At 40.1% G+C, this 60,332-nt stretch overlaps 3 protein-coding genes across 7 annotated transcripts; 2 read left to right on the top strand and 1 right to left on the bottom strand.

Moving 5' to 3' along the window:
- Window positions 1-13,636: 13,636 nt before the first annotated feature.
- Window positions 13,637-17,610, bottom strand: agr1 (anterior gradient 1). 3 transcript variants are annotated; one of them, XM_078263259.1, is made up of 8 exons: window positions 17,530-17,610; window positions 16,820-16,938; window positions 16,550-16,613; window positions 16,007-16,059; window positions 15,389-15,465; window positions 15,016-15,079; window positions 14,255-14,338; window positions 13,637-13,799 (listed from the first exon to the last, which is right to left on the bottom strand). In XM_078263259.1, exons 1-8 carry the CDS (start codon window positions 17,538-17,540, stop codon window positions 13,750-13,752), a joined length of 522 nt encoding a protein of 173 aa, XP_078119385.1. In that variant the 5' UTR covers window positions 17,541-17,610; the 3' UTR covers window positions 13,637-13,749. The 3 variants fall into 3 exon arrangements, with proteins under 3 accessions (XP_078119385.1, XP_078119386.1, XP_078119387.1); XM_078263260.1 differs by having other exon boundaries at window positions 17,572-17,594; XM_078263261.1 differs by lacking the exon at window positions 17,530-17,610 and adding an exon at window positions 17,089-17,179.
- A 442-nt stretch (window positions 17,611-18,052) lies between these two features.
- On the top strand, window positions 18,053-38,087 carry traf3ip1 (TNF receptor-associated factor 3 interacting protein 1). Of its 3 annotated transcripts, none has more exons than XM_078263254.1 (16): window positions 18,053-18,306; window positions 20,284-20,352; window positions 22,954-23,115; window positions 23,871-23,999; window positions 24,389-24,823; window positions 24,905-24,976; window positions 25,821-25,844; window positions 26,219-26,294; window positions 26,726-26,746; window positions 27,770-27,857; window positions 28,609-28,701; window positions 28,993-29,122; window positions 29,200-29,236; window positions 29,372-29,448; window positions 34,883-35,100; window positions 35,568-38,087. In XM_078263254.1, exons 1-16 carry the CDS (start codon window positions 18,184-18,186, stop codon window positions 35,731-35,733), a joined length of 1,920 nt encoding a protein of 639 aa, XP_078119380.1. In that variant the 5' UTR covers window positions 18,053-18,183; the 3' UTR covers window positions 35,734-38,087. The 3 variants fall into 3 exon arrangements, with proteins under 3 accessions (XP_078119380.1, XP_078119381.1, XP_078119382.1); XM_078263256.1 differs by lacking the exon at window positions 18,053-18,306 and adding an exon at window positions 18,582-18,603; XM_078263255.1 differs by lacking the exon at window positions 25,821-25,844.
- A 2,040-nt stretch (window positions 38,088-40,127) lies between these two features.
- Window positions 40,128-48,781, top strand: asb1 (ankyrin repeat and SOCS box containing 1). Its single transcript, XM_078263258.1, has 5 exons — window positions 40,128-40,556; window positions 41,372-41,510; window positions 42,999-43,301; window positions 45,264-45,646; window positions 47,053-48,781. The coding sequence occupies exons 1-5, from the start codon at window positions 40,460-40,462 to the stop codon at window positions 47,181-47,183; spliced, it is 1,053 nt and encodes a 350-aa protein (XP_078119384.1). The 5' UTR covers window positions 40,128-40,459; the 3' UTR covers window positions 47,184-48,781.
- The last annotated feature ends 11,551 nt before the right edge of the window (window positions 48,782-60,332 follow it).

Genomic DNA, 60,332 nt, shown 5'->3' with positions numbered 1-60,332 from the left:
TGCGTGTGTGCATGCGTGCGTGTGTGGGAGTGTGTGTGTGTGTGTGTTCAAAACTCCATTGACATGATGAAAGCTCATGAAAGTGCAGACTCAAACAGTCATAACATAACAGCCTGGACCAAAACATGTTAGACACTCTCGTCTTCAATAATTCAGCACCCATCTGCTGAGTCTTAACAGCCACTTACATAACATTAATCGCATCGATCAGGAAACATGTTCTACATTTAACACCATATATTGTTTACAATAGCTGGCAGCCATGTATGCCTTGTGTAAACTATTTGTGTCAGACATTTTATTGGCTTGTGTTAAATATCAGCTTTGTGGAGTTTAAAAGCGCCATTTAACATGTAAAAAACCATAGGCAAATATCATTTTCATATATAAACATGTGACACGCACACCTTATTTGATCAAAATTATTCTGATGATGCACTAAAGCAAGCATAGTAAAAGGTGACTTTTCTGAAGTTATTACTGGACGACTGTGCCATTTTGTGGATTATCTATCATGCTGTGAACTCTGAAACCTATTAAAATGAGTATATTCCTATAAATATTTAAAGTATTCATACATTTTCCTAGAAGCCTCCTCTAGACAACAAAATCGCCATGCTAGAATTTGAGTTTAACAGAAACCATATACAGCACACATATGCAATTGAATATGCAAATACATACATATCCAGTAGAGAGGATGGTGAGGCTGGCCAGCCCTGTGGTGCAGCATGAGTGTGAGAGCGAGGACAGCAGCTTGTGCCCCTGAGAGAAATGACTAATCATTAGCTCTGGTCCAGGGGTAAATGGGAGCCACACTCTTTCAAGGCCCACATTTCCATTTCAATTTTCTGCTCAACAGAGTTGATGTATGTGGCGAATCACATGGCAAGACCACTCTCCACCACCACCTTGGCCGGCTCAAGCCTCCTGTTATTCACCGGCTCCAGTTTCTCTGTGACCTTGTGTCTCTGAGAGTTCTATACACTGATAGCATCCAGCCCATTGTCACCAAGTCCAAGGCAAAGAGACAAGTAAAGAGAGTCTCTGGGCAGAAGTGGGTTTATAAACGGGAAAATAATATCCATGTTTCATAATATAAGCGGGCAATCAAGTAGTCTACTAGAAGATGAAACTTGCCAAACTAGAAGTAAATACATCTGTAAAAAGATGGCAAACACAACACAATGAAACACTGATCCCAGGGGTGTTGGACTATAGGGGGAGGGGAAATGGACTGAGTATACAGGGCCCTCATGTGAAGAGGGGGCCCACAAAGATGCTAGAATGACTAGCCGTGGATGCGGGGAGGGGCATAGAGGATGCTTGTGTACAGGGTCCAGAATTTTGTGCTACGCCCCTGGCTGATCCCCATGGACTACACTGGCAGACCTGCTTACAGAAATGCCGTATAGGTACAGTAAACAACTAGCCTGGCCTGGTTTCACTGCTGTAGCTTTGCAAGTCTGAACTTTGGTAATGACAAAAAAATGAAAATGAATGCCAAATAATGTAGTTTGATAACAGATGGATGCTGACTGGTGTGAAACAGAGAGAGGCACATAATGAGCTGCAGTGGGACAGACTGCAGCAGATTCAGGCCTGAGGTCCCTGCAATCAGATCAACTTAAAACAGCATTTGGTGACTTTAGTTCATGATCACAAGCAAAAGAAAAGTGTGAAGGAGTGAAGGGAAACTAGCAATTACAGTCCCATTGGCTTTAATGCTTCATGCAGTCTGTTCATACACAGTTCAGTTGCAAAAGGATTTAATTAAAGGTTGCAGTGCTTTCTGTTCTTTTTTTCTTTAAGGTTTATTGAGCAGAGACAATGCACACTAATAAAACATTAAAAAACACAATATGATACAAAGTACAATAGAATTAGCCATCTGCTGTCCCTGGACTGGTGGTTCGAGGCAGAGATGGGAATCAAGTCTGAGATTTGAGTCGCACTTAAGTTTCACAAACAGCTGACTTTAGACTTGACTTGCGACTCGACCCAAAAGACTTCAGACTTAACTCAGACTCGAGCTTCGAGACTCGTCAACAACATGTTTTCATGCAATTATTGCTTTTAAAATCTAAATTCATTCATGTATTTCTATTTCTATTTTCTTTTATTGGCGCATATACGTTGGGGAAACGTATGACGAGCTGCATGTCCCCTGCCCTTTGCCATAATGAGCAACGTAAAGCATGTGCTATTCCTATGTGTTCGCACTCACATAAATGCATTGACGATGGCGACACCAAGTCCTCCTGGAGTTGTGCCTTTTGTCATTAGTTTTGCTTTCAATAACTTTGTAAACAGTGGCAGTAAGCGAACAGCTAAATGCAAGGTGTGTGGCACCAAGATAAATGATGCCGGATCAACAACGTCGAACTTCATCAGGCATCTCAAAACATACCCAAATAGGTCAGTCACACACGCTAAGAAAGTGAAACGTTACATTTAGCATATATCGTAACAAGCTAACCATCGCAAAGTGTTGTGCTAATTGAAACAGAGTTCTTAATTTGTGTTTCTTCAGATTGCATTGCAGTAGACCCCATCAAGTTATCCCACAACTGATTTTAATACTCTACTGTATGGATGGTAGCTACAGGACATGCTTTCAATTCATAAGATTTAACAATACAGTGTTAGGGACAGATCAGATGGCCAGAGACTTGAGACTTGACTTGGACTTGCCCCTCAAAGACTTGAGACTTGACTTGGACTCAAGCTCAAAGACTTGAGACTTGACTTGGACTTCCAAAAACCAATACATACAGATTTAGCCCAATACAATAAATGTTGATTAGACATGGTAGACATGCACAAAAACAGCATTGCTGGGACAGTAACAAGCGACAGAAGATTAGCCTAACTAAACAATAACGAAAGAGACAATCTCACAGGCAGAACAGAAGAGACGAGAGTGTCTTAGTGTCTAAATTGAATGTTAACAGAGCTGACTACTTGTTTAGCCACTTCTTTAATATAAGTTTTAAAAGAGCATATGTTTTAGCAGCAGGGTTGGCTCAGTGGGTAGAGCAGGCACACATATACATGGAGGTTTATTCCTTGATGCAGAGGTCCAGGGTTCAAGTCTGACCTCTGACAACTTCCTGCATGTCTTTCTCACCTAACTGTCCTGTACATTAAAGGTGGAAAAGCCCAAAAAATAATCTTAAAAGAGCATACATTTTAAAATTGAGTTCCACTTGAATGCACTTTTCCCTAACGGGACAAAGAAGTCACCTCTTGCTGCACTGGTGCTGTGTTAACCGTTCAATACGGGAGGAGCCAGTCTATGTAAGATTTTGTACATAACACAGAGATCTGTATATGTAATCATGTTTTTCCAACTTGAAAGGTTATACTTTAATATGGCAATGATGATAGTACAGTATAAGGATTTCTTTTGGAAAGAGATGCTCACGTACGTAAATGTTGACATTTTAGACAATTAGTTCAAAAGAAAATGGGAAAAATAACTAACCCAGTCTGGCCGTGCTGTGGCCTTCATCTGGGAGCATCAAATTAAAGTGTGCCACAAAAGGTCTGTCTTGTAGTTAATTTTCACAGGCCGGTGTCTTTGTTTGTAGAAGAGCACAGAGGATCCTTCCTTTTGTGCAGAACAATAGAGAGCAGATCTATAAATTGGAACTGGCTCTATTCTATATGATCTGAACCCCACAATAATTAATTGACTCAACATCCACAGTCAGCTGGTAATTGCTAAAGCATCTCTTTGGCACCGTGTTCACACTGATACATTGTAATTTACTTTGAGGTAATGCTAAGTGCCGCTGTGTGTGAGAGAGGAGAGTAGATAGGCTAAGTATAGAGAAGAAAGTGTCAAGAGGAGACGCAGATTCAGCTTATCTGCAAGCTCAGGCCTTCCTTTGTCAGAACAGCTCCTTTCTGATGAAGACTCTTTGAACCTGACAGAATAATTAAAAAAAAAAGGAAAGGAGGAGGAAAAGCTGACATTTGCATTTTGACCTTTTTGAGTTACGTGGCGAAAATTGCTCCCAGTTTCCTCCAGAACACATTATAATATCAATCTGCCCTTGTATGTGTGTGGGAGGAGTGTGTGTTTGTGTGTAAAACTATGCATTTGAGTTTGTGTTTAAGAGTGATACGCGTAGGTGGTTCCATACGCGTACAGGCAGTGTGTTTTTATGTGTGTGGGAAAGAATAAAAGAATAGATTCATGGCATATTACCCAGCCCATCTCTTCATTAAGGAGCTGTTTTCCAGTAAGCGGGCTCTATTTGAATAGCTAAATTGCCCAAGCAGTGTGCAAACGAGGACTAACAGCCCAGTGCCTTTGCCCCACCGCCAAAGTCAAACTGATGAACCTTGTAACTCAGTGTGTGTGTGTGTGTGTGTGTGTGTGTGTGTGTGTGTGTGTGTGTGTGTGTGTGTGTGTGTGTGTGTGTGTTTAACAGCATGCTCAGTAACAGTTTTTTTGTAAATTCAAGCTTCAATTCTGCTTTGTTTTTATAATGTCCACTTTGGTACGACTTCTTTTAGTAAAGTAGTCAAAGGACAACTTTTGCAAGTTAGAGCTATCCTCGCTAATCCTGGCCCCATGATGCCTTGTGTGAATCCCTGGCATCTGCAAGAGTTAGGAGCGCTAGGCGTCTTCCCTTTTCTTTGAGCTTTTTGAGAAATCCTAAATGATGTGGGAACCCAACCTGTCATACATATCAACAGGATAATATCATACCTCTTCCCTCGTGGCTGACCTACTGCAACCCTATTTATCAGCACGCCCCCTATAAGGTCCAATCTCCTGACTGTTCCTCGCACCAGGCTTAGGACCCGTGAGGACCGCTCTTTTTAGTTCGTAGCACCGAGACTCTGGAACAATCTGCCTCCTCCGACACGGTCTGCTGTCTCTGTGGACTGAAAAATCAGTTGAACACCTACTTTTTTAAACAGGCCTTTGGACGACCTCGCCACTCTTTATTTGTATGTGGTACCTTGGGATTTTAATTGTACTTTGTATCACTAAGCACTTTGTGATTTTTTTATCTGTGAAAAGAAACTATATAATACATTTTACTTACTTACAACTCCAAGAAATAGTCTGACACGCAAAGCCCAGTAAAACTACAATAGGTCATTTTTACACTTACCAGTTTGTAGGATTAAACAAAAAAAGATAAAATGTGTGTGTTTTTTTTTTTTAAACAAACAGAAGATGCTGGACAGAGCCTTTCCAGTACCTCATGTGGACTGGTGACAGAGACTGGGATTAGGACTGACAGCCCTGTGGGCTGCAGGATTGTTAAACTGTAAAACCTTTGCCCATGGCAGGGCTGATAAAGCCCATGAAACGAGGTGAGAGAAAAGGTAAGTATAAGCATCTCACTCGATGAGAAAGTACCTACTAAAGGCAATCATTAAATACATAAAAACTATGTAAACCAGGGTTAGGGTTAGGGTTAGTTTTTTTTTTAGGGTTAGTTAGGTGCAGGTGGCTGTAACGATACACAAGAAGCACCGACGCAGAAGACTGAGACTCAACATCCAAGATTTCCATGACGACAGAGATGTGTTTACTCCCCCCCCCACGTTTGCAACCGATGAGAAGGTGAAGCTATGTCAAGCCAGGTGTAGATAGCTGGGATAAGTGCACGTCCACGACTTTCTTAAATAGACCACGGTATCAATCACAGATTTACTGATGCAGAAATGGAGAAGACGCGTGCGGCATATGTTTAACCCGCTGAGCAGCAGTTGTTAATGGAAAATTACGAGGAGGTGAAACATATAATATGCAAAAAGGGAAATACGGCTGTTGTTATCAGACAAAGAAAAAAAGTCCAACAGACAAAACAATGCGTAAGGATTTAAAAAGATCTACTTAGGGCCTACTAGTCACTCCACATTTTTACAAAGTTTTAATTGCTTTTAATATGCTTGTTTTGTGTTGGTTTTATTGCTGTATCTGTTTTTATGTGCTAAATGTGCTGGTTGTACTGTAAAGTGTCTTTGAGTAGCCTGTAAAGCACTATATAAATAAAATGTTTTATTATTTAGCCTACTTTGCCTTAAAAGTGAGTAGAGGGAATTTATGTTCCTCAGGCAATTTACCCTAAGGACTAGGCTTAATGTCAAACCCTTATTCATAATGAGAGAATATGTTTTACAACCATATACACAAATCTCTATAAGCTATAATTGTAAATATCTTTCTACAATTAATGTTCATACAGAACAAACATGACTGGACAAAAACTAGAAAAAGAAGTAAGTGACTTCAATACACACTGTAAGCATATCTGTAAAACAATATAGCCTGTTATTCAGGTTTTTTTCTCACTCCCAAGCTCCAAGATGCGTGACGGCACCAAAATAAAAAGATTAAGAAGCTTTGTGGCATTCCAACACATTCTCACTCCCATCTCGAAAAATACGGACGTTTGGTCAGGTGCCATTGTCGTTGTTATTGACGCTAAAAGTCTCCTTTAGAGTCCGCTGCACGGTGTGGGAGGATCCCCCTGCCTACCCCCGCCTCTCCATGTTGCACGGGCTTATTCACGGGGAGAGCATTGTCCCACTTTATCTCCGGTGCATGTGCAACAATTTCTTACCATCCAAACAACTGCAATAGTAGGATTTAAATCAAACTTGTGACCGCAATAGTGACAAGTAATGCATGTTAATAAAAATAAAGCAGAACACATTAAGAAGACAACGGAATAACTGTTAAACACGTTTATTTCGGATCAGAGCAGCAGCTGATTTGACACATCAGACTCCAGGATTAATCTTAGCCTGGCTGTCAGCCCGGCGCTGTCAGCCCGGCGCTGTCAGCCCGGCGCTGTCAGCCCGGCGCTGTTAGCCCGGCGCTGTTAGCCCGGCGCTGTTAGCCCGCTGTCAGCCCGGCGCTGTCAGCCCGGCGCTGTCAGCCCGGCGCTGTTAGCCCTGCTGTGGAGCAGGCTAGCTGCAAAGAATAAATCTCCATGGTTACTTGGCTGGGTTTAATTCAACCTGCTTTTGTGCAACCAAGTCAAAGCTAAATTCATCCAGGATAACTTGAATATCCCGGATTAATCTCTTATCCTGGTTTTGTGCAACAGACCCAAGGTGTGGTTTCTTTCTGTTTGTTTGTTTGTTTGTTTTGTTTTTCTCGAGACCGCAGAGGGTGGGGGGTGGGAGAGGGTTTTTGTTCTTGTTCAATTTGTGTTTATCTGTTCTGTGCTATTACGTGTCACACGTTGTGGAATTTGTTGTGTATGTCTGAAGGTGCCAATAAAAAAAACGAGATCACAAAAAAAAGAAATGTGTTTACTGCGGGCCAGATGAGAAGAATGGATGACTACAGGATCAGAGGGCGTTGGTTGGCTTTATTTCAGGCCGTTTAGTAAGTAATCCCCTAACCAAGGCTACAAAAAGTAGAAATAGTAACATGGAGTGATGATAAGATAAAGCTAACTTTATTCATATTTTTGATATTTATTACAGGAACTTTTTTCAATATGAATCCATTTCTTTTATAAAAGCGTTCCATTATTGAAAGCCAAATTCAACAATATTGCAAAAATGCAAAGGTTGTATATTAGTGTTCAAAATGATTCATTAGTTGTTTTTCTGTTGCATAGGGCAGGACTTCTCCGTGTTTTGGCACTCCTGGGGTAGCTGAGACCCCCGATAACACTTAAGATGACGGCCCACAACATGCAGTGTAATTGTTCCCAATTACAGCCTACAAGATGTAAGGTTGGAATATCAGGGGTTAACAATGTGGGAACTTAAAATTAATTAATTCTGCAGGTATATGGATACCTATTCTGTTATTACAGGGTGGAGTATGACCATTACTGGGCAACAAAGCTGGAGGTTTGGGTTAAGAGACAGATAACAGATGATAACAAAATAAGGACAGGCAAACTACATAATTCATAAATAACTATGAGGTGCATTTCTGTTTTTACTCTGGAACAAACAGAGGTCCAGATGCCAAAGCCACAGGCAATAGTTATACAGAACATCTACAAAACATCTCTATAGCGTCCAAGGATGCTCATGCTCATATTAGAATGGATACCTGGTACCAGTAGCCTGGTTCACACCAGATCCTTCTCAGTTGTAACTGAGAGTGGGTCTGGGCAAGGTTCAGTCACAGCTCATTTCCAAAGGGGCGTCACCAACGGACGCCGCTCAAATGCCTCTGGGCGCATTGGATAGTCCCTCAACCAATCAGACCAACGATCTGGGTGACGTAGCAGCAACAGCGGCATCAACAGGTTGCTGCGCTTCGGTAGTGTTCTCTTAATACGTCAATGTTCGGTAGCCGTCAAGTTGAATGTAAACAAAAAGCTGCTCGCCGTCGCTGCGCTATCGTCATCGTATAAAACCCGCCTCAACGGTTGTGATTGGTGCCTTGATTTGGAAAAATTGGAAATGGGCTTGAATGGGCTCTTGGCCAGACTGACTTGCAGAGCAAATCTCAAATTTGCCGGAAGTTCGTCAGGGTTTTCCAAGGGGGTAAGCGAGCGTCTGGCAAGCGTAGCTCCTATGGCGCCATTTTGATGCTACCAAGCCATCACCTCCCGTTAGCATTCCATTGATTGCCATTCATTTTGGCGTCACTTTGACAGTGAATAACTTTACATCTGAAGCGTTTAAATACTTTATTTGTCCATTATTTATTTCTAAAGAAACACGACAATGCATAAAAGGCTCCATTACCTTGTATCTAACATTATGGCTCCATATCAGACGTTTTTGTAAAAATAGCCTAACGATTGTGTCATAACCACGCGACTTACTGTTGCACAGTAGAGGAATTTCCGTATAGTACAGGAGAAGCTCACAGGCAGTTTTGACTTACATTAGCTGTTTAAGTTTAATTACTAATGTTAACTAGCATTTTAGTTAGCAATAATTAGCCTGTGCCTATGTTATCTTCTAACATATACCTACGCTCTCCGTCTCTGCAAGATTGGGAATGATTGAGATTTCTCTTGGCACAGCTACTAGAAGACTTACAACTTTCAGACAGGTTGCTCACGTCACATTTACGTCGTCTCTCTCAGAGCAGTAATGCTCAGCGCTCACCGGAAAAGTGCTTCTAATATCCTTCACTGGTCTCCGTCCAGAGCAACGGGATCTGTTGGTCATTTCTTTAACTGTCTATGGGGTTTTCCCAGGCTATGGTACCAGGCCTATAATACTTAGGCCTACAGTGTACGTTCTCTTTAGATTCCTCCCAAACGGCAGATTGTTGCACAGAACGTCATACTGTATCCCGTCATAACAGGACAGGAACCTGTTAAAAAATACTAGAAATAAAGTTCCAACACTCATCTCCATATTCCCTTGTACCTACCGGTACGCAGGCCTACTGTACTGGTAATAGAGCAAAATATGACACTGTAAATTAGTAAGAATTACACTGTACATTGTGGGCTGTAGTCTAAAGCGTTACCAAGTACTTCATAGAAAAATATAAAACCTTCAGGCTTGCAGTAGGTGTTGAACAGGGATGTTTGAGAGGGAACCTAGAGAGAATTTAGGCATGGTAAAAAATGTTGTTTTTTTTAATCTTTATTAAATACACACATGTGGTTCCACACATGCATTGGTTGTGTGTGCATGTGTGCTATATTGTAAAACATATAGCCTGCCAAGCTTTTCTTATTTAGAAACGTTGTCTTGGTAATTAACTGTAAATACATTTTTTTAATTATATTTCCACTAACAGACAATGATTTGTAGTTTTTTTTTTGTCAAGTAATGTTAGACATACTTCATATTCCTTAAGCAATATGACAATTGTTTGGAGGCTGGAAAAGGATTTTGGAAGCAGAATTTCTTTCACAGAGCACTGAAACAGCCAGACAGGGAATTGTCAGGCCCAGGATAAGTCTGAGTAGAAAACACATTTGTTATGAACCCAAGAGTGTACACCTATGAAACCTATTTCTAGAGAAAAGTAGTGGGGGGGGGGGAATAGTTGGAAAATCTCAGGAGTTTCTGACGAATCATCTTGGGTCCAACTGAAGTCTGAAAAACATGAGCGATGAGCAGGCACGGAAAAAGGAAAATGTGAATAATTTAATCATTCCTCAGTGATCAGTTCCTTCAGTAGATGTTAAAGAAAATAATATTGAGGAATGAAACTTGCTGACCTACTTAAAATATTGCTGTTTTCGGCTTTTCTCCGAATTCAACGAAATGCTAAATAAATAGGTTTTCAGGATGCATCTTATTAGTAATAATAAGGTTTGGAGTCTGCAGAACAGTCACTTCTGCTGATATGTGTCTGACATTGACTATTAATCCTACATCGTGGACTATATCCCTCTGAGGTCTAAGCCCTTTTTCCAGTCTTTGGTTCACCTGGTCTCCTTGTGTAATAATGCTTGTATTACCTCAACCCTGTGATGCACAATCAAGTTATAGACATCATTTCTTTCAGGAGAACATGGGCTATTAGGATATGTATGCTGCAGGGATGCCACATGAATGTATACATTGTTATATGACTATAAAGAAAAAAGAAAAGACTAAATGGAAATGAAACATCACGGAAATGTATTGAAATTACACAGAGAAGAATAATGACTTCCTTTTGGCTTTTGAAAAGCGTTCTTCTAGGTGTTGGCAATCAGGGGGAAACAAAAATAAACTCTGTAACTAACAAAAATATAAAACTATTTAGGTTTTTCCCAGAAAAGCCCATACGCTTTTATTCAAAAATGTTAGTTAGTTGTTAGTTGTTTCACTCAAAATGATATGTTGTATGCTTATGAGTCACGTCGTAGCTGGTTAGCCTAAGGTATGGTCTAAAACTCTTTATGTACGGATTTTTCCAGACGTCAATGTGAGAAATGAATGGGAAATTTACTTCCGGAACCCAAGGTCTCTCAGAGGAGGGGCGGGACTGTTGAGCTCTGTACAAGTCCCTCCTGCTAGGGGATTCTATTGGCTGACTAAACACCACATTTATCTGAAAACCTGCATGTGATTGGTCCATAGACCCATCAGTCGATGACTAAATAGCATGCTAAATAGCCATTCAGATGGATCTATCGCTTTGAAATTACTCGTCAGAGTCTCCGAAAAGTCTCCGCGGTCTTCTCGGTTGGATAGCTAAGCTTCTGGGAGAGCTACAAAGACACCAAACACATTGCTGGAAAGCTGGAGCTAACCGCTAAAACACAAAACAAGCCGTGACGCTGGGTTGAAAGGTCACGGAGCAAAACAGAGATTTGTGAGTTGATTTTTTGATTCATAATTATGTATTTATGTTACAAAGACCATAGATATAAAACAAGACACTGTAATTCCACGATCATTTAAAAAAGCTTCTGGATGGCCTATAACTGTTAGAGGATCTCGTTAAAACGGTGCATTTCTCTGCTTCTAAACAAAAAACAAAAGTAAGTCTCTACACTGTATTGATCTGGAGTTATTCAATATTACATTATAACACGTAGTTATAGTGTATCGTATACGACATGGCCGACTTTAGAGTGCTACCTGTCCCCTGCACAAATATCCTGAACTTTTGCACATCCTGCACTAATCCATACAGCTCCTTTTTATTCTCTATTTATTGTTTGTTTATTTCATATCGATGTTTAATGTATGCACCAACAATCCAGGAAAATTCCTTATAAGTATTACTTACCTAGCAATAAATCCTTTTCTAAATCTAATTCTGATACCAGTCAGCTTACTTTTCTTGCCCAACACAGTGCATCTATTACAATTAACCGCCCTCCTACGTACTTCCACTCAATTTTCATTTTCCTTCAGTACTCCGTCTGGGTTTGCGGTATATTCTTGGGTTTTCTCCGGCCAAATCTTTACCTGTCCAATCAGTGAACAGAGGGAGTGGCTGAGAACGTTGACGTTGAGGTTGTGCGCTAGTTTGAGTTGTAGTTCCGTAATGGCGGCGGAGAAAGAAGAGAGCGAAGCCATTTGGTCTGTTGTGGCAACGCTGCCGAATATCCAGAAGTTAAAGCTCGAGCAAGAACAATCTTTGCTGAGTTGTGTTGGTGGCCATGATGTTGTGGCCCTCCTCCCCACGGGGTTCAGGAAAAGTTTGATTTTCCAGCTCGCTCCGTTAGTGGTGAAGGAGTTGGCTAAGGCTAACGCCAGCGATGATCACCGACGTCACGACCAAACGTTAGCGATTGGTTATGGCAGATCCAGAGTGGCTCTGGGCAGATCCAATAGTTTTAAACTTCAACAGAGTACCCGCCTTCAAGGAAGTTAACACTTGTCAATGGAGAGTGGCCAGACTCTCTGTACAAATGAAATGTACCAGAGTCTGGTAGGACCAGGCTACATTAATCCAGTATGACAACGAAAAAAAAACCATCTGGGCTATTTGTGGTATTGCAGCACAGACGGTCTAATTCTGTCGAGGCCTGGGTTGTTCAGAAATATTATGTTTGCAGTTGTCAGGGTCTCAGGGAAGACCATTCAACAGGGATGCAGCCCAAATAATGTAGGCTACGTCATTGATGAATTATCTAAAAACTACAAGTGCAACAACATAATGAGTGGAAAGCTCCAAGAAGAGACACTCATCTTGTAACAGATGTTTGTCTTGACACAGTAGAATACACTTAACATACATACTGTACATAAACTGTAAGAATGCAAGCTTACAGAGTGGATTGTATGTGTGATGTGTGTAGTTACATGCAGTGCTGTGCTTATGCTCTAAATATAAATGTTATATATTTATATAATCAAACCTAAAGAATATGCTAAATAGCATTTACAACAATTAGCACAAATGTGAATTCAGTGGAAAAAAGTCAGAGGACCTTGGACTTCTATATTATACAGCCACCTAGTGGTTAAAACGTGCCGCTATCTGTGAGACATTTACTGGTTGAAATCCCCTGTGATTGTATACATCACTAACACTTTACTTCAACACAGCATTATTTTTTAAGTGAAGTCCATAGAGTTCTTCTGAAAACCTACACACAGATTATCTAACGTAACATTCACTTATACTAAATATATTTATAGTGTATCACGTTCCAATTAACAGGTTCTTGTGTTCCTTATGTTTTCAAAAGGTTATTTTATTACATTTAATTTAGCTAAATAAGCATATTTCCCAAAATGTTCAACTTTTCCTTTAAAAGATCTAAGCACAATACTACCATTTTTTATAAATTATAAAGTAGATTTAAATTAAATATATACAGTATCATTAAAATTAGGGCTGCACAATGTATTGTTTTTTTTATCGTTATCGCAATATCAACTGGCGCAATAAACACATTGCGAAAGGCTGCGACATATCGCGATAGACACTCTTTCTCTTTTTTTGTGTTAGTTGAAAGAAAATATCAGAAGAAAATTACAGTTTAAAAAGAAACTGTCATTCTTTATTCTTAGTGGAGCCTTTTATATTCAATTCAATGTTCAATTTGTTCAATAAAAGAATGTTGGAAATTATTTCCTTTCGTTAGTTTTAAATTCAACAGGCTATGTGTTGTATTTTAGCAGAATACTGAAAGCAGCAGAAATGCAGAACTGAGTACACTTTAATAGCTGTTTATTTATCGCAAGAAAAGTTAAACTTACAGCTATAACAGGCTTCAATACCCCCAGGTTTCTATCAGCACAATATGGTGTAAAGAAAATCAGACACTTTACTTTCTATTCATTTATTTTGGTTTTATTGAGCTCTGAAGAGCATGTTAACATGTCAGTGCTGACCGCCCAGCATGACTGGAGGGTGGACAGATGTCAGATTGAGCCATGTTAGAGTTCAGTGTGCATCAGGGCTTTGACTTTCTTCATGTTTTTGGCCACTGTTGGAAAAAGAGACAACAAATTAGAATAAAGACCATACATGTGTTTTCCTTGCTGACAAAAAAACAACGATTGAATGGTTTGCCATGTAATTTGGTCATTGTTAATTAATGATTGTCATTAAAGCAACCTGCCTTCTGTTTCTATAACAAAAAAAAATGTCTGCAAATTGGACACAAGGATGCGTTGACAATTACACAATATTTCTAAAAAGCAGTAAGAGCACGGCAGCTGCAATCTCCCACCTCCTCAACTGCCCGCCTGCTGAAACCTAAAACCTGCAAAAGTCCCTGTCAAAAAAGTTTCTCATCTCTGTCAAAATATTTGAGCGAGGAAGATGAGACTTAAAAGCCATTAGGGGCTCAGTCTGTCTTCATCCTGCTGACAGGTGAGGTGCCCCCAGCCTCCCCCCACCCACCCACCAGCCCATTAGAGAGAGTAGACGCTCACTCACAGAATTCCATGTCGCCAGGCTCGTAGGTGTATTTGCGGTTGCTGTACTTTCCTACAATGTCTGTGCGCGCAGTCCTAGATGGATCTGCAGAAAGACATGTTGCACACATACACAGACAGCTGAGGATCAACATTATCTGATCGTAATGACTTTTCGGCTGATGTTACTATAACTGCTTGTGTTTCTCCAACAGTCATGAAGAGCAACTAGCAGTGGAAACAATGACAAAGAGGGAGAGCAAGCAGTGAAGGTAAAAGAAAGTTGTGACATGAAAGAAAGAAAGAGAAACAAACCGATGACAGCTGTCAGTTTCAGTGAGCAGCCATGTGGTGACATCTCAGCCGAATGAGCGGTTATTTGGGATTGAGTGGGAAAAAAACAGAATCTCTGGTCCAAGTTTCCCCAACACTTTCCACACTATTATTAATAATACATAACTACTGAGTCTGTTAGCCTGTATTCCTTTCCTTATCATCAGTGCCATGCAAATGTTATGCTTAAATCATTATTATGCTAAAAATACATAAAAACTACTGTAAGATTTTGAGTGTCAAAATGATGCAAAAATCAGTCCTGAGTGTTTCAAGTGTCAAATGTACTCTTAGTTTGAGTTGTGTTGAGCTCATAAGATGGGAGAATGATGCCAGAGAGCTAAGAAAGAGAGAGGATTGTATAAGTAAGTTTTGACCAAGCCTTTAACGAATCGCAAAGCACCATAGGGGAAATTAATGTTTTCAATTGACTGTCCTATTTGTATTTACCAACAAAGAGGATTCTGGGATAATAATAGCCATCAGGGGCCATATTCTTGTCTGAAGTCTCTTCCTGTAAAAAAACAATATAATATAAACAGCAAGTTAGTCAACTACTAGTAAAACAATTGTGTTTAGCAGATGGTTACTTCTAGATGCTATTCCTCTTTGCATATCATTTTAAACCTTTAATTGCCTGATATTGTTACAGTGTACCTACAATATTTGACTAATTTACATTGCAAATCAATTGACATAGTACTGAAAAATGGTGCATACAGACTGATAAAATGCTATGCTTGAACCGAAAGAAGGGACCAAAATACTGCTTGAGAAATCAATGTCGTCGTATAACCTCTTATATATCAGTTACAGCACTTACCAACAGGTTGAGCATGATGAAATCCTCTTTGGCCATTTTCTGGATGGACTTTGCAGCAACAAATGCCTTCTTCAGGGCTGTTAAAAATAATTCAGTTTAGCTTAGATTTGAGATTAAAATAACTGGCTTTTAAGGGATCATTACTTGCTATACTCCCAAGACATTAACCATTGAAATGCAACCCACCTACAGTATAAAGATTCAAAAAGGAACACATGTGCATGCATGATTAGTAAATGTGGTCATGTTCACTTAAAAGTGATAGTTCAGATCTTTTGAAGTGGGGTTGTATGAGGTACTTCTCCATAGTCAGTGTATTAGCTACAGTAGACCATAGAAAAAAATCTCCTGCCTGCTTCTCCAAACTGGGCGTGTGCCGATCACCATGTAACGTAGGTAATACACTGAACAAGTTCTGCAGGTGGGACCTGTAGAGTATCTATGTCTAGTTTAATGAACATGATTCTGATCTATTTTCACTCCCTGCTTGGCATGAATGTACCCCTTGTGTCCCCCATGAACTCAAGCCCAAGTGTGGGTTAGAAGAACAGCGCAGGATGTGCAAGCCTTTTACAATCAATATTTTTCATTTGTGATAACCCAGAGTGACTGCTGTACCTTCACTGTGCGGGCAGTCATCTTTATGATGGATGACCATCAGCGGCTTCTGACTGTGAGAGCAAAATAACAGAGAAACAACTCAACACATTCCTTAACACAATAAGCACAATGATGGGTGTGGAACTCAGTATTACACAACATAATCCCTGAGAAGTCACAGCCCCAATGGCAGATTTTAAAAGAATAGTAATGACAAATAAAATGTAATTTTATCTTTTTATTTTGCTATATTCCACTAGTAATAAGATCAGATGTATTTCTCATTAACCTCAAGTCACCTCATAATGCTGTGCTTTTCTATTCAAACTGTTGAAAAATGGCAAAGACTCTTCAAAGGTAGAAATCAATATTTTTAGGAGCTATAGGCAATAGTAATTCATATGCATGCCATGTGTACAGCCTATACCCTTAGGATGCAGATCAAGGAAAAAAAGCACACACATTGCCATTTCGCATTTACATTCTGTTCTCACTGCCAAAATCCATATCCAAACAGATTCAACAAATATTCAAGGCTGTTATCAAGGTATAGAGTCTTACCGTTTCACCATCTGTGACAGGCCCTCTTCATAACTTTGGACCCAACTAATACTATTCCCCCATCCTGCAGGACAAAAAGCGCTGAAGTCAACAGCAACATATGTGGCACACTGCTTTATGGTTCCATTATATTGACTGAATCACTTCAATGACAAGCACAATTCAAATTCAGGACTTTATGTGTGTCTCACAGCTATACATTCAGTGAGTCAATGATTCCTAAGATGGAAACTACAGCTGTGAAGGCGTAAAAAAAAGACGATCACCCACCTCTTGAGAAGGACTGAGGCTGTGCTTTCCTTTTTTTCTGTTGTCCGGCACTGGCACAGATACCAAGGAACAAAGCAAACAAGACCCAGCGAAGCATCACTTCCTGTCCTTTGAGAGAACTGCAACGACAGTTGGCAATTAGATAAGATTTAAATTCAGATATGTTAATTTGAGAGGGCAATTTTTGACCCACTGCAATCACAGTGTTTTCTAACCGCACACTTTACAGATATCTGCAGTTCATGTTTTTCTTGGCAATACCAACTCACCAAACAAGCTAGGTTGGTTTTTCAAACGGCTGCATGTAGCCTGCTGTAATAAAGGATTCCGGAACGTTGTCTTTGTATCCACCCAATTCCTAGCTCCAGCTGCTACCATGTTGTAATTATTCTATACATATTAATCAGGTTTTTGTAATGAAAATAAAAAAGCTAACTTTTTATTGCACTGTTGATATACTGACTGACTAACTGATTATTATTATTATGATTTGAACAAAACACATCACTCTACCATTGCTATAACTTAAAAAAAAACAAACAAAAAACATCTGTATCAAAAAGTAGGATGGAAACAACACTAATTATTCACAGCATTTTCAGTAGCACACTACTACTCTATTATGAAAACACCATTTTTATAGAAAAGGTCATTCATAATTCAAGTGTTTCTGTCCTCTGAAGTCGCATATGGTAGGCTAGTTGTCTTACCTTGACAGCATGAAGCAAAAGTATGTGTAGCCTACTACTTACCCTTCCATATCGGCTACCTTTTATACCTCTTTTGTCAGATGTTTTCTTTTAACTGAACTCACCAAACAGGTATATCATAAAGAAGACAAATTACTCACTGAATCACACACATTGTTTGAATTGCTAGAACTGAGAGAGAGAGGAACAGGCTGATTGCTAACCGAGCTGTAACACAATAACGTTAACATTATAGGAATAGATAAGTTTTGGGTCATTGTTTTATTCAGGGGTCATTTCACAAACAGCTCAATTTGTCTGTCTGTCTGTTGTCTGTCTATCTGTTGTCTGTTGTCTGTCTATCTGTTGTCTGTCTGTCTGTCTGTTGTCTGTCTATCTGTCTGTTGTCTGTCTGTCTGTCTGTCTGGCTAACTACTGCCATGGATGTATAATAAGAAACTACTGCAGCTTTCAGCCTTTGTTGCAGGTTGTTAGCTGTTGCTATGGACACAAGCAGCGCTTAGCAACCGTAACACTCAGCGCAGGCGCAGTCGTAATTAATGAGGCACTGTGGGATTGTAGAACATTGACATAGCAACCAGGCGACAGAGCCAACAGAGTTTTAACTGTCTTTTACTGCGTTTAAGCTTCTTAGCTTTACTTTCGACGGCTGCCATGAATGGGACAGTGGTAAAAAAGACCCAGGACACGCTGGGCAAAGTAATAAAGAAACCACCTCTCACGGAGAAACTGCTAAGCAAGCCGCCGTTTCGATACCTTCATGACATCTTCAGTGAGGTGAGACTGATATGCTAACGTTACGATAACGTTATCAAGCTGGCAGTTGTTTAACTAGCTAGCACCATGAGACACTTTTGCCCATATAGCTATACGAGAAGGCTGACGCCCGCAGGACCAATGTCATCAGTTAGCTAGCTGGCTAATATACCAACGTTAGCATGAACTATGCTAACCAAGTAAGTTAGCTAACATTAACTTCGCAGTAACGTGACTGCCCTCCGCAGCTTTTCTCGAGCCATCAGTGTGTCTGCCGTTGTACGAATAAGGTTGACAAAGTAGTGCTAAACCATCAAGGTAGACCATCAACAAAAGAACGAGTTGCTAACATTCACTAGCAATTCAATGTTATTGTTCGGGTGCCAAGTAAGATTCTGTAACGTTACAATACTGGGTTAGCTAGTTAGCTAGCTAGACGTGTATACGGCGTTGTATAGCTAGCTAGTTGCTAGGCACGACCTGAGCACACAGTGGTCAAACCAATTGTGTCCACTTTTAACTAGAGTGACATGATTGTGAGTATTACGTTGGCTATATTTGTTTGATTGTTCGAGTCCGTCACGTTGAGATCACGGATGCTGAGCAGCTTATTGCAGCTGGGCTGTTTGATAATGCGGGTTACGTCGTACTATAATTAACTTGGCTAATCGCTGTGTAATGTGAAACATTGTTACCGTTCTTGGTCTGTGTCTGCTAAGACATGAGGGACACATATGTGAGCAGGTTACATATATACTCAAAGCCTTTCTGAGTGATTTAAGGAAGGTCTGACAGTCAAATGTCTGATCCCTTGGCAGTTGGGTTCAGTTTGGCAAGTCACAGCAGCTGTTACTGTCAGGTCAGGTACAGACCGGGGTCAGCTTCTACTGTAGCTACCTACTAATATCAAGCATTTGTTTTCATCTACTTGGTGTACAACATAGAGGTGATATACCACTTAAGGCTTGGATGAGTTATATGGTGTGAAGAAAGTTGTTATTCACAGGTAAAGAATGTAAATAAAATATATGAAAAGTACATACCCTTAGTTGAAAATATCTGATACAGATTGTATAGTCATGTGGGCATTAGGACGTTTCAGACAAGTGGTTCCCTATGAAGGTTAAAACAAAAACTTGTGTCGCGATTATATTTGATAATGCAAACACACCATGATCTGGTCATCTTTGGAAACTTTATATTGACTGCTTCTATGTTTTACCGTGTTATACTGTCATTTAATTTATATCAGACTGAACTTGAAACAATTAACAATTTATCAACACAAACACTTGTCTGTAGTAGTAGTCTAGGTAGCATTAGAACAAGATAAAAAAGATGTGGAACCAAAGTTAGAAGTGCTACATAAAATAACTCAGAACAAAATCCAATCTGTATGATTAAACAGCTTTATCTGAACTACATTTTCTTTCTTCTTCATTACTACCTTTATCCACACAATATAATCCTTTGACATGAGGTGTCAAGAAAATCTGTTTCACTTTTCTAAACAAGTAGGATCTCATTCTCACTCTCTGCCTGTTGAGTTGTCTAATATTTCACCTTAGGTTTATGCATATTTGATAAAGGGAAGAGTGTCGGCAAGTGTGACTCCTTTCCTCTGATTAGCATTGTGTTGACTGCGGGCATCGACTATCAAACAACAGAATTTTCACCATTGATATTAAATCATATACTTTTGAACTGGAATACTAAGGCCAGAACATTATTTTCAAGCATGTATGAATTAACTACATGTGGATAGGCTTTGTCTGTTGTCCCACACCTCCAGTAATTCACCTGTACAAAAAAACGTGTTATGCTTAAGTTTTAATTCATGTTTACCAAAAATGCATGCTAGCATGCATTAAAAAAGCAATAGTGCTACATACTGGAAAATCTCATAAATATGTTTTAGAATTGAGGACTGCATGATGTGTGCATCAGCCACTTTATCTGCCAACTGAGTGTGAAACCTGTATTTCTCACAACTTTCAGATCATCAGGACCACTGGTTTTATGAAAGGCCTGTATGGCGAAAATGATATGAAGTCAGATAATGTTAAGGTAAGTTCACCACATGCTGTCCACCTTGATAAACGTCTGTAACTTCTGCTCTCCTAAAAACTGATCTCACTATTCTTTGGTTAATAATGTTCCCTTTATATTCATTTCACAGTGTTTTCCCTAGGTTTGTGGAAGACTTGGGTGCACTTATTTGGCAGGGGGTTTAGGGGTTCTCTCTCAAGAAAATGTTTTTGATTTAAAAAAAAAAAAAAATTCACATCCTTTTGGACCATTATTACCATATCCATGTCTAAAAAGGCTAGTTCCCATAATACAAATTAACACTCAAAAAGCTTATAGACAAAACTTGCTAAAGAAGTCTACTGGGGACCAACTACAATCATTACATGTGAGAAAAGTATTTTGGTTACATTTATTTGGCTTAGGTGGTGCCCAAAATCGCTTGGGTGCTGCACCTAAGCCTTATAACTGTCGGGAAAACCCTGCATTTGTCTCTGTTAATTTGCTTGATTACAACGTAATATGTATTTATGTCCAAAGCAGCACCCTTATTTGTGTATAAGATTCAAGATTTTTGTTTGCCATTTGTGCATACACTAAACAGTCCAGGCACATAGGAATTCTTGTGCAGGCTCTTTGAGTCAAGTAAAAAGGGTCAAAAGAGTTTAGGGCAAAGAAAAGCACACTGACTAAAATAGAAAAATATTATACAAGTAAATACATTTAAATAAAATAAGACAAAAAAACTTAGATACTATACAAAAGTGTGCAAAAAATACAATAACTTATGAATACTGTAACTAGAGGATACAACTATGGGGGATGTTGCATTTGTAACGAGCATAAATATTGCACAGTAGTATTTCACAGTAGAGTAGTATAGGGCTGCACGATATGAGGAAAATATGCGATGTGCGGTAAGGTTGTTGAATATCGCGATAATATTTCTTGCAATAAATAAACATATTACAGTGTACTCAGTTCTGCATTTCTGCAGCTTTCAGTATTCTGCTAAAATACAACAAATAGCCTGTTGAATTTAAAACTAACGAAAGGAAATAATTTCCAACATTATTTTATTGAACAAATTAAACATTGAATTGAATATAAAAGGCTCCACTAAAAAAGAATGACAGTTTCTTTTTAAACTGTAATTTTCTACTGATATTTTCTTTCAACTAACACAAGAATCTCTGAGTGCCTATCGCGATATGTCGCAGCCTTTCGCAATGTGTAGGCTATATTGCGCCAGTTGATGTTGCGATAACGATAAAAAAAACGATATATTGTGTGGCCCTAGAGTAGTAGGAGGATTATTTAATCGCAGTGAATTGTTCAGTGTTTTATTTTGTTTCTGACTGTGGCAGGGAAGATCACCTGTGTGTTACATGGGACAGTCTGGGGCATCTGTGTGAAAGTAACTCTACACGCTGCCTGTGAGAGGATCTGGCAGGACATGACTAAGAGCGCCTGCCAAGGTGTCAGAACTCAAGTCTGCTGTTTGAGAGCTGACCCCAAATTAATAGTTGATAGAAAGATGCTACGCTGTGATAAATGTCACTGTTACTGAAACTGGATGTTTTACAACAGGCACGTGACTGTCATTAAATAATGTCAATTTGTGTTTTTTTTGCATTTAGAATTGTAATGTACTACTTCTTCGTCAAGACCTTTTCTAGAAGGTGCAACAAGGTTATTGATAAGTGTAGGTATTAAGCAGAGAGACAAACCACCCACAGATTTTTGCCCTTTTCTTCAGAACAACCAAAATGCTCGTGCCAGAGGATCTGAGGGGCCCTCTCTGTTCATACATAAAAAGTATTAAGAGAAGTACATTGGTAAAAGACCATTTATTACTTTATGAACTTGTAACTGATTTTTATAATCAGTATGAAAACCGACACTCAATTGATGATACATGACTTGACCTGAGAGGAAAAGCATGACTATTGTCATCTCAGGTCTAATCAGGATTCATTTGTACTTTAATCCCCCAATGTAGCACAAGTTGACTTTATTTTTCACAATGATTGTTTTTTCTGTCAGATTGTTTATAGATCTCGACATTTCCCACCGCACTTAAAAGCAGCTTTATTTTACGGAGAAAGAAAGAGACAGAAAAGAGACGGAGTGTCTGTGCTTTGTGCTGGAGCTTGTTGCAGGAAACAATCAGTTGTTACAGACACTCCTGCGCAGTTCAGTGCCTGTGTTATTTTTATTTTTTTTACCCTCATAGTTTTTTTAAAACTTTCTCGTGGCAGTACTAGACAGTGAGGTTTATTAGTTAGTGTACGGGACTCTCACACCGCCTTAAAACCAACAGACAATACATGATTGGCCATCGCAGGGTGATGTCGGAACTTTTATTTCCCACTCCCCCTGCGGCTCCCACAGGTGCAGCCTAAACACACTACCCCTATTCAAAATGAATGGGAAGACTTGCGTTTTTGCCTGACCGCCTGACTGTATGTGAACGCAGCTTTTTTGGTGTTGAACTCTGTAAGGATATGCACATCTCAAGGGTTCAATCATTCTAAACTGTGTTGGGGAAAAAACTCCCACTGGACCCTACCCTACACAAACACGTCTCTCTCTCCTGTGCATGCTCCTGTTCATCACAGCATCTGTTTTTCTTTCTAGGATAAAGACTCTAAAATAGCCTTCCTCCAGAAAGCGATAGATGTCGTGATGCTGGTGAGTGGCGAGCCCCTGGTGGCAAAGCCAGCACGCATTGTGGCTGGCCATGAGCCTGAGAAAACCAATGAGCTGTTGCAGGCCATAGCCAAGTGCTGCATCAATAAGGTCTGTGTTCTTGGGAGATTACACACACACACACACACACACACACACACACACACCCACACACCCACACACACACACACACACACACACACACACACACACACACACACACACACACACACACACACACACACACACACACACACACACACACCACACACACACACACACACACAGAAAAGATGAATGAGAAATTGAAAACGCTCACTCTCCAATTCTCCAATGTTTCCAGTCTCCATTCTGGAAAAACAATATAGTTGTGGCACTACATAAAAAGAACATTCACTGTGTGTTATGTTTCACATCAAAATATTATACTCTTGTGAAAATTGTCTAGCTACCTCTCAGGGAGAAAGATTTTAATTGAACCCTGGAGATGGAGTGTAGTATAGTAACAGTATTTTGATTTCATGTCATGTAGAATGTATGTATTCTCAGATCTTATACATCTTTTTAGCTGTCGCTGTTTTGAAGACATCTGGTTATAATAGCGAAAATACTTTTCTTCAACTTTTCTTCAGTATGAAATAAAATAAAAAGTAATGAAAATCTCATAAAGAAACGTGAGAATATCACCAATGTTCGTTTAGCCCTGTAATGTAATGGGTAAGTCAGTCAGACAAGGCAACTGGTCAAATATGTGCTACATGCTTCATGGTAAATCCAATAAAAAAATGCAACCCTCCTTGTTAAAAATTCAACGATCAATATTGCTCATTAATAATATTGCTCATTCTCCTTAATTTGATTTACAGATGTCCAGTGACGATGCAGTGAAGCGAGTGCTTGCAGGAGAAAAGGTGGACATAAAGACCAAAGCCAGCACCTCCAGGTCCCAGGACAAGGAAAATAGGGAGGGACGTGAACGTCATCTGGATAGAGAGGTGAGAGTCCTCAGCCCACTTCAATCATGGAATTACACACTGCTCAATCCTACACTCAGGGTCCAAAATTAACTTTTTTGTCCACCAGCCAAATGATTAGTGAATGTTCAAATTTGACCTGCCACTCCATAGATAACCATTAATTTTTTTGGCCGGTGAGTGAAGCAAATCTGTCAGCCACTTGCATATTTTACCAGCATTTGGCTAGTAGATGGTGCCAAGAAGATTTCGGACCCTGCACCCTGCGAAATGAACTGTCTGTGTTAGCATTTAGCCTTGTGGGCTGCAGGCTTGGTTTACAAAATTGATGATCAAATGACGAGTTTTCCAGTATATAGCCATGGCTGGCATTAAACCCTCACCCTATGCTTTGACATGAACTTTTCCAGGAGAAGAAAAAGATTACAGAGCGCAGCGGGAGCCGGGACCAGAAGGACCCAGACCAGACCAAAGAGCAGGAGAGCCGACGCAGAGATGGGGAGAAAGAGCACCAGCGTGAAAGGGAGCGCTCTGACAAGCACCACCGCAGTGAACAGGACCACCATGCCAAAGACCGTGACAAAGACAAGAGCCGGGAGCGAGACAAGGATAAAGACAAAGGACGAGTCAAAGATAGGGACAAAGAGAAGGACAGAGAGAGGGACCAAGAAAGGGAAAAAGACAAAGAGAGAGACAAAGGCAGAGAAAAGACAAGAGATAGGGATTCTCGCAGAGACCGGGAAAGAGACAAGGAAAAACGAAGAGACAAAGAGCGGGAGAAAGAGAGAGAGCGACACAAAGAGGGCGAAGAGAGGAAAAAAAGTGGAGAGAGTGGCAATAGCAAGGTATGTGCCTTAACCCCACTCACATCTTAAATGTTAGCAAAAATGGCATTATTTACATTCTGTGTGTATGTTGTTGCTTAGGCCAGAGTATCGGAGGAACCACAGCAAAAACCCAACCCTGAGCCGAGCAAAACAGCCAAACATGTGCCAGCAGTAAGTTCTATTTTTTGGCAGAAATTTCACCCATGATATATTAAACATGTCTATTACTGGGACAGAGTTTCCTGTATGTCAAGTCAGCCAATTCGAGAAACATAGAGTTGGTAACTGATTTTACATGTTAAATTAAACTTGATGTTGTTTGCACTTAAAAAAAAAAAAAAAAGATATATATCAAATTTATTTTCAATTTTTTTTTTAAATATTGTGCCTCTTATTCTTGCAAGGAACCAAACCCAGATGACGAGGTATTCAACCCTGCAGAAACAATCAGTAGAAAATTAGAACTTTATAGTAAATCGCATTTTAGTGTTAGATCAGGGATCTTCCACGTTTTTTTAAGCTAAGGACCCCTTAACTGGAAGAGAGACGGAGCAGGGACCCCCTACTACATATATTGTATAAAATGTTGCATATTAAACTGGGCCTACAATAACATGTAGCGCGGCCTAAAGCCTTTATATACATACCGTTTTTGCATAGAATACTAAGCTATTAAAATAGTTGTTGGAATGATTTTATAAATAGGCTAGTTTGCTAATAATATGTTGGATTAATTTTTTAGGACATTTCTAATTTTTGAAAAAAAAAAACAACTTAAAAAACGTAACCATAATTTGAAGGCCCCCCTGCATTGACTCTGCGGACCCCCTGTTGAAGATCCCTGTGTTAGAATATAGTGACTATTGCAGCGGCCTTGGCGTGGCTGGCTACTTGGTTTAGCGCTAATTTCTGGGCTATAGTGTATAGCAGTCATGTGAGGTCTTGTTTCCTGTGTATAATTGATAAATGGGACAGTTTAGTGCATGGTGTAATGCTGTGTTATTTGCCTGTGCAGCCTGCAGAAGCAGTTGAGAACCAGGTAAGAACTTAACTCTACGCTTCACACTTTTCTTCATTACCAGCTTTGCTTTGTTGCTGTTTTACTTCTTGCACTTCTTCATTAAATTCCAATGTTTTTGTATATGTAAAATGTTTGTATTTTGCATGGAGAGGTCTGTCTGTATACATGGTTAAAAAGATAATTTTCCATGTTTATTGGTGCTTAATGGCAATATACCATACCTCAATGTACCTCAAGCTTACCAAAGAAAATGATGGTTAGCACAATAGATAGAGGTACATGCCAGGGGTTCTTCAAATCATCCCAACAGGTAGTAGGTAATATGTTGCTTTTTAGTGCTTATTGTCCTAAAGGTGTGTCTTTTTCCCTGCTTGTCTTTGCTACTCTCACAGTCTGATAGTCCAGCTAGAATACCTCGGCCTTCATCTGCCAAAGGGCAGAGGCGGAGACCAAAAGTTGGAGGTCAAGGTAACCCTCTCCCAACGCTTTCTCCCAATGAACACCAATGAGGCATATCTCACATAGTTAATACAGATGTCTAAAATAGCTGCACTTTAATCATTGACAGAAGGGCTCTGAAGTACATCTAAATTGATTTTACAGTTGACAGCTTTCTATTTGCACTCCACTTATCTAAAAAATAAAAAAAATAAAAAATAAATCACCGAATAGTTTCCCTTAGTAGGAGGTAGGAGTGACTCATCAGGATTACTGTTGGCAGAAGCAATACAAGCTTCGTTGAACTGACATTAAGACTTTTCCAAAAAATACATTTCCTAAAAATATTACAAAGATATTGGTTATCTGTTTTCCATACTTGCATGTCACATGTCTGTATAATGATTTTCATAGTTGTATTAGAAAGGAAACTAACAATATATGTTTCTGCTCTCCAACAGATGAGTCTGACAGCGAAGGAGGTGAGTGTGCAGTTGTATGCAAGAAAGTATGAAGGTTTTAACTTCGTATTTTCCATGTGGAAATGGTGTCATCTTGAGGAGAGAGTTGGTGCACTCTAAAATGCATTTCCAGGATTGCCGTGCTTAGTTTCAATAATGGAGAAGGAGAGAGATCACTCCCATAAATAAACCAAATAACCCATATTTGATTATGCCATTTAACTTGGCGCTCTACTACCTCAGTACTGAAAGCACAAGGCATGAGAATGATCTTCTCGTCTGACTCAGGAATGGCAAAGTGTCTTTCTCAAAATGACCGAGTGCTCCTTTGGGTTCAGGCTCCACATCGAGTCACAAAGTGAGTGCAATCACTCACTGAGTGACACTCAGTGACTCATTGATTTAGGGCAACGATATTCCTTGTTAAAGTATCTGAGCAAGTTGGTCAAGTTTATTTTTAAAGCCCAATATCAGATATAATGTCTCAAAGGCTTTACAGACTTACAATGGCAACGGTTCCTGACCCAGCCTAATTTCTACGAACAGACAAGGGAAAAACTCCTCAAAGAAACTTAGCACAGAAGGAAAAAAGGAAAAAATATCAGAGGATAGGTGTGCAATTGTGTTGGAGCAGTAGGTGGGAAAAAGGACATGGACAGGCAGAAATGAACAATTCCAGAAAAGTCCAGTCCAAAAGGATATCATTTATTTATTAAGTCTTCCGATCAATCCCAAATCTCCTGTCAGATTTAAAGTATGTGAAGGGATGTGTAGAGATTAAGAAGAAACACTAAAATCAGACTATCATGGGCTGGAAGTCAATGCAAGGAGGCTGTAGCTGAATTTACATGGCAGAGTTTCCACTTGTGCCACAGTGTTTTGAACTAGCTTTGTCAGAGTGATAGCATTTAAGCCAGAGTAAAGGACATTGGTATGCACTTGTTATAAAGGTGTGTACTTAAGTGTCAGTGTCCACCATGCTAAGGATAGGTCTAAGCCTGGCTAAATAATACTGAGCTAACTAAAACTCATTGCCTTTCACAGACGGAGATGCTCTGTTAGTCCAGAGACCTGCCCCCCTGGAAAATGGAGACATTGCAGGCTCCTCAGTGCCATCCGACATGGCCTCCAGGTCTGTACAGTCAACACTGAACCTTCACTCAGTTTGCAAACACTTTGCTGAGGTACTGGACAGGGTACTTATCAAACTTTATTCTTCACTTACAAAAAAACACAGCTCCCATTAACTGTTTGTCACATCAAAAAATATCTCCTTTTCCATTACTGGTACATATACCAGGATTGACACAATATGATCAAGCTTATGATGTTTTTTTTGTTGAGAATGTTGAGATGTTATTAAGTTATGGGATCATTTCTGAGGGTGTAGTTCTAATGTTATTGCATTGCATGGTATTGTGTTGCGTTATTTTCTTTCAGATTCAGGGTGGTTTTGCTTTTGAAACTTAGTTTTGTTCCTGGGCCTGATCCACGATCAGTTCCAGCAGATTACACAGTTGAATAATTGCCTTTAATTTTGATAATTACGAATGCTCTGTTCTTTAACTGACTAATCAGTGACATTTGATTGGCTGGACATCTGTGTTATAGTGGTTTTACTGTTATTAATATAGTCACTGTTTATTGTTACAAGCAACAATTATCATCCTGAAATCTGAATGAGTCGGTGTAGCTGTCACAAAGTAGACATTTTGGCATGTCACAGAGCTGTTAACAGAGGACTTGGCTTGTTAAAGGAGTCAAGTAAAAAATAACATACACACAAATAAAAATCACTTGTAAAAATGCTAAAATATTCCGTTCCAAAAGGGTTAGTTTAACCGCTTTTTTTCAGTAATGTGTAAAATCCTTTCAATCTACAGCAACAGGAGAATACCACGGCCCAGCAGCGCTCGGCCAGCACCTCCCCGAGTCAAGAAACAGGAAACTTACTCTGATGTGACCCCAGCTGAGAGGTGACTTCACCGCACATATTCACACAGCAAAATCCTTCTCTCCTTTGTAAATGCATACTTAGTGTGAACACAGGTCTCGTCCCTGCCAGAGGGAGAGTTGGATCACTACTTACATTATTAAACAAAAAGCAGTAAACACACTGCATGAAGATGGTGATTATAACTGTGTAATAATTGAGCAAGGAGAGCTAGTCTAACCAGTCAACAGTTATTGGATAAAGGTGTCAACAAGATGAAGAGAAGCAGGTGGCATCAGTCAGAAATGAGTCAAGCTCTTTGTCTGTCTTCCAGGCTGTCCAGTGCCAAGCCCTCAGCACCAGTCATCATGGATGGGAAGATGCTGTCTGAGGATGAGGAGGATGAAGATGAGCAATTTCTCGTAGAGGTGCCTCCACCTTCAGATTCTCCTGAGATGGATGTGGTATGTGACTTGAGCAACAAGTTGTTCAAATACCATGGGAAACATTGGATAGTGATCTACTATTTCTTCTATTACAGGGGCTTGCACAAGAACTCGACAGTGAAGACAAACATGGTACACGGTCGTATTTGTTTTATTTTTTTCTCTTTTTAGTTCCCCCTTATTTTTTTTATTTTGGAAGGAGCAATAATGCCACACTTTGAGGAAACAGACCTTTCACTATTCCTCTCATTGTTTCTCTCACTGTAGGTGGCCTTGTGAAAAAGATCCTTGAGACCAAGAAAGACTATGAATTGTCCCCATCCTCCCCCAAATCTAAAGAACAGGTATGTACAGTGATAGTAGTAGTTCTTTTGCTTCTCCTCTAGAGGGCAGTATCAGCCTAGTTCACTTTAACTCATCCTTATCACTGACTCGGAGCTCCCTTTTTTTTTTATATTGCCATTAGTTTTATCAGCCATTCTTCCTGGAAGGTTTGCTCTCCAGGGCCAAAGTTTGTGAAAGGCCCAGTGCAACACTGGTTATTCTCAAAAGAAAGATATAAACAAATGGAGTAGAGAGGTGTAATTGCACCGCCTTGTAAACCACAAGAATGTTACCCTTCAGTGAGGCTGAAGGGCTAATAACCAGACAAGCAAGTATGGCCTCCAACAGACCACACACACAATTAGACACACATCAAGATGTCTGGAGCAAAATTGGCCTTTCTTTTTCTCGGGTTGCTCAATATCTTAGGTATGCTTAATTTGTTTTGATTTCAGATTTCTCTGTTCTATGTACACTTTGAGTTTGGTATCTGTCATCTTGGCGACTAGCTTTTACAATCTTGTTGTGACTGTGAACACTCCTTCCCCTTGTCTGGACTTAGGTCATTCCAGAAAAGAGACAATGCACAACCAGTTTGAGGTTTTCAGTCCTGCCGTATTTTGTCTCTAAATGTCCTCTATTAAGACTCCAATGCACAGTTGTCAGGTTTTCTTCTAAAGTTCCTTCTTTCTTCTCATCTTGTCATTGATTTAGATTTTTTCTTCAAGGTGACACATTACTGGTGTTGCTCATCAATTCCCCTCGGTTTGCTTATTTGTCAGCCAGAGAGAGCGCGGCCTTTCATCATTATTTAGAGTGTGAATAGGTGTGAAGCTTACAGTTTGGTCTGTAGTCCATGGTGTGAGGTGGCGTACACTGTCTGCTTTGGGTGGTCTTCTTCACTGAAGCATACTCTCCTGGCATCCCTTCCTAGCTGACCACCCTGACTCTGATGGATGCACTGTTTTGGACTGTCACTCATGCAAAAAAGGCCCCTGATCCATCCCCTCCCAACTGCGGCCTCAGACATCATCCCTCATAACTCACACCTGAAGTCGTCTCAGCTTACCCTCCAGTAAACTGAAATAGCTTGACAGGAATTTGTAGGCCCAGCATTTAACCAACTGTACATGTCTGTGTTAATTGTAGTTTTTGCACACCACTTAAAAAGAATTTATTTCACAAAAATGATGCAAACCCAAACATACGTACACAGACAAGCAACACCACGAAAATAGCAGAGCTCTTTGTGTAACCTGAGCATAGGCTTGTGGACTTCAAACTAATTTTCTTAATGGAGCCTCCTCAGTTTTCAGGGGTTCCAAACCTTAATTTCAGAATATCCTGTATAGTCTGCACAGGCATCTTATAACAGGTATGCCTGCACATAGGAACTGTTCGGTCCACCTCTCCATCATTATTGGCCTTGTCTCGTCAGCTGTATAAAGAACTATAATGACTTCCTTCCTGACATGAAAGGGTGGAGAGGTCAGCTTAATGGAGTCGTTTTTTTTCTTCTTCTTGTAATCACGGTAAAACACGCAGGGTCAATAATGTAAATATTGAGCTTCCTCATTCTATGTGGTATGACAGGTTTGAAATTTCAGCTGCCGCTGTTCATTTTCTTAAATGCCGATGTTTATCAAAACACTGCGTCTGGGTGAGTCACAAACCCCCTTGATTTAAGAGCCGACATCATGTTCAGTACAAAAATGTTGGCCTTTGGACCATTTCGTATATTTTATAAAAAATCTAGTCTAAATGTTATTATCCCCATTGTAATTTATGTTCTTTGTCATTTCTGAATTCATTAAAGCTATTGTTAATGCCAGTGCCTAGCTGCCCCATTGCTGTTCTGATGTAAATAAAGGGAAATCTTAAACAGTCAAATGATTGTATTTTGCCATGTCCCACCACAGTGTGTGTGACTGAAGAATCTGCTGTATATTTATGGGGATGCCCTTCCTCATGACCCCTCGGCGGTATTGTATATTATTCCAAGATAGTTCTCCTTTTATTTAGACAGAATCTGCCCCTTGCAGCAGCTGCGTTTTCATAAGATTTTTTGTGTACTCTTTTCTTTACCCCCATCAAATTAGCCTTGATGAAGGTTTGTAATGTATAAATAAACCCTGTGGCATACAAATGGATGGCTGTTGAGTGAGAGTCACGGAGGAGAAGGGCCTGAATACTCTGCAGAATTGTCAAGAAAATAAATACTCCTTTCTGCAGACCTCTGTGTCTTTATAAACATCCAGCGTTTTTGTGTGTGGAAACATTAGGAAATGGCCTTGTGGCATTCCATTAGTCATATTACTTTTGTGGAGGTCATATTGACTTGTTAAAGGATTTTGGTCAGGTTTTTGAGGAGTACCTACCTGAAGCACCCACACTCTGTTACCAGACCAACCTTGACAACAGCAATGACCAGAAGTCATATATTCAAACCCTTCAAAATGGCTTTTTCTCTCCATGAGAATGTTTGTTTGAATTTAGAGCCACCTTTTTAAAAAAAAAAAAAAAAAATAGTTTCCATTTCTTACTGCAGTAAAGCCAGAGATCCCTTTCAAAGTTTCTTTTCAGTTCCCCCCCGTAGCCCAGGGTGGTGATCTCAGTTGTCTTCCCAAGGGACTACAGTGACCCTGCAACAACATCCTGTAACCTCAGTGGCCGTAAGCTTTTCTGCTCACCTCACTGACTCCAAGCTATTTTTATGATCCAGCTAGACTTTTGAATGGCCTTCTATGAAAAATGGCGAGGAAGACCATAAACATCGCATGGAGCCAATTCTCATTCTATGCTTTCCTCCCTGTCTTACATCTCAGATCTTCTACAGGGACACATTGTAAAAACCATTGGGATGCGCATCAGTGTCTTCAAATGGTCACCAGTAGCCAGTAGAATTGTTCGCAGAAGCTCTAAAAGTTGTTGCATGTGGTCTTCAATCATCTACATGTCCTTTGACAAATTTGTGTTTGTGATGATGAAAGAGCCGTTGACTTGAGTTCCTAAAGAGTTGCGTTTGAGCTTGCTGTGCCACAACCTACTGTTTACCACTATAACGTGAACTTAAATTGATTCAACTTGATTGTGGGCAAAGCAGCTCTAATGAGAGCTTTTTTCATTTGTCTCTCATCCTCCGGTTTTGACCAAAGTAAAGCTGATTCAAGTAATGACTGAATGAAGCTTCTCTCCTTATATGATGGAAGCTAATCTCTCGCTGTCAACTAGCGTCAAAAGGATTGTTTTCCCAGCTAATGATACCCTAGAGGTTGCTCTGCCACTGACAGCTTCCATGCATGCACGCCATTTTCTTGTCAAAGGAGACTGAAGAATGTCTTCCTCTTGACTCCGAAAAATCCTCATAAGCAGTCCATAAATCACATATTTGCACGCATTACCTAATTAAGCTGATTAGGCATGTGATGCCTGGGTTAATTTCACATTGCAGTGTTTTTGCAATATGTCCACGCTAATTTCATTCTGTTTTACCTCCTGTGAAGGAGACCCAGATTTCAGATTAGGAAGTATGTTGCCATCCAACAATATAAATGCTGATGAAAACAAGATTAAAGTATTTATTTATGTACTTTACAAAAAAGAGACCTCTCAATCTATAAGACGATACTGTATAAAACCTCCCCGTATTAGTCCAACTGCCCTTTCTAGCGCCAGCTAGAGGCTGTGTCTTCCCCATTGCCTGGGGCTTTCATCACTGTCTGAGATAATGGGAAAACCTGTCCCGTCTCCACCCCTTCCTCCTCTCTCACCTCCTACTCCTGCGGTCACCACGTCTAAATATTGTTCTGTGATCTGGGTGAGAAAAAGGAAAACTAGGAGCACACAGGTCTCGTAGACCCCGACAGAGACCTCCATAAAGCTGTGATTTATATCCACCTGGACAGAGTGCACACGAACCAGGGGTCATGTTTTCACAGCAAGTTTTTTTTATTTTCCAACAGAGAAGGAGAGGGGGGAGGTAGCAAGGGGACGGCAAGTAGAACGAAGCCATGGGTCCTGTCTGGGCCATGCAGACCAAACCGCAGCGAGGCAGGCCGAATGAGCCGTAGAGTGTTTGTCTAGCTGCAGGGTTCAGAGCGCCCAGTGGAAAGCCACCCACCATGTCAGGGGACCGCTGGGCCAAGGCGTTTCAACCCTCACACTCTTGAACAAACCACAGATAGGTAACAAAGAGTGAGGTTGTCAGAAATGTGTACTTGCTTCCTGTAAAGACACGATGGCAAACCGTGATGTTTGATGTCATTTCTGCAGTGTGGTCTTGTCTAGTCAAGCTGCCATTTTTGAATTGTAATTACTAAGCCGTTTGGTTTGTTTTAGGAGATGGCTAGATAAGGCGAATGCTAAATGTGCCAGCTGTCGCAAACATATGTGACAGATTGTGTGTTTTGAAGAGGAAGCTGTCATTTAGTTTCCACGCTGTCGCAAATATGATTCCTGCTGCCTCGTGAAGGCAGGTGATCCCATCTGTGGAGCCGAATAGAATAAATTGGGCCAAGAGTTGAACTTGAAAGGAGGCATAAGTGTAGTAGTTGTTACTCAATACTGTAGTAAAATAACCCCACTGCCACAGCCCGTTACTAAAATAAACAAGACTTAAAGACCACAGAGTGTGGAGGGGCTCTGTGTGTCCACTGTATGCTGAAACCCTGCTTGGTGTGTATGTGTGTGTGAGCGTGTGTGTGTGGCTTTAGGGTTGCAATACTGAGTGCTTTAGCATTACACACACACATACACACACACACACACACACACACACACACACACACACACACACACACACCGAGGCCTTGCGAAGCCCAGCTGAGCAAACATCCTTGGATTTGCTCCCTGCCAAGGGAGGTCCTTCCCTGATACCTTTTCGCCATCGAGGGACTGAGTGTAATTTGGATATGGTGACCCCCCCGTCCCCGTCCCCCCCAACCACACACCATACACTGGAGGCCCTCATCAACCAGTCCCCTAACTTTGGCCAGCACAATTCAGCCGCACGTTTGATCTTTATATATACAGCTAAGTTGGTAGAATTCCTACCTAACATTTTTAGCCTTGAAATCTTAAACCACTAAATGCAGCCTTGCTCTGGTTGTGGGCATGTGAGACTTTGCTGGCAAAGGTAGAATTCCTAAAGAGGGTTTATTATGTTTTGGTCTAGGGACACACAAGTGATTTTTGTGGGATGTTTGTGTATGTTCATACAGCTGTTTGATACAGCGTTTAGTTTAAATCATGCAGATGAAATGCAAACATCTTAGTTTTCTTTCTGCACCTGTTAAGACTAAAAACCTGCTTATGCAATTTAATTAATTATTCCTCAAATACCAACATGCACACTCCTCAAACTTTATTTAATTTTCATTATCTTTGCAAATTGACAGCACCAAAGATTTCATCCCCGAAACCTAACCCATTTGTATTCTACACCTCCACTTCCAGAGTGTGGTGTCTGAAGCAGCACGCAAGAAAGAGCGGGACATGGTGACCCGGGAGATAGATCGGCTTCGCTCATCCATCCAGACGGTGTGCCGCAGCACCCTGCCTTTGGGTAAGATCATGGACTACATACAGGAGGACATGGACGCCATGCAGGCTGAACTGCGCACCTGGCGGCGGGAGAACAAAGAGCACGCACAGGCCCTGCTGCAGGAGCAGAGGTGGGGTTGGCGCATAAACAACACAATTGAAATGTTATTTCCAGCACAGCTTTATGGTCTGACTATCTCGTGCAAAATGCTAACTTTCTATTTCATTTACTGATTCCAGTGTATCATATTCAATGCTGCTTCCAAAACAATGCTACTTGTGTTTGTCTTGCTATGAGGAAAGAAAGGAAGATCAATATACAGTAATATTCCTAACCGTTTCTGTTAAACAAATTTTTCTCTTTTTAAAACACAGGTCATACAGTGTATGCGGCTATAATTACAAATTGGGTGACGTGTTGTAATATCTTATCTTAAATTGAAAGTGATATGATGATTTAACAGCTCTGTGTTGCGTTACTGTATTGCTGATTACTGTGGAGTATTTCTCAACCTGTTTTTATATTATGTATAATGTAATCAAATCTGTGTGTGTGTGTGTGTGCGCGTGTGTGTGTGTGTGTGCGTGCGTGCTACAGAGCGACAGACAGGGCAGTGGAACCTCTTAAGTTAGAACTAGCTGAGCTGGAGCAGCTGATCAAGGACCAGCAGGACAAGATTTGCGCTGTAAGGTCCAACATACTGAAGAATGAAGAGAAGATCCAGAAGATGGTGACTGGAATCAACTTCTCCGCCAGAACTTGAAGTGAGAAACGAGGTCGACGAAATAAAACTTTCCTAAAAATGCACTGAAGATTTAGGGATAAACAGTGTCTCGTTCAGAATAATGGTAAGACCTTTTTTTTTTTTTTGGAGATGATGTGGGGTAGGACCAAACACTGCACTTTTAGGGTTTTTTTGTCAGAAAAGGCGATGGACCCAAACACATCAGTCGGATGTTGGTAAATAACAGCTCTATATGATGGCTTGAAGGTCTGACTTTAATCTAGCATCTGCTATGACTGACAGATAAATAAATACAAAACATCCTGCTCTGCACACTAACTTTACCCCTTTTCTGTAATGGTGCCTTTGTGGAATGAGCCAGTGCACAGTTAATGACTTGCAAGTTAGACTAAATAGTTATATTTAATGCTGGGTGAATTCATCAAAAGCCTATTTCAAAATGACCAATAATTAACATGAACGTTTGATTTGCTGTACACCCAGCAATCTTTGGTCCAAATTTTAAAACCTGTATTTTTTTTTTTTTTTTAATTAAGCTAGCAACCTGGAGCGTGGCACATTTGATCTGATTCATTCGCTGTTTTCAACTATGATTATTAAATCTACTATAGTGCTATTGGACTAGCTATACAACAGTGAATACATATTCTTCACATTCAACGTGTTGATTACAGGAAAGTTTGAATACAATTTCTTGAGTTTGCATGGAGATATCTAGGACTTATGTGGGGAGTCCTGATGGTCTCATCGATTGTAATACATGTTACATGATTGTGGTGCCCTGGTTTGAATTTGCCCTGGGACCTGTAACATGTCGTGCTGATCTTTTCTTTTTCTTCTAAACCTGTTTCTTCAAGCTTCCTCCTTCAAGCTACCCTTCCTACAAACAAAAACCTTTTCCCGTGCTTACAACAACCTTATACCATCTTGTAAAAACCGAAACTCAGTTTATCTATACGTTATTTCACTGTTCCACTTTTGAAGCACTGCTGCACTTTGATAAGAGTGATTAGTGGAGGTGTACCTTCAGTGGCAGTGTTGCAATTCTTTCTTCTATCTTGCATACCCATCTTATAAAACATATGCACACTCATGTAATTTACTTTCAGGGAAACGTAAGCGTTTATCCTTCCTCCCTGCAGTCAGTGAGCAAACAGGACAGCTGCCGTCAGGAAGGTCCCTCTACTCTATTTATACTGTAGGATTTGCCAAACGGTTTCTTTTTTGGAATGGAGACATTGTTTGGTCAGATGGCAGCTTTTTGTGAGAACCTTCCATTCTTTATACATAAAAAAAATAAATAATACAAAACTATTTTACTAGCTCCTTTTGTGACTTTAAAAAATGTGCTTTACATATGTAGCTAATAAGAAAATATGAAGCAATACTAGGCTGAGATTGGATAGAGATGTGAGACTGAAAGAAACCACTGTCCCAATTTCCCCAAAATTCCAATAATGCCATCTCACTAAAGTCCATGTGTGTATGAAATACACACATACAATGCCGTTACCATATTTAAGTAATAGTACAAAAGTTAATTTTAACTTGTGCAGTTGCTACCTCTGGTTAGTTCTACTGCAGACATACATGTAGACTGCCAGCATTTACACAGCACTGTAAAAAAACACACACACTTGGTTGGATTGATGAATGTAATCCATTCTTTAAATGCTTTTTTATAATGTCCAGTTGTATCTAAACTAGTTTTTCCAGATGTGAATGTGATGAGCGTACATACTGTAGCTAGACTTTATCTTCTCTGCACAGACCTCCAAAACATCTGCCCAAAAATGGGTTTCAACTTTGACTGCCTCGTCAGACCGGACCAGACAACATCTCAATACAGCTAGAGACTGATAATGTACAGACAGCCAGCCAGTAGTTGCCAGTGGGAAGAAATGTATAGCTTCTGACTGGCCAACTGATCTTTGTCATCAACAGCTACGGAAAGAGCAAAATTACACTGATATACCTTTTAAAAACGACATTGCTTCAGTGGGAAATATCTATATTAATGCTATTCATTTAACTGATCTTTATGAGAGGTATTCACTATGAATATTCAACAGTTAAAATGTACTCTCATTTAGTCTGATTTGCTCCATTTTCATATCAGTATTATATTTAGTCCATCAAATATACTGTAACCTATTGAAAAGTCAAATTAAAACAAATCTTAAAACAAAACTTGTGGAAAAAAAGTGAGAACCTGTGTCTTCATATGTCTTATATAAAAGGACAATGTAAACTACTTGTATAATATCCTTTGTTTCTATTTAAGCTGTACATTATGTATATGTGGAGATTGTATCATAGTTCAAATAAGTATATAATTTTGTAGTGGAGTGAAATAAATGGTTACATTGCAATAGATATTTGTGTATTCCTGTTTTCAAGAGTCAATGGAGAGTAGTGACTGTTGCTGAGAGAAAGCTACAGACTCCAAGTCAAGTTGTCCTCATAATGGAAAATTAATGAGAGGTCTGGACTGCTTGAGTTTCATTATGAGCGAAATGATAAATGACCCTGGTTTGGGATTTTGACGAGTTTATGTGAAGCCCTTGTGGCGTCTGGCACGGCCAAGTCACACTCGACGAGACTCGTATCTTTTGAAGCCCAGTCTGACATGACAGAAGTAAGACATTTAACTTTCTTTTCAAGACCCTCAAGTAACATTAGCAGCAGCTTTTCTCTGGCAAGCCAAGAAACAGCTGCAACACACACAAAGCGTATTAGAAAGCCCATTTAACAACTATTAAGCAAGATTTGGACTGAAGATGGAGCACTATGATGCAAGTCAGAGATTTATCCAAAGGCCCCTAGCAGAAGGCATGGACAAAAGACGCTGGCCCCAGTCTCAACAGGTGGATTAAGATAAGACTACAGCACAATCCAAAGAAAGCTCCATTGTCCATCTGCGTTTCCCTTTTAAATGTAGGGCTCTACAAAGAAGAAGTGACTTAAAACACGACTGCCTCTCCACTGTTTAAAAAAACGGTTGATTTTTTTTTTCTCTTTGAATTTCACAGTGGATCATGCTGCTAATGAGTGACCACGTGTTTCACTGTTGTTGTCTACAGTTACCCACTTATCATTATTCTAGTCCCAATCACTTTTCTAACTTTAACTCTGAAAATGAACTACACATAAAACACATGGCCAGGGTTTGGAGTGGTGAAATATCCTCTCCAATCTGGCATTGTTTATATTCTACGTTAATGAAAGTACTATTACATGCTTGTTGTTCCGAGTGTTGCAATCAGTGGGATGAGCTGTGTACTATGTTCCCAAGTCTTGTGATAGCATGGGTTTGAACCTGGTTGCATACTTTCAATAAGTAAGACTGTGTGTCTCAAAATTATAATTGCAAATCACTGCTTGCTAAAATGAAATCTGTTTATACACAATTGAATTTCAGAATTGCCTTTAATATTCCTCCATGAAACAAACCTGTTTTTACAAAGCTGGAAGTCTGTACGCGACCTGTCCACTTATGGGCACACGTGGCACAGTTGACCTGTCCATGTATTTTTAGAGCACCACCAGGGCCTCAGTGTCAAAGGTTCATCTATTATCAGGCAGCATAGAGCCATGGCTGCATGCCACCCTGGTGTATGTTACCCACCCAAAAATGACTTCCCCACAGTCTAAAAGACGATTGACACAACATTTTAGGCATACGTTGTGCAGTTACCCAGACTGCTTACATGCAACCAGCAGCTAAGCAGAATGCCTAACCTTTGTGTACACAGAAACATGGACACACAGTATGTAGGAGCTGTAGGAGTTAATAAGACCAAACTCCTTTCCTTGGATCCTGGATCCCTTTTGGTACTGCTCTTTGACCTTTAATATGATCCTATGGTAGGTGGGCTTTATTCATAGCAGTAAACACATCATGATGTGCCACGGAATTATAATATATATTTGTGGACAGTTTTAGGTGCAACTTGACCAAATTGTCCTTTATTCCAGTATCTATTTTCAAATAGATTTTTCACATATCACTTTTCTAAGTTATAACAGCCTATTGTATGTTATTACTACACAACTACCACACTATTAGGACTACTAATAATTGTGTTACATTCTACAATAAAAAAAAGACTTACACATCTTAGGTCATTTAAAGGCTGATTCTACAATGTTAGACTACACTAGACTATACTTGTATATTTCATAGTATTTGGACTAGTTTTAGGCCAAATAAATGGACTGAGTATTTCCACTAAATGTTGGCTTAAAAACAAAATTTAGACCTTCATGTTGGTAAATAATAATACAGTCTACAAATAATATGTACAGTCCATGTATATTTTGTTAAATTGACATCAGCATTTCTAAAACCCTGGCTGGTTTCATGCAATACAGTGTTTATCATGAAAAAAACTTATTTAAAAATATTTAATTTAATATCTGTAAACTAATTTGTCTACCTTTTATAAAGCGTTAAAAACTGTTTCCAGTGGCAGTATCCAGACCAAAAAAAAAAGTATCATGTGTCCCCTCACTGGTCGGCTCGGGCATTTAAAGCGACGTCGCCCCTTTAAACCCGTCCAGCTGAGCGCAGTCAGGAAGTTGCGCAGTGAACTCGCACAGGCGCCGTCATCAACACAGTCACGTGTGTGTGTTATGATGTCTCTTCTCTGATTCGGTCGGCTTTCCCGTCATTGTGGGAACCAGTGTCGATCCGCTGCCGAAGCACTAGCTCCAGGTTGACGGTGTGTGACATTTCAGGAGCATGGCCGAAGGTCCAGAGGCGGATGTTGACGAGCCGCCCAGTATCAATTTCCCTCCGCTCATCACTGTCTCTGATCTGCCCAGTGCCACTGCTGCAGGTAACCATGGCTCAATGATTCATCAGCATGTATCCTGCATGTGCAGGGTGTGTAAGAGGACAGGAAGACAACAATAACCAGGCCCATAGAGATAGGTGGTGGGCCAATTATTCGAATTCTCCCCCCCCCCCAACAACAATCCACGCGACTAACTTTATGCACTCATAGCAACATCTATGACACAGATGTCAACACAGATGTGGTGTTGTTGAGGGTGACTCCTGCCTGTGTAATGAAGTGTGGCTCATGGAGTCAGTAAACATCTTCAATAGGACTATGTCTGGAATATTTGTTGTCATAGCCTACACACAGTTATAATGAATGGATTTAGACAAAGGTTTGACCATTAGAGCTTGAATGCATATTTACTACAAGTGTTGGACACAAAAATAGTAACACCTGCACAATAAAATGCAAGTTAACACTACAGCTCGGCAATAACTACATTTGGAAAGTTTGTGTTAAATAGCTTGACTGTGTCAGAGGGCTCTGGATTTAGTTCTGATAGAATCACTAATTCTTGCCACATTTAGCAGGGACATTTGTACAGTTATGCAACAAAATAATGTGCAGTGCGAAAAGCCCTCTGAAATGCAGGGTTCTCAAACATGTACAGTATGCTTGGTGTATTTTCACTATACAGTCTAAAACATGAAAACATTTGGAGATATGTGCTGAAAACAAGCAATTAACTACATAGCATACATTAGCTTATTTAAAAGATATGATAGTGCTTTGTAGACTAGCAAATAGCAATGTCAGTATTTTGCATTGATTGCACAACAATCTGTGTTTCTTATGTGTGTCCTCACCAGGCCGTAACCTAAAGGAATGGCTCCAGGAGCAGTTCTGCGACAAACCTCTGGAGCAGGATGACATGCGGCTGCACAATGCGGCCTACGTCGGAGACCTGGACACCCTGAGGAACCTGCTGCAGGAAGACGGCTTCAGACGGTGGGAGGGAGGAATACTTATAATATGAATATAATAATTTGATTGCATTAGTATAGCACTTTTGTTAACAAAGTGTTTTTATTTTTATTTTGTTCTTGTGGACGTTTATAATTGTGTTTGTCCCTCAACGGTCACACTGTACTGTGTGCTCCATCTTACTGCAGAACTGGCAGCTTTTGTCCAGAGTGTTCATATGTGGCACTAAGTGGTTTGTGGTTTCTGTGCTGTGTGGGTTTATTCGGTAGGATTGCTGAGTGACAGCCTGAGAGACACACATGCTGTACAGAATATGCCCTTACACATCTCTACCACAAAGCAGTCTTGTGCTGCATAACATACGCCATATCCTGTCCTTATTGCCTTACTGTGCTATAACCAAACACATCCTTTTCTCAATGTCTGAATCGTGGTTGATAGTTTGTGGCTACAGTGAGACTCAAACACTTCACTGGCATTGGGATACCGTCCATACAGGTACTGAAACTTATCAGAACCAGGCAGGACCATTAAACAGTGGTCAGCACTCATGTAACCCCATTCCCACTGTGGTTGTATGCAGCACTCATACTCCACACCCAGCCAACCCATTATTACTGGCTTAGGGCAGTCCATCTCCATTCCACGTGGTTTACAACATGCTGTTATTTCAATAAAACACGTTTTTTACTTCATTGGGTTCTCCCTGCCCTGCCTATCCCAACATGCTGGAGGCAGTAGTGTTGAAAGCAGTACATTTTAGCAGGTAGCTGTTGTAAATATTTAATTTGTGATGACCACACAGCAATGATATTTTTAAGACATTAGAGTTTTTAATGTGGTTTTATGGTCATTGGCGTGCTTTTAGGGCGTACTCACACTTGGCCCAGTTAAACCGTGCCCGAGCACGTTTGACCCCAAAGTCCGGTTCGTTTGACTAGTGTGTCTGCTCTGTGCAGTGCCTGGGCACAGTATGCAAAACCTTGCCCGGGCCCGCTTGAAATGTAAATGGACTGTATTTATATTGCGCTTTTCTAGTCTTAACGACTACTCAAAGCACTTTTACTACACGAACCACCAACCTTCCGATTGGCAGACGATCGCTCTACCACCTGAGCCACAGCCGCCCCTGCAGTGAAAGAGGTGGGCCAGGGCACGGTTCGGTTGGACTCGGGTAAGGTCTGCATCAGTGTAATCGCTAAATGTGCCCAGGTCTGGTTCTTCCCTAAAGAGATGAACAGGAATTGTAGTCAGCGAGTCTGGGAATGTAATGTCGTACTGTAAGCGTGCTGTGGCCCTCAATGTTTTATTGCAGTATGTGTGCCGACCAGCGGGGGAGTGGGGATTGGGGAGGGGGCGCGCTGGGGCACGGTTCAAGGCAACTGGGCCAAGTCTTAGTACGCCCTTATTTTTCAAAAAATCATCAAAAACCTAAGAGCGAGCATGACAAATCCAATATGATAGATCTAAGGATACAACTAATAACCAGTCCCTTCTCTCCCAATGTGCCAGGCGCATCAATGAGAAGTCTGTTTGGTGCTGTGGCTGTCTGCCCTGCACCCCTCTGCGGATCGCAGCCACAGCGGGACACGCTGCTTGCGTGGCCTATCTGATCGCCCAGGGAGCCGAGGTGGACCTAGTTGATGTAAAAGGTCAAACAGCCCTCTACGTAGCTGTGGTGAACGGTCACCTGGACTGCGTCCGGATCCTCCTTGAAGCCGGAGCCGATCCCAACGGAAGTCGCCACCACCGCAGTACCCCGCTCTACCACGCTGCCCGGGTGGGAAGGCTGGACGTACTGCAGGAACTCATCAGGTGAGTTTAGGAGGGGATTAGTCTAAAACCTCTAGAGCTGCAAAGATTAATCGATTAATCAATAACTATTTTGATAATCGATTAATCAGTTTGAGTCATTTTGTTATGAAAAAAACCCCAAAAATTCTCTGATTCCAGCTTCTTAAAGAGGCGCTATGCAGCTTTCGCTTTTTGCTCGCAGGTTTCTCTATAGAGCTCCCCCTACAGCTTCAGGGAATGTAATGCCGTACTGTAAGCGTGCTGTGACCCTCAATATTTTATTGCAGTGTATGTGCAGGCCAGCAGGGGAGTGGGGAGTGGGGAGGGGACGCGCTGGGGCAACACTGTTGTAAAAACTCGTTGGCGACTCTCCCCCCCCCCTCCCATCTTTTCTCTCTGGTCATGTGCATTTGTTTTCATAGAAGCCGGCGAACGCACGGAGCCATGTCCACTGAGCTAGTTAGCTAGCCAGTAAGCCCGTAACAGTCAGCAATCATAATAAAAACCTTTACAGACAATAGCAAACATCCTGAGGTCACAATACCAAGAAATACAAAGATTAAACAGTTTATCCCAAAGATACTTACAAGTGCAACAGCAAGAACGCCAGGTCAGCATCAGATTTGCAGGCTTGTGTGCTCAGTGCTCCCCATTCTGAAAACGCAGGTCCGATGTTTACTCGTCTCTGACTCCTCGCTCGGTCAGTCTGCTGTTTCCTCTTTCTCTGTTCCTCCGACAATGCTTTCCTAACTTTTTGCTTCTTTTTAGCCGGCTCAGCCATGACGATAGTGTGAAAATCGCTACCTTGTTCTTCTAGCTAGCCGGTTCCTGTATATGTGCAGTGCAGTGAAGCAATTCATTACATCGCGAGACCTGATATTATGCGATAGTTCCTGACGCTGAGGCCAGCAGCTCGAAAGTTGCAAGGGTGGTTTTTCCGCTCACAGGCACTAGGGGGAAGCGAGACGACCACCATTCACCCCGAAAAAAAGTCATATAACCATTCTAATGACTCCGAAGCTGTTCAGTTAAGGTAAATTAAGCTAAAAATGTCCTCTGTGACAGTAAACTGGATATCTGTGAGTTGCGGGCAAAACAAGAGGAGGATTTGAGGACATCATCTTGGGCTTTGGAATACACTGATAGACATGTCTCACAATTTTCTGACATTTTATAGAACAAGCAACTAATCGATTGATGTGGAAAATAATCCTCCATGCCAAACAAGTCCATCTTTAAGCCTTCCCTTTTTAAAAAAAAAAGGTATAACAAGTACTGGTTTTATTTTTTGTTTACAGTGGATTGTCGAAAGGTCAGCATTTTGGTCAACTGCTCTGTGATGCAATGTGTTCCACTGCTTCCACATGGGACAGTAGTCACATTGACTTGTCAATATTTGACAGGAAAAAAAACATTCTAAAAAGGAAAAAAAAGTGTCCATTTTACCCACAAAGTTTTGATCTAGACACATACCTTGTTTGCACAATATATCGGCAAAATGTGAGCCATACATTTGTAGCAAAGAATGCCTTCTCAATATTATTTCAAGATAATCTTCAGTGCTATTAACCAATCAGGGCTTACTGGCTGTTCCCCGTACTAAGCTGAACACTAAAGGTGACAGAGCTTTGGAAACAGTCGCTCCTAGACTGTGGAACGCTTTGCCACAGGTTTAGAGAGTGACGGCATCTGTGAAATCTTTAAAAAGCATCTTTTTAGTCAGGCGTTTGTTTGACTGTATTACTTTGTATCCTATGCTTTTGTGTTTTACTCTGATTTACTGTGATTTATTGTGCTTTTTATGATTATCGATTTATTTTAATATATTTAGTATATTCAGACTCTGTCTGTGATAGGTGCTATATAAATAAACTTTACTTACTTACTTTTTTAGTATATATGTATTTTCTTCAGAGGGCATCAAGATTAAAAAAAAAAATTAAAAAAAAAGTAAAACTGTATCCATGGTTCCCCCCCATCCAGGTTCAATGCTGATGTGGACATGGACCACCAGCTGGGTCCCCGGCTCCTTTTAAGCGCTCGCACCTTGAACACTCTGGTGGTGTGTCCTCTCTACATCAGCGCCGCCTACCACCACCTGCACTGTTTCCAGCTGCTGCTCCAGGCCGGCGCTCAGCCTGATTTCAACTACACAGGGCCCGTCTGCCAGGAGGCCCTGACCCGCGGCCTGGCCTCCTGCCTGCTGGATGCTGTGCTGCGACACGGATGTGAGGTGGCCTTCATCCGCTTGCTGCTAGACCACGGGGCCAACCCGGCCCTCGTGCCCTGTGATGGGACAGAGCTGGAGGGTCCTAATCGGAGGAAGGTGGATCCGGAGGCGCTCAGGGTCCTCCTGGAGGCGAGGAGTGAGTACAATCTGTGAATACCAGGGTGCGGTGGGGGGAGGGGGTATGGTAGGGACATATCCCTGCCTCTGCTGAATAATTTTTATTATATGTATCCCCCCCCCTCAAAGTGATCAATGCTACTTCACCATTATATATTAAGACCATTATATTACAGTATATACCTAAAATAGAAGTAGGCTATTTTAAACCAAGTAAAGCGCTGTAACGTGAACACATAGTGCCATAGAACGGCAAAATCAGAGCAGCAGCAGTTGCTGGTTGTATTTAGCCGCTACAGAGCTCCGGGACGCCGGCTACCAGCGGCAGTTGTTTAGCCGCCAATAGGTGACTGTGCACAGGCACAGCCAGATGACTTGATGGTCCTTTCAGGGGCCATAGGAGTTGAGTTAAGCCAGAAAAAGTGAGCGTCATGTGGTGATGACAGTTAAGTTTAGTGCATGCTGGCTCACTGTCACACTGTCATGACCCTTGCATAGAGCAGAGATGTTACTAATGTTATTAGTAACACCTGTGCTTTAACTAAATTGAAATGCCTGTTGTGAAAAAGGCCCATATGGCACATTGGCAGAAGTCAAAATAGGACAACATTTCCAGTGTATTGCCATTTGGTTCAATAAACATAAAATTAGACGTTTTTTCAAGTTGTAACTAGAGTTGTACCGATACACCAGTATTGGAAAAGCCTCCAATACTGCTTAAATTGCTGGTATCGGGATTGGCGAGTACGCGACTCCATGCACTCAACATAACAACCACATAATTTAATCCCGAAGAAAATCTATGGCATTAATTCTCTGTATGTATTTGCTAATGTCTCATTGTCGGCCGATACTTAAGGTGCCGGAATCAGTATCGGGGAAGGACAAAATGTTATTGAAATATCTCTGGTTGAAACATAACGAGAGTTACGAATGTAACTACGGTGCTGTGAATCCTGGATGACCGCCAGGGTTTTCAGTCACTCGGAATCTCGTGAACTCGCAAGAAGATTTTGTAGGAATGATGTCTTGATGTGCATGACACCGCAAGTTATACGTGAGCCCAGGGTCATCCTGAGGTCTGTGGATAGAAGTACTGGATAGAAGTACTCCACCTGTGCGTGATGGAAGATATTCAGTGTATAGCACCTCCTCTGGTGGTCAGTAGAGGTACATGCCATAGGTACCTCTTTATGCATTATACTTATATCCATTGTGTCTCACCATTTGTAGACAGCTCAGACAATAAAAGACTAATAACGTGACTGGCCAAGAACAATGTAAAAAGGTTCAGATTAAGTTAATTGAGTGATCATTTGACAAATAAACTGATCTATAAACCTGTGATCAGGGTTCACCTGACCCTCTAGTACAGTTCTGCTGCAGCTGCTGAGGAGATCCGCTCTTTGCTTTGTCTCTTCCCAGAATTCCCTCGCAGGCTGACACACCTTTGTCGCATCAGGATCCGCAGAGCGATGGGTAAAAATCGCCTAAACCACATACCCTTGTTACCGCTACCACAACCCATCAAGAACTTCCTGCTTCACCAAAACTGACAACCATCCACCTTCTCTTCCTCTACAGAGCTCTTCCAACCCAAACCTTAAAATTTTCTAATGGCATTTTTCCATTGCATGGTACCTCTACTCTACTCGGCTCGACTCGACTCGGCCGCGGTGCCCCGTCCTCCATTTTCCATTGCAGATTTAGTACCGCCTCATGCTTGAGGTGAGCGTGGCTGGTCGTCATAGCGACGCCGCAGGAAACTGCCGTGACCTAACGCGACACACACACAGAACGTCGAAGGAGTGTTGTTTTTTTACTCTTGGCATGTGGCTGTTGCCACAGCCAGAAGTCACATTTTGTTTCAAAAGAAGCTGGAGGCAGCAAAAAAAACACCGCTGGCTAAACTATTTAAAAATGGCGGTTTTGTTCAGGACACCCCCGTCTGTCGCTAGCAATGATGACGCAGTGATTAGTGACCATTCTGTGGTCTTTTGGTATCGCCTCAGCTCGCTTGGAACCTGGACGAGGTGGTACTAAAAAAAGTACCTGTTAGCAGGTACCAGGGACTTTTTTTCGTAATGGAAAACCAAAAAAGGCGAGTCGAGGCGAGACGAGCAGGTACCATGTAATGGAAAAATGCCGTAAGAGTAAACCATTAATAATATTATTTTTCAAACATTTTGAAGTTAACAGTTATGTAATACTCTAATCTTCCTATTACTGTAATAATGTATTGAAGTGCTTCTTAACTTATCATGAAGCCTTAGTACTGACTTGTGGTAACTGTATGTGTAAGTGTTTGCCTTGTGACTTTCCAAATCACCGGGGTGTGTTCCGGTCTTGCTTCAAATAGCACTTTTCATCTTAAGAGCCATAATAAGGATGTCATTTGGTTTGAAGCAATGACTTAAACATGCCATGTATTAAATATCCCGTTCAGATGCAGCTCCTTGAATTGCTCATTTATCTGTTTTATGTAAACTTGGATTGTAACCCTTTTACCAACTCTCAGCCAGAGCGAATGTGGCAAAATGTGCAGCATTCCTGTATTCTTAAGTTTAAGTGATCACTAGCGTGAAGTGCTAGGATTAAAAAGTGCCCTCTAGATAAGATATGTATTGTAATTCCGCTTCTATGATGCATTAAGCACTTTTATTCATTGTTCTGTTTACATTTGATGCTGGGCATGCCTTAACATTGAGTTTTGGAAAATGGCCTCAATGATTGATCAGACCAGAAATACAAAATGTAAAAATTGTAGATTTTTAAGGAAGAAAAATGAACAAAAGCTTAAAATTAGCAATTTAAGGTCCTGGGTCTCAACGGAAACACTGCTAGGACAAAAGTTTACATTCTGGGTCTAATTACAAATATACATGTTACTGTCGTGTGAAAAACTTGTACTGTTTAAGCATATTCAACAAAACTCTCTCTGAATGAAATGTATTCATGTTGAATAGAATAACTTTGTATCTATTGCACAGAAAGCTGCTTTCTCTGTTCTCTGTTTATCTGTTGCATCTATTGGCTTCTGTGCCTGTCTCTTGCACAGCTTTGTGTCGTTTCTCACACATTGTTACTGGACAACATGAAATGTCAGTGCATGGTTTCTTCTTTGTTTGCATCCAGTAAATTTACAATCATTCTATATTCTCTCCTGTATGTTTTGTATCATCTAAGAAAGCAGAGCAGGTCTTCAAAAGTACGATCACTTTCCATGCTTCCTGTTCTGTTAGCCATCTCCTTCAGTGAACATGAGAGAATGATTCCCTCTACTTTCCTAACAACTCCTTCCAGGGTTTGTTCTAGTCCAAAATATCTGAGCCAGTATCATGGACCGAATCTCTGGAGTATAGGTTTGGTTAAATTTAATGGATAAAACCACCCCTCTGTAGAGATCAGGGCAACACAACCCACAGATGGTGTGGCCTTTTGGCTTCAGCGCACTGTTAATCAGCTCTTGAGGAAAATTCCCCTCGTTATTATGTATCTTTTTAACGGGTTCACAACCAGGGATAGTTAAGTCTGTTTCCAAAAATGTAAATGGCCTGTTTCTTTATAACTTCTATATCTTAACGACTACTCAAAGCAGTACAGGAACCATTCACACACTGTGGCCGAGGCTGCCGTACAAGGTGCCACCTGCTCATCACTCACACACATTTACACTCCAATTGCGCAGCATTGGGGGCGACTTGGGGTTTAGTGTCTTGCTCAAGGACACTTCGACATGGGACTGCAGGGCCAGGGATCGAACCACCAACTTTCTGATTGGCAGGCAACCTCTCTACCACTGAGCCACAGCCGCCCACAAATGTGTCCTTAAATGAAACGGATACAGTGAAGGTGAGCAGATTGCCACTCTATATTGAAGAAGAGCTGTTCATTATTCCTAGTTCCAATGTGTAAAAGAGGGCTACTTTCTCTCAAATGACAGGATTTTTCATTATCTTTTTTAACCCAGCTGATATGGTGGCTTGTTGAACAGTCCTAATGCTAATTTGATCATTCAACCGATTGACATCTATCTCTCTCTTCTCGAACGCCTGCTGTCTTGTTGTTGTCTAATTCTCCCTATTGTCTCGTAACTTGTGACGTCCTCCAGAGAGAGAGAGTAATACAATTTAATACGAGTGTGACAGAGCTCTGGATAGGGACATTTGTTATTGTTGTGAAGCTGATAAATGAGCCAAGATGTCATGAAGTTTGAGAAAACCACAATTTGGTGAAAACCCAAACTAGCCCCATGGAAAATACAGAGCCTGGGAAACTCAAGTGGAAGCAGCAGGAGGCACAAGGGCCGAGGGAGAAGAGGGCTGTCGATCCAAAAAGTTGTTAAAAAAAAAAACTGGAGAAGATGGACGGTGTACTTTCTGGAAAAGCCAAGGGGGGATTAAAGATTTTCTGCGAACATGTTTCAAATCAAATTAGATCCTTGTTTTCAGAGTAGAAAAGCCTCTAAAACAGCAAATAAGGCTCCCATGGGACAGTTAAATGATCCATTAAACTTATGAATGAGACTTTATTTTATTAGAAATGTTTGACAATTCAATAACAACAAAAGAAAATTGAAGTTTCTTTCACAATTGTCACATCAAGTCTCTAGATGGCACTGTTTTCCTTTCAAGCATGGCAGACGTCTGTCTCCCAATGTCTCTTCTTCCCTTACTCTCTTTCCTCTCATTTCTCTTTCCCCCCCCCCCATCTCTGCCTTTGTCTCTCTTTCCTTCCCTACTATGTCAGCCTCTTCTGAGTTCACTTCAGAGGATTCAGCCATGGACCTCAGCATGTGTCCTCAAGAGCCTCATCCTTTCAGAACTCATTGAAGCAAGTCTTTCATTAACAGAACACACACACACCAACACACTCACTCCTTCGCATTTAGTGCGGAGTGAAGCAGAGATTGGACAGTTTGGTAAACCACTATCATCCTGTGGGAAGTTTCCATTGCGAGAGACTTTTCTTTCAAGTCAAACTTATTTTATGTTATAATTTATTCACGGTTATTAGAGAGATTTTGAGTTTTATTCCAAAGTAAGGTATCACTACAGAAGTAAAAACTTGAACAAAATTATAGCACAAGAGGTCTTTCACAGACTCGCTCTGGCCAGTGGCGAAGGTTTTGTTTCCACATTGGGGGGGGGCACATTATAACCTTGGGGTCTGGTGATCCTCCCCCAGAACATTTTGAGCATCAAACACTGCATTTCCTGCATTCTGGTGAATTTTATGCAACATGTTGTGCCTTTTCTGCATCAATTTATGGTGCAAATGTCTTTATGTAAAGGACATGATTATTATTATTATTATTATTATTTTTTTTTTTTTTTTTTTTTCTCCTGTATTGTTCTAAACTTTCTGCATATTCAAAACACCACACGTGTTTCGGGATGATTGCTTTTAGGAAGCATGTACATCTGAACAACATACTTTTGTAGAAGTTTAAATCTACATAAAAGACAAGAAATCACATATTTATTTTTCACGGCCCTGTCGTGTTCTTTAACACCCCTCCGATGTAGCACAAGTAGACACAGTTACTGTTTTCCGCCAGATCGTTTATAGATCTTAACATTTCCGACTGCACTTGAAGGCAGCTTCATTTCACAGAGGAAGCGAAAGAGAAATATTCTAAATACTAGAGGGGACATATCTCCTGCACCCCCTGAAATCTACGCCTATTGCTCTGGCTAAATGCTAAAGATCAGCAGATCTATTGACTGCTTTGTACATGAAAACTTACATCACGATCAGCATTAACAATACTTTAACACTAAAGAGATTTCCTTTGGTCATGCTTTTACATAGAAAAACAAACAGATGGTAAAAAGGTTTATTTCTTTTGAACATCACTGGGAGCTTGGAAAAACTAAATGGTGTTGTTCATTCCCAGCTTTATTTGCACCGCAAACTGCAATCAAAATCTCAACAGCTTCAGCTAATATCACCGCAGTGTTCCGCTTCAACGGGGGACCAGCATGCCAAGGGATGTTAAATGCAGTGCAGCTCGCTTCATAAGGCAACCACAGCTTTTAGACGTGGATCAAAGTTTATTTCCATGGATCTTGTGTTCTCATATAAAAATGTTCTTGTGTGTGTGTGTGTGTGTGTGTGTGTGTGTGTGTGTGCATGCATGCACGCGTGTCTGCATGTGTGAGTGCGTATGAATATGTTAGTGGTGTTTGCTTAACAAAATATAGAACCTGTTTGTGTAAAAGAGAGAAAAAGTCACGTTTGTTTGGATCAAAACTCACCTGTATGTTGTTAAGTAGTTCCACCACAATCACTTTGTGTTTGCTTCTTTGTCGGGCGGCCTGCTTTCCTGGACTTGCACTGCCGAGTAGCCTGTTGTTACCATTTGGTAATTGCCACGCGCTTTAATTTGAATGAGCTCATTCCTCAGGCATTCCGGAACTCTTAGTTTCCTCCAATGACCACATCACTGCGTGTATACCGCCGCCACACGCACACACACAGGTATTCTGTCCCTGTGCAATTCAAGATTCATCGAGTTCAAGCTCCTTATTATTTTCCTTTCTAATTTTTTCACCACACAGCAAGCACAGTGGAATTTGTCCAAACACAGAGCAGTTTACATGACTCACAGAGATGACATGGAACTGAGTTTGCCATCCAAGAAAAGCAGCCTTCTCCGTTTTTGCTCCGTCAGATCAATTGAACAGGAAAGCTTAGGTGTGGATCTAGCAGTCTGAAAACATTGATCATTGTTTCATTTTTATGTCATACTGTAACGCAGCACATGTGGATCACAAAGGCACGTCCGGAAGCACTTTTCCTCTATTAAGGCCTTCTTGCTGTATAAACCTAACATTCAGAGCTCTAACACACACACACACACACACACACACACACACACACACACACACACACACACACACACACACACACACACACACACAGGGGATTTATTCAGCTTTATTGATATAATTAAGGAGTATATGGTTGGAAACATTGAATAAGTCTTTACATATAAAAGTGTGTTTTAATTATATACCTCAAAGGGGCTTAATGGGGCTTAATTTGACTGTTTTCCAAAAGAGCCGGTAGTTGTGAAATGTGGCAAGGGCAGGAAGGATGTCAGTCATTGCTTCTGTAATTACTGTCACAGTCTGTAACTTGGCTCTTATACTTAATTAGTTCCCTCTCATTTGAGTGATGTTTCCTTACTGCGGGAGTGCTACAGCTTTTCTCGCATGGTCTGACTTTCAAGAACAATGAAGCTATTGTCAGTATAAAGTTTAAGGGGTGACTCGGACTAAAAATCGCCTGATTGCAATGAACTAATATCCATATTCACTCATTAGCAGTGACGATTGGGAAATGAGCAAGTGGACTGTGAGCCTGGCGTGGAAAACAGAACCATTGTGATTGTCTGGTTCTGTTCTTGCTGCCCTGTTATAATAATTCACTTCAGGCTACTGTTAATGAGGCTTTATGAAGCATCATCAGCTCATTACTGGAATCACAGCTTGATGAAAAATGTGCTGGTTCAACACCTAATCAAGCAGCTGCAACTACATGTAACTGGACACCGAGATATTTGATGATTGAAAAGTCCATTAATGCTTCTAAATTGGATGTAGTTTTAGCCTTGCTAGCGGTATAGCTCTGATCGGTCTGTTAAATTTGATGGGATTATTTCACTATTTAATGTTTATATTTGGCTACATATTGTGTCTATTATTTGATAATTATTTCATAATGTCTTATTTATCTATTTTATGCGGAACATGTTGGGTCTCCATAATAACTTAGCTGACGGGAGAAGAGTTTTGAGACGTGTTGCGTTGTGTTACTATTGTAAGGTGAAAGCCAACATGTCTAAATATTGGAATAAAACTGGAAAGGATGGAGAATGAGGGAGCAAAGTCGGCTTTCCCCTCTAGCTAACTAGAAACTGCAAGCATTCATGTGAAGCCCACTACTTTGATTGGTTCATAGAGCACAGGAATGCCCACTGTTATGATTGGCTTGTGGGGTACTTCTTTTTCTTTTAGCCATATTTTGGCCATTTTCTACTGAAACAACTTTTCTGCAGATCGATTTCTGTTCAATAGATAAATAAATATTTTTTGATTTATTAAAACTTGACAATTATTGTATTGGATTCTTTTCCCAAACCCTGACCCATTTGGTGCTTGTGAAAAGAATCACTCACACACTGTCTGCTTATCGAGCCCTGAAACACACAAGTGATGAACCTGCTAGCAAAAATGACTGATTGTTGCTCTGCTACATGTCGAACAGTAGGTTTAGGAACACACCGTCTTTTTTGCTCATCAGTGGGCTACTAACATTATGCTGAGTTTGTGAGCCTGGGGATCAGTTAATGGCAGCATGACAATGTCCATTACACCAAACTACCCATGTTTAATTACTTCCGTAGAGCTGGACTGCTCATGGGAAGGATTTTCCGCCACTGAGAAGATCCCGTGGTTAGGAGTGGGAGGGGGTGTTTTGGATGGGGAACAAAGCAGCCGAGCTGTCGTGGACGGTAGGGTTGGGGGGTACTGTGGGTCTCCTCCTCTTCTTTCTCCCCCTTGTCCCCCACACTAAATGAACCAGGAACCATTGGGCAGCTTCCCAAACCGCTGCCTGACAACAACATGGGGCAAAAAGAAACCCCAGTTCAACAGAAGAGCGGAGAAGAGGAAGAGAGTCATTCGGTGGCCACCACTGTGGGAATGTTGTAAACTGTGCTTTCCTGAGGCCTTGGAAATCCCACACCAGAGCTGAAACCTGCGGGCATGGAAAACGGGGCCTGCCTCCCCCGAGAGAGGAGATGTCAGATGCAGAACAACATCACTTGATCACTTGGTGTGGGGGAGCTGGCAGTGACGCACTTCTCTACTGTGCATCAGGGGGGCAGTTGGACAGAACAGACAATCTAAATACATATAGGCCTACTATTTGTAAGTATAATTTAAGTATAAAGAGGTTTCTGACTTACTGACAGATAATTGCCACATTCATTTTCATACTTAAACCCTCTTGGACCCAAGGCTGGATTACCAAAGGGGTGGACGTAAAACCGAAGTACGGAGTGTGGACTGGTAGCTGGAGAGGTGCCAGTTCACCTCCTGGGCACTGCCAATGTGCTCTTGAGTAAGGCACAACCACACCCCCCCCCAACTGCTCGGGGCACCTTTCCAGCAGTCGCAGCCACGTTACTCTGACATCTCTCCATTTGTGCATGTGTAGGACCTGAGCATGTGTGTGTATTTCAGGCCTGTGTGTTGTGTGTTCTAACAACAGAGTGAAACAATTGTAATTTCCCCACAGTTAAAAAGTAAAATAAAAGAAGTATGCAAGATTCAGACTCAGATCAGAGAGGAAAATAGCCATAGTATAGTATGTATAAAAAAATTGATAAAAAGTCATAGTATAGTATGTATAAAAAAGAAATAGTATAATAAGTTGAAAAAAGTGATACAAAAGTTTATAGCATGTCTAAAATAGCCACGTTATAGTATATTAAAGAAAAGTGGTAAAAAGTCATACTATAGTATATTGAAAATAGCCATAGTATAGCACGTCCAAAAAAGTCAGAGCATAGCATGTCGAAAAACATCATAGTATAGCATGTCGAAAAAAGTTGTGGTATAGTATATCAAAAAGGCATAGTATTGTAAATATCGAAAATAGCCTTAGTAAAGTATTTGAAAAAAGTCATAGTATACATGTAAAAAAAATTGATAAAAATAGTATAGAACGTCGAAAAAATTGATAAAAAGTAATAGTATAGTACGTCGAAAAAAATGATAAAAAAGTCATAGTATAGTAAAAAAGTAAAAGTCATTATATTGTATATCAAAAAAGTAATAATAAAGTCATGGTATAGTTTGTCAAAGAAAGTCTCGAAACACATACAAACTCCACAAAAATGAAAGAAATGCCCAGACTGGGGATTGAACCGGGGGTAAGACTCTTCCTACTTTGGACTGATTGTGCCTACTTTGTGCAGTTGTGCTAACCATTGAGCTACCACACCTGCAAAGAATGAACATTGAAAGAATCCTCATAGCATAGCATGTCGAAAAAAGTGCTAGAAAGTCATGGCCATAGTATATCAAAAAAAGTGATAAAATGTACTAGTACACTATGTCGAAAATAGCCATGTTATAGTATGTCGAAAAAAGTGACAAAAAAGTCATAGTATAGTATGTCGAAAACTCGTAGTATAGCATGTTGAAAAAAGTGATAAAAAAGTAATAGTATAGTCTGTCGTAAATAACCATAGTATATCGATAAAAGTGATAAAAAGGCATAGTATAACATGTTGAAAAGTCATAGTATAGCACGTCGAAAAAAAAGTCATAGTACAGCATGTCGAAAATAGCCATAGTATAGTATGTCTAAAAATCTCATAGTATACCATGTTGAAAAAAGTGATAACAAAGTCATCATATCATATGTCAAAAAAGTGATAATAAAGTCATGGTATAGTTTGTCAAAGAATGTCTGGAAACACATATAAACTCCACCAAAAAAAACTCATGATATAGCATGTCAAAAAGTCATAGTATAGCATGTCGAAAAAAGTGATAGTATAGTCTGTCGAAAAAAGTGATAAAAAATAATATAGCATGTTGAAAAGTCCAAGTATAGTATGTCGAAAAAAGTCGTAGTATAGCACGTCAAAAAAAGTGATAAAAAAGTCATAGTATAGCATGTCAAAAAACGTCATAGTTTAGCATGTCGAAAAGTCATAGTTTAGCATGTCGAAAAGTCACAGTATAGCATGTCGATAAAAGTGATAAAAAGTCATAGTATAGCATATCAAAAAAGTCATAGCATAGTATGTTGAAAAAGTGATAAAAAAGTCATCATATACTATGTCAAAAAAGTCATAGTTCAGCACGCCGAAAAATTTCATAGTATAGCATGTCGAAAAAAGTGATAAAAACTCATAGTATAGCATGTCGAAAAGTCATAGTATAGTATGTCGAAAAAAGTGATAAAAAGTCGTAGTTTGGTAGGTGGAAAAAAGTCATAGTGTAACATGTCGAAAAGTCATAGTATATGGTGTCATAGTATAGCATGTCGAAACTAGCCATAGTATAGTATGTCGAAAAAAGTGATAAAAAATAATATAGCATGTTGAAAAGTCCAAGTATAGTATGTCGAAAAAAGTCGTAGTATAGCACGTCAAAAAAAGTGATAAAAAAGTCATAGTATAGCATGTCAAAAAACGTCATAGTTTAGCATGTCGAAAAGTCATAGTTTAGCATGTCGAAAAGTCATAGTTTAGCATGTCGAAAAGTCACAGTATAGCATGTCGATAAAAGTGATAAAAAGTCATAGTATAGCATATCAAAAAAGTCATAGCATAGTATGTTGAAAAAGTGATAAAAAAGTCATCATATACTATGTCAAAAAAGTCATAGTTTAGCACGCCGAAACATTTCATAGTATAGCATGTCGAAAAAAGTGATAAAAAGTCATAGTATAGCATGTCGAAAAAAGTGATAAAAAGACATACTAGAGTATGTCGAAAAACGTCATAGTGTAGTATGCCGAAAAAGTCATTTATAGCATGTTGAAAAAAGTCTTAGTATAGCATGTTGAAAAAAGTCATAGTATAGTATGTCGAAAAGTGATAAAAAAGTCATCATATCATATATCAAAAAAGTGATAATAAAGTCAAAGAACGTCTGGAAACACATATTAACTCCACAAAAAAAAAAATGGGTAAGACTCTTCCTACTTGGGACTAACTGCACCTACTTCCTGCAGCTGTGCTAACCATTGAGCTATCACAGCCACAAATGATGAGTATTGAAAACATCGTCATAGCATAGTATGTTGAAAAAAGTGTTAAAAAGGTCATAGTATAGCATGTCAAAAAGTCATGATATAGCATGTTGATAAAAATGATAAAAAGTCATAGTATATGTCGATAAAACTCATGATATAGCATGTCAAAAAGTCATAGTATAGCATGTCGAAAAGTGATAGTATAGTCTGTCGAAAAAAGTGATAAAAAGACATAGTATAGCATATCAAAAAAGTCATAGCATAGTATGTTGAAAAAGTGATAAAAAAGTCATCATATACTATGTCAAAAAAGTCATAGTTCAGCACGCCGAAAAATTTCATAGTATAGCATGTCGAAAAAAGTGATAAAAAGTCATAGTATAGTATGTCGAAAAAAGTGATAAAAAGACATACTAGAGTATGTCGAAAAACGTCATAGTGTAGTATGCCGAAAAAGTCATTTATAGTATGTCGAAAAAGTCTTAGTATAGCATGTCAAAAAAAGTCATAGTTGAGCATGTTGAAAAAAGTCATAGTATAGTATGTCGAAAAGTGATACAAAAGTCATCATATCATATATCAAAAAAGTGATAATAAAGTCAAAGAACGTCTGGAAACACATAGTAACTCCACACAAAAAAAAAGCCAGCCTGGGCATTGAACCAGGGGTAAGACTCTTCCTACTTGGGACTGACTGCACCTACTTCACGCAGCTGTGCTAACCATTGAGCTATCACAGCTACAAATGACAAGCATTGAAAACATCGTCATAGCATAGTATGTTGAAAAAAGTGTTAAAAAGGTCATAGTATAGCATGTCAAAAAGTGATAGTATAGTCTGTCGAAAAAAGTGATAAAAAGACATAGTATAGTATGTCGAAAAAGGTCGTAGTGTAGCATGTCGAAAAAAGTCGTAGTATAGCAGGTCGAAAAAAGTCGTAGTATAGCAGGTCGAAAAAAAAAAAAAGCCATACTAGAGTATGTCGAAAAATGTCATAATATAGCATTCCGAAAAAGTCATTCTATAGCATGTCGAAAAAGTCATTCTATAGCATGTCGAAAACAGTCTTAGTATAGCATGTCGAAAATAGCCATATTATAGTATGTCGAAAAAAGTCATAGTATAACATGTCGAAAATACCCATAGTATAGTATGCCGAAAAAGTGATAAAAAAGTCATCATATCATATATCAAAAAAGTGATAATAAAGTCATGGTATAGATTGTCAAAGAACGTCTGGAAACACATATAAACTCCAAAAAAAAACAACACCCATCCTAGGGATTGAACGAGGGGTAAGACTCTTCCCATTTGGGACTGACAGTGCCTATTTTGTGCAGCTGTGCTAACCATTGAGCTACCACAGTCACAAGTGCAGAATATTAAAAACATATAGCATGGGGCGGTTCTACATTGAATTACACCCAGGGCGAGACCCCCTTCGAGTGCCCCCATCCCCCCCCCAACATAAGTGAAAGAGAAAATTATACTTCTCAATTGCACAAATCCTTCATTAGAGCATTTGAAAAACACACTTAAGAGAATCCAGTTATTTTACTATTGCAATTACAACAGGAAACACACTTTTTAAGGTGAACAATCTCCACAATGAACACAATTCTGCACAAAATATGACAGTATAGGTTATCAGAACTTAAAATAAATATACACTATATACATAAATGTGCCAACAATATATACAATATAAAAATAAAAAATGTAACAAGATTAATAAATTAATAAAACGGTATACTCCTCATGAATCATAAAACAAGCTATATATATATATATATAAATACTGAGGTCCCCCTCACTCCCTCATCTCTGTCTCTCTCCTCCTGAGTCTCCTCACTGTGCATGCCACTGTCAACGACACCGACACCACCACCACTATCATCAGCCACGGGAGCTGATGAAGGTCCTGCTACTGCTGAAAACATGTCTTTTCACTTTTTTCTTTTATCTGAGCCTCTTGGGTAACTTTGTTTCATTTTCGCGTTTAGACCATTGACATAAAAGAAAGGTTTAGACTCGTCTTGCTCCGTCTCTGTGTACTTCCGAGTTCTCCTGTCACCGTGTGTTTATCTTTCGCGCCGGGCCCGCACCTTTACGGACTAGTCCATTTCATTGTCAAAGTAGGGGGTGCAAGCAGGGCGCCTGCAGCTGCAAGGAGGGCGCCGATTTGCCAATTCCCCACATTGTGATACAGTGAATCCCCCGACCACCACAAATTTATAAAAAGTAATTATATTGTATATCAAAAAAGTAATAATAAAGTCATGGTACAGTTTGTCAAGAAAAGTCTCGAAACACATACAAACTCCACAGAAAAAAAGAAATGCTCAAAATGGAGATTGAACCAGGGGTCAGTCTCTTCCTACTTGGGACTGACTCTGACCAATTTGCAATTTGTGCAGTTGTGCTGACCATTGAGCTACCACACCAGCAAACATGATTATTGAAAACAGTCATAGCATAGTGTGTTAAAAAAAGTGATAAAAAAGTCATGGCCATAGTATAATATATAAAAAAAAGTGATAAAAAGTATTAGTACACTAAGGCGAAAATAGCCATAAAAAAAGTCATAGTATAGTATGTGAAAATAAAAGTAATAAAAAGTCATAGCATGTTGAAAAGTCATAGTATAGTATGTCAAAAATAACCATAGTATAGTATGTCAATAATAGTGATAAAAAGTTATATTATAGCACGGAAAAAAGTCATAGTATAGTATGTCGAAAAAAGTCATAGTGTAGCACGTCAAAAAAAGTGATAAAAAATTCATAGTATAGCATGATGAAAATAGCCATAGTATAGTATGTCAAAAAAGTGATAAAAAAGTCATTGTATAGTATGTCAAAAAAGTGATAAAAAAAGTCATTGTATAGTATGTCAATAATAGTGATAAAAAGTTATATTA

Source organism: Sander vitreus, chromosome 11, assembly GCF_031162955.1.
Source record: "Sander vitreus isolate 19-12246 chromosome 11, sanVit1, whole genome shotgun sequence".
NCBI classification, from domain to species: domain Eukaryota; kingdom Metazoa; phylum Chordata; class Actinopteri; order Perciformes; family Percidae; genus Sander; species Sander vitreus.
The sequence above is the reverse complement of the archived record's forward strand: the minus strand, read 5'-3'. Positions and strand labels throughout refer to the sequence as shown.

What these genes read in the sequence shown, in the direction of transcription:
- agr1 (XM_078263259.1), bottom strand. An exon ending in TGACTGCCCGCACAGTGAAG is followed by an intron (nt 15,466 to 16,006) that starts GTACAGCAGTCA and finishes TATTTTTAACAG; the next exon opens with CCCTGAAGAAGGCATTTGTT. An exon ending in TCCCAGAATCCTCTTTGTTG is followed by an intron (nt 14,339 to 15,015) that starts GTAAATACAAAT and finishes GTCTTTCTGCAG; the next exon opens with ATCCATCTAGGACTGCGCGC.
- traf3ip1 (XM_078263254.1), top strand. Translation starts at nt 18,184, where the DNA reads ATGAATGGGACAGTGGTAAAAAAGACCCAGGACACGCTGGGCAAAGTA. An exon ending in ACCAAAAGTTGGAGGTCAAG is followed by an intron (nt 26,295 to 26,725) that starts GTAACCCTCTCC and finishes GCTCTCCAACAG; the next exon opens with ATGAGTCTGACAGCGAAGGA. An exon ending in CCCCCAAATCTAAAGAACAG is followed by an intron (nt 29,449 to 34,882) that starts GTATGTACAGTG and finishes CTCCACTTCCAG; the next exon opens with AGTGTGGTGTCTGAAGCAGC.
- asb1 (XM_078263258.1), top strand. Translation starts at nt 40,460, where the DNA reads ATGGCCGAAGGTCCAGAGGCGGATGTTGACGAGCCGCCCAGTATCAAT. An exon ending in CAGGAAGACGGCTTCAGACG is followed by an intron (nt 41,511 to 42,998) that starts GTGGGAGGGAGG and finishes CCAATGTGCCAG; the next exon opens with GCGCATCAATGAGAAGTCTG. An exon ending in GGTCCTCCTGGAGGCGAGGA is followed by an intron (nt 45,647 to 47,052) that starts GTGAGTACAATC and finishes GTCTCTTCCCAG; the next exon opens with AATTCCCTCGCAGGCTGACA.